The sequence below is a fragment of the Indicator indicator genome, chromosome 13 (genome assembly GCF_027791375.1).
Source record: "Indicator indicator isolate 239-I01 chromosome 13, UM_Iind_1.1, whole genome shotgun sequence".
Classification (NCBI taxonomy): domain Eukaryota; kingdom Metazoa; phylum Chordata; class Aves; order Piciformes; family Indicatoridae; genus Indicator; species Indicator indicator.
Window position 1 is genome coordinate 1,824,083 of NC_072022.1, and position 72,089 is coordinate 1,896,171.

The following is a 72,089-nucleotide window of genomic DNA, read 5'->3' on the forward strand; positions in this document are numbered from 1 at the left end:
CACTCCTTTTAGTTCTGTAGTCAAGATTACTGAATGTAGCATTTTCTTATTCTCTTTGCAATAATAAATACCAAATAAAACTATAAATAATTCAAAGATATTTGGGAAATACCTCAGAGGTAACTTAGCATATACTGGTAACTTAAAACTAAAAATCTTGAGAAACTTTGGGTTTATGTAAAGTGAACTAAAAGGATCACCACCCTTGAAGTTTAAAACATTAAACTTCCGTTACAAAAGTGGAATAATTGATTGTCTATTTTTAACTGTTGTCTCCCATACTGAATTGCCCTCGTCAACATCTGCTCAACTCCAGAGGGTGTGTTCTCACCAGAGAGTGTACATACATGGTACCCAATGAATTAATGGGAGATGAACATGTCATTAAGGGAGAATGTATCCAACAGAGTAACTCTGAAGAAGCCTAAACTAATTCAAGTGTTGAATCTAACTTCAAACTCCAAAGTTGAATATTGTCCTGGCCAATTGAAATTCTGGCTATGACTGAACAATCTGGATCCTTTCTACAGAACAAAAGCTACTGTAGGCAGCTATTCCTGCATTTATTTATCTGAACAATGGCATCCCAGCAAAACTTGGGGTCAGAGTCACAAATGCTTCAGGCTTTTCCTAGACAGCGATCACTAGAAAAAGCCCATGAGCACTCCCCTCACTTCTTTAACAACCACGCTCACCTTTGGTCACATCAGACCATGCTACCTATCTTTAAAAAGATAACACTTTCCAAGGAGAAGGAAGTTAATATAGCTAAGCCACTGCAAGGTTGCTGTATATACTATACGGGTAGCTCTTCAGATGAGCAATTGGCACAGAGAATTACATTAAATATTGAAATACTTTAACACGGTGTAGAGAAGACAAAGGTAAAAAAAACAAATGAGAAAAAAACTCAGGCTAATTGTTCTGTAAGTTTCAAGCTTCTAAGATTTTACATACAGACTACAGAACTACTGCAACAGATGCTACGGACCTACAGCATGAAGTTTTTTATCCAGCACAGCTTCCACAGAAATAAACCCACATAGTGTGCTTAAAAAACAAACTGTGTTTTGAATACAGCTTGACTACAAATAACCAGTAAGAGGAAGAAAGTCATAAGGCCCAGAGGCCAAAGTGCATAAGGAGAAATACATAAAGCCATTGCACACAATGCACAGTTGAAGTGGACTGCAGTACCACACTGGAAGAGCTGATAGCACAGTTCTGTCCACACCAGTGTAAGCAGCATTTATATCTAGAAAGCTATTGCCCCCAGTTTTTAATGAGCATCTTACTCATAAGGATCATGGATATAGACTGATAACTACTCAAGGTGCACATAAAAGGTATGTTTGGAAACCTATACAGGTTTGGTGACATGAAGCTTCAGTTTTGACACTCCTGGTACCTGGTTTTAGAAAATCCTGTAAATTATGACAATATACCAACTCATCCTTACTCATGAGTGCAGCACATTGCAATTGGCTTATAGAACTGACAATACCAATACCTGAATATTCACACAATCTTGAGGACAAGGACTGCTGCAGTTCAGTATACAAGCTAAAGCTGGAAGTTATACAGCAGTTATCAAGGGAAATTCTTAGAATACAAAGCTCATCAGCAATTTTCTCCATAATGAGGCTGTTTGCAATAAAAAGATCTACCACAAATTCAACTGCTTTCTGCTTGCCTCAGCCATGGTGATGTGTTTTCCCCCTGTATTCCCATATAGGTACTGGTAACCCAAGATAGTAACAAGTTGTATTACCATAAAGTTTCTGGCAAATCCTAGGTAGTATATAACTACCGAGGTGAATCTCATCATCACAAACAGTAGGCTGGACTAGTTAAGTTTCTCATCACACTAAGAACCCTTAAAAAGGCTACAAATTGCATTCAGTAAGTTCTTCCTTAGCTGTGTGAGTAACCTGACAGGTTGGCAAGAAATTGATGATACAGGAGAGCTTTTCGTAAGTCTCTCCTAGTTAAGCAAAGTTCCAGGAAAGAAAAAGGATGATGCAGCAGCACTAGAAATTCACATACACCAATACTAATACATAGAAAACCTGAAGAGTTCAATCAGATCAATCCTCCAGAGCACTAGCCTACAACACTGCTCAAACTTCAAAACAAAAATAACCAAACACACAACAACAAAAAAAAACCCACAAAAAAGATCCTGAAAAACAAAAACAAGTGAAACCCAACCCTCAAACAAAACCAAAGTCAACCCAAACAAACTAAGCATCACTCTGTAGTGAAGAAATAACTCTGTTCTGGGTCCCTGTGCTGTATTGTCTTGAGGTAGCAACATGGAAAACACCTTATACGCTGATTACTACCTCAGGCTCTTTATGAATCTTCAGAGCAACTGAATGGAAGTTTCAGGTATGGAAAGGTATGAAAGCATTGTCTTCTCCATTCTTGCAACAGGTTACTGTGCAGTAAAACAGAACAAACAGGATGCAGTTGAGAGCAATCACTAAGAGATGTGAATAAGGCTGCCTAGGAACACGTTTATGCCCCCTCTTTTAGCCGTCAGGTCTCTGAAGATGAATGAATGGCCTTGTGCAGATTAACACATGAAAGGAAAGCAACAATTTTGAATTAAAAGATCTATAAAGACATTCCCAAGAGGCAGTTTCCCCATCTGTCACAATGCCAAGAGACCATACAATAAGGCAGCAAAATTATTCATAGTTGCCCACAATCAGCCTTCTCTTTTGTCCATAGCTGCATGTTCCTGATAGCACTTTCCTTTTGCCCACCACATCAGCATTGACATTTAGTGGTCCACTCCAGTCTTTCCATCTTCCACCTTCTTCTAGAAAGCCTTGTCACACTGCTATCCATCCAGCAAGTAGACTACCACTTCATAGGTTGACATCATGATAGCCGTGTTTGGAATCTGTCTGATCAGATGTGTAGTTAAACCACGGTAGAGGGATCCATACCCTTCTTCTCGCACAAGCAAAGATAGCGTCTGGAAGAAAGATCTGTACTTTGTTCCCTCTTCTCTTAGTCTTGTTCGTACAACCTCTGTACAAAGAGAAAACACATGGTCTTGTTAACCATTGAATTATCTCTTCCAAAAACTAATTAGTGATTTTACATTAAAACACAACCTTTCCCTCATTCCCAAGCTCTCAATTGCAGAACTCTTTAAAAAAGCAGGAAGACAAACAAGCAGGAAAAGTTAGTGGGACTGAAAACCAAGCTAAACAGCCTGCTTTCCTATAAGGAAGAGAACTTGCTGGCAAGTGATCTGAAATTGCTGAATATATAGAGAGATTTGAAGTGAATACAGCCCTTTCCCTTAAGTATTTTGAGCCATATCCTGAGAAATCCTTTGGAACAATAAAGATTGCCTGAGAAGAGGCCATGATTTAAAAATACTTCAGTTTCTGACTACTACACTCATGGTGGCTCTCTGAATCTGATGTGAAAAGCTTTAGACAACTCATTCAAGCAAGTGAGCCAAAGTACGCTACCAATGTCACTGAGAAAACTCCCTTTGGTCAATGTGATTCAGGCTTTCAGCCATACAAACCCCACTTACCATGGGGATATGCTATAGACGTTGCACATGTTTTGGAAGTGGCAGCTGCCATCATCATTCCAACAAAGTCTGAAGCTTCTTTTGCTGATTCATCCTCATTGTCCATGGCAGAAGCAGTCTTATGCTCAAGTAGTTTTCTCTTAATACTCTCATAAATAACAAAATGAATAACAGTCTCAGATATGCCTGCATAGGAAGCAGACATTCCTCTGTAAAAGCCTTTAACACCATCTGATCGATAAACCTTTCGGACACATTCAAAAGCACTCATTCGCTTTTCTCCACGGTTTCTAGAAAGGAAAGAACAAAATAGAAATAAAGCTGGTGCAGCATGAGACTGGAAAAGAATCAAACAGTTTTGCTTGAGTGACAAGAGAACTTAGGCAACATTTTGCACTGATACTGAAAGGCTCTAATTCAGATAGATTTCAGAACACATACAATCACGGAATGGTGGGGGTTGGATTGGAAGGGAATTCCAGAGATCTAGTCCACTCCTGTTAAAACAGAACTTGAAGTCTCAAAGGCCTTCAGCATTAAACATAGGTAAAGCATTACACTGAATCCAGAGCCAGACTTCCTATGGTACACAGACACATCAAAAAGAATAAGGGACTAAATACTTGAAGGCACTTTCAAACAAACTGTCAGTGTCTCAAAAAATGACCATTTTGTTCTGTATGAGTGGATTTCCCTTAAGTTTTACCTCCCCTAAAGAGCTCTGTAGCACAGTAATTACAGTGGCTAAGAGTCTGAACAGCAGGTCTAACAGCATCATGGCTACTAGCAAACACCTAGCACATCCAACAGGAGCATCCCAACCAACACAGGTAGCTATTACTTTATTCAACTAAGTCACTGCTGATTTTGGGGAAAATGCTCAGTAGACATGACTGTATCAAGTAGTATTTGGTAAGTAAGACCTCATGTCCACTTTTAGCTTGCTGACTGAATTGAGTTGTGCATACAAATCTTCAGCACACTATACACAGCTATGCAAAACCATTACAATGCTGCATAAAATGTGCTTCACTGCACCAGCAAGTGCATGCACTTGAAGCATGTGGATACTGCCAGCAGAGGTCTCCTGAGCAAACAAGTCACAGAATAAAAAGGTAAAGAACTCCCTAAGAAGTTATGGTAACTCATATGGGTCCCATCAAAGCAAGACAGGCAGCAGCAGTAGCTATTGCGTACACTGTATGAGGCACCACTCTGTGGCAGAATTTAAATCTTGGTGGGTTGAACATGCAATGTCAGACAGTACTGAAACAACGGATCAAGTACAATGAAGAGGAAAAGGAGGCATGCACAGCTGCAAATCAGATTAAGTCAGGTGGCAGATGCTGCAGAGAACCAGGCACTGATTTGCTGACAGACAAGTCAATAACTGGTGAGAAGAGCAGCTGGACCTACAACTGCAGTTCCCAGAGCACCTCAGTCCCCATATGTCCCCAGTTCACTTGAACAGGTGCACTGACAGACTGCTCCAGGAGTTTGTTCTTCTGATGTACATTTGATGTACATGAACTCAAAAGCCAAAACAACTTCACTTTGGAAACAAACATGCCTTCTCCATCTCTCCCTGATATCAGAGAATTTTTGATAAGGACTTTCAATAGAAAAAAAAGATCAAGCCAGGACAATTCCACAGGCCAAGTGTTTTTATGTCTCTAATAACTCAATTAAAGGAGTTAAGAATACAGTATGTGCTAGACTAGCCCACATCACTGCAGTATTCTACATGAAGTTAAAAGATTCTTCTTTGGGTCTCCCACATGAAGAGTGTGCTTGATATAATGTACAGAAATAACACGCACAAGAAACCCACGATTTCTACTAATTCCCTGTAACACTATAGGTTAAGCAATTTCATTAATCCATTAAAAAAAAAAGGCACAAAATGCCATCAGGTTGCACATAGTACCAAATAGCCCTTGGTCTTAATATATCCCAGAGCTAATTTTACCATGAGGTTTTTTTATCATATGACTCATGATTATTATGGTCATAGAATCCAGCATTGTGAGGATTGGAAGGGTCCTCTAGAGATCTAGTCTGAGACCCCTCCCAAAGTAGGGTCACCCAGAGCAGGTTGCTCAGGATCACAATGGCCAGGTGGATTTGGAATCTGTCTGGAGAAGATTATACAACCTCTCTGGGTAGCCTGGTCCAGAACTCTAGCACCCTCACAGGAAAGCATTTTTTTCTTATGTTCAGATAAAACCTTCTGGGGGTTTCAGTTTGTGCCTATTGCCCCTTGGGTACCACTGAAAAGAGTCTGGCCCAATCCTCTTGACATCTTCCCTTTAAATATTGATGAGGATTGAGGAGATGCCCTCTCAGCCTGCTCTCCTCCAGGCTCAACAGTCCCAAGTCTCTCAACTCTTCCCCTTCAGAGAGATGCTCCAGTCCCCTATTCTTTGTAACACTTTGTTGGACTCCTCCACTAGTTGAACTGAAGAGCCCAGAACTAGTACACAAGACCTTTTAGCCAGCAATATGCCTGCTAAGAGGAAAAGTGCTAATATGCACTTAAAGCAATTTCAACAGCTCTCCAAAACAGGAATATGGGACTCGCTACAGTATTTAGAATTGCCTGACAGTTTTATATTGTGTGTTAAGCTTTCAGTAAGAACATCCATCAAATGCACAAGACAGTGGCACTTAGATAATTGAAACCCCAGTTTTAAATACATAGGAATATAAAGGTCTGTCTTCCTCCCCCTTTCAAGAAAGTTCTACTCATTACAAGTTCTGTACTATTCTAGAATTGATTACAGAAACTGTTTCATTGCAAACAACTTGCATCAACTACCCCCTACTGGGACAACTCTTGTGTTTTGATCCATGAAAAGTAGCCAAAGCTCATCATATGTAAAACACAAACCCCAGGATGTTTCAAGGTGTATTTCTAAGCTTTTGCTACAACACTTAAATCTTTATTTGAGGAATATTTAGCTTAAGGGCTAAAAAACAGAATGTATTTCCAAAGGAAAATGTAAGCACACAATTGGTAGGCAATTATTAAAATAAGACTGTGAGACTGTTAACTTTATAACTCACTCCAAATTTGCTGGCCAGTCTGCTCCAGTGCCTCAAGCATGTTTCAAAATAGAGATTAAAATAGAGACAAATGATAGTGTAACTTGTAGACAGATCAGCATCAACTCTCCAATTTGAAATGTTGGATATTTAAAGGATCATTCTGTTCTGGGATGCAGAACAAATACAAGGTTTAAGGAAAACCTTCACTGCAGTGAGATTTCCCACTGACACTATACCTTGCATCAAGCTGTAATCGTGTCTTTACCAGCCAAATGGGATTAGTTGTTGTGATGGCAGTAAAACCTAAAACATTTAAAACAGAAAAGTTAGATGTGACAGCATCACAAGAGCAACTGCACCTAAATTTGAAATGCACACAGTAAGGTACAGTTGATGCAAAAACTCAGACTATGCTATTTTTTTAGCAAGTACCTGTTGTAGCCCTTTACTACTACTTTACAAATCTATATAGACAAAAAACATTCAGCTATTTTTTAAATTTTACATAATACTGAGTTTGATTCCTAGCAACAGATTCCCCATATAAAATCAGCCCAATAGCGTACATTTCTCTGCCAATCTAATGACACCAGCCCTGCTTTGACACCACAGAAGAGCAAAGCTAGCTAGCTAATAATAGCCAATTTGGCAAACATCAATACAAATGCACTACAGGTACAGCAATTGGAAACGTTAATAAAACACTGTCTCAATTTAATTTGCTATCTGAAACAATCTAAGTTTAAAAGCATGCAGATGGAATAAAGACTACTTTTGGTGCAGTTAAAAGGCAGATATGACTGCCAGTTAAGAGACCTTTAATACCGAACTACAAAACAACTAAATTTGAGTGCTAATGTTTTATTTAGTATTCAAAGCAGAAAATTGTTGGGTGGCTGAGGAATATTTTTACAAGCATATGAGTGTTTAGATTGTTGAATAGTATGATTTCTAACTTTCCAGACAGCAACTGTTCAGGCTTTGATTTTCAGTCCACTAAAGAAAAAGGAAGGAAAAAATAAAAGAGAAAAGAAAACGAATTAAAAACCAAAATAAAGCAAAGAAGTAAGAATAGCTCTTACTTCTGCATAACTGTGGAGAGAAAAAGAACAGAGTGAAAGGCAGCTCTGAAAAAAGGTAAAAAAAAAAAACCAAAACACATCTAGAGTTGTACTACCACACATGCACCATTAATGAGGTGTCATGTCTGCAGGAGAGAGAAGGGAAGAGCTATAACATGGCCAGGCAAGAGATGATAAATTTAGACACTTGGTTTGTAAGTGACACACATCACTTCTATATCACTAGAGAGACATGCTGCCCTCCTGCAAGGGAACGGATTGGGGTTGTGGGAAAGCAACAAAGAGTTACCTTGTTCAGTGCACATCTAGTGCACAATTCTTATACAGCAAATAGGCTACTGATAAGCTTGTTTATGGAGATCACTAACAGCTCACATACATATGCTTAGCAGAACTGTTGGCATACTTGTTACTTCTATTCAATCACAATCTAGGTTGACATTGCACACAGATGACTGCAATACTCAGAAATGCCAGGGGATCTTAACTGTTATCAGGTTTGTTCTGCTCTTACTCCCTATCTTAAATGAATCATTATGATTTTCATTTAGTTCTAAAATGCAAATTAACAGGTTTAGCAGCTAAAATTTAATTATATTTGTGCCAAAACAGCAAAATCACCTTAGAGATTTCAGTTTAATCTTTAGATTAAGCAGATTTTTAAATTAACTCAAATCTTTTCACTGAAAAACTTCTCCTGGTAGATAAAGGTTTGGCCTTTTTAAAAAACATTATTTTTTTTATATCTGTGTCTAGGTACATATATAGCTGTTCATATAACAGACTGAAATTCTAGTAAGCCAAAAGTGGTTCAAATCTTTATTTCACGTAGGTAAATAATGATGTAAAAAAATATTAATGCATCAGGGAACTATTCTAATAAGGCATGGGATGTTTTCAACATGTACCACATCCACAAGCAAGGTTCCATAGCTCAACTAGCCAGAGCCTTTCTGATTGTTCACTCAATGCCATGAACTCCGCTGGGTCCAACAGCACACTGGGTGGATCTAAACGGAATAGAAACATTGTTCTGGTATTTCTTCTTTCACTTCCTTTGATTTCCAATCACTCTTTCCATACCTATAGCACAGTGAAGGGCACTATGACTGCTAAGGCTTTGCAATGAAGTGGGGAAAAATTTCAGCTTCCCCTACCAACACATTTTCCAGGAAAGACTTCTCTAATACCTGAAGTTAGTTCCCAAGTTTTCCCTACTTCTTAATTCCAAGTGCACAAGACCAAATCATCTTTTGCATTCCTATTTGAGTTTCATGCTGTAACATATAATTAGGGAGTAACAATGTCAAAGCATGATCTGTTAAGCCCTTTCTCCTTCCTATTCAGCCCCTCCCCCCCCAATGGTGTCTATAGATCTTGAATCTGGGACAATAAACACTGAGTTGAGTTCAGAGGTGAGTTCAGAGGCAGTATGAGTAACATGAGTGGCTGTACTCACTCACAGCAGCAGCAGCCACTTCTAGGGAGGCTGGGAAGATTATACTGGAAATGGCCAGTGAAGGGTGCTTGGCAGAGGAAACAATATATTCTGGCCAAGCTTGCACCCCTTGGGTTGCTCTAAACATTAAGCATAGCACCCCAACAGTAGGATCAAGCACTTAACAACATAGCCAATTTATTTCCCTAGAGATGCCATAAACCTAAATTACATGGCAGTGAGCTGAAGATTCAAATCAAAGGGTCTTCAATAATTCAAGTTTCAAGATGAAACTACTGCAGCATAGTTCTTACAAGTAACGTAATAAATAGAGTTAGTGGAAGAAAAACCAAGAGTTGAGGGATGCAGACATCAAGAAAAGCACTCCAAAACTTAAAACCAGACCATTTGGGATTTTTGATAAGAAGCTTTTCCTTTTAAATACAGAAAATGTGTGGCAAAGCTGCTTGTTAATAAACAAAGGGGCTTGCAACAACTTCTACAAAGCACTAGCAATTGTTTGCTTTGTTTTTTAGAGGTCTTAGTAAACTTTAGAATGCTTTAAGTTTATTAATGTGTGGCATCCTGAAGAAAGACTCCAGATTCATTAGAAGTATAGGTCAATTTGGCAGTATCAGAAACTCCTGTACTTTTCTATGGTTTATTGTTGTCTATGAATTGTATCCCAGTTTCAGTCAGAATTACTTCAAATCCCTTTTCTCAGCTCTACCAGCTATGGACAGGTAAGATCCCAGGTATTCCTATTACACATATTTCAAAGGTTAAGGTTTCTTTTTTAATCTATAAGCCAATGTAATTGATACAGACACATGTGAGTATGGAATGCTGAATTAAAAATCCAAAGTAGTAAAATAAAAACAAACCAGAAAAGAAAAGAAAGAGACAGAAAAGAGATTATACATATACTAAAAGAGAAAAAGAAAAGAGGTCTTTGAAATAATGTGACAACACAGAGTACCAGCTGCAACATTTTCAAGGCAGCTCTGGGACACAAAAAAAATAAAACCAACCAAAACCAAAAGGCCTAGTTTAACCCAGTGGGGGCTTTCTATTAGCTAGAGCTGAAGTAGCAGCTATCAGTGAAAGGTTTTTCCCACCTTTCCCTGAACTACCCAGGAATAAGAAAAAAACAAAACCAAGACAACTCTTAACTGAGTTAAAAGGTGATGTCTCTGCACAATGCACATCATCCAAGTTCCATGTAAAGTGTATTCCCCTTATTTTGTTTATTTAATAGATATTTACAAACCCAGTGTGTGGTTCTTACACTAGAGGCTGCAAGAGATGCTCAGTTCAGTACTCACGAGGTTTAAGTTAGTCCATATTTCTGCAGGAAGTGACCTGCGGATGGGGAGCATGAGATGACACGATCTCACTCTTTTCACGGGAGAAATGTACAGTAAATGCCTAAAATAGACACAGGCTTTTCTGTATCATAACAACAAGCAGTGACCTCATCAGACACATTGTGTACAAATCGAATCCCAGTGGAAGGATTTGTGAATTAGTTATTGTGAGATCTAACTGTTTTCAGGTAAAAGTTTAGGAAAAAAAGAAAGAAAAATAATCATAACAGGCCACAAGATATTAAAATAGTTGTGTAAAATGCATTGAGTACTGAAATTTCTGCTCGTTTGCAGCAGTTCGATTTTATACCTCCAAATACTTACCTACATATATATAAAATTTACAATTGAAGCCTTTCTCCTTCCCCACTCCCCTCCAAATACTGAAAAAAGCTAGTCTTGTCTTAGGACTGAAAAAACAAGATAGATGACTTATGAAATCAAACTTTCTAGTACCAATGAATTAAATATGCATTTTTTTGGTATTAAGTAACTGTGTAGATACTAAAAAGTTACAAAAATATAGTATCTCTTTAAGTAATAGTGGTCCCATTTTAAACTTACAAAAATATGGTATCTGTAAGTAAAAGTGGTCCCATTTTTAAAAATAAAAAAATATTTGGTTTGGTTTGCCAGTAGAGTTCTAGAAAGAACAGCAATAATATACAAAGCAAGGCAGTTTTGGAGCAGATTTACTAAATGAGGCTATGAATCATTAATGGCAAATCAGAAAGCCACACAGCAATCAAGTACCTCATTCAGTCCTCTACACTTTTTATTCTGTGGCAAAAGAGTTTAAGTGCAATGTGAAGGCAGAGTTCATGCTGAATCTACGAATTTAGGATAAACTTTGAGATGTACAGAGAAGCTATTTTGACACAAGAAAACACTCATTTCTGCAATGTGCTTCAGACCTAGTCACTGTCCAAGTCTGCAAAAATCCCCATATGATACACCTAGTAGTAAGCAAAAGATTGCCAAGTATTTCATGTTAATACGCAGATATCTTAGGTATGAAGGTGGCATGAATTATATCCTGGAAGCTAGCATACAGCAAGAGAGAAACAATTCTAATTACATAAGGCATCAATTAATACATGGCATAAATCATCCTTCTTGGGATAAAACAATGAGAGTCTTAAAAATGTGTTTGACCTGTAGAAAGAAGAATCAGGCCTAAAACTAAACAAAAAAAGCTTAAAGAGCCATACCACTGTTTTTCCCCTCTAAAAACACCATGTGCATTCAAAAAGTCCTTAGATAACAATGACGTTAGACTAGCCTGAGGTACTTAGGTACAATGACACAATACAATACAAGTAAACAGTATTTAAAGTCAACTCAAGTTCACTACTTGAAGTACTTTCATACAAGACAGTATGTTACAGCCACCTCATGCTCATTAGATATTAGAAGCCTTTACGCAACAAAAAGGTCATATACAAACAAAAAACTCCTCATTTAAAACTGAGTTACTCAATTCCTTACTGAAACCAATGGCAGCTGCAAAAGAAAAAAATCAATACTGATTATTAGAATATTTATCCACCCTGACACCTTTGCAATCTTAAGTCCCAAAACAAATACTGCGGTGATCTTCTGTGTCAGCCCTAAGTCAACCAGTTAAGAGCTCACATTCAACCTTGCCCCTGTTATTTTGTCATTTCCTTCAGTTGATTTGCAACACAGTAATACAAACCTTTCAGGTAAAACTGTTAATGCTGGTTTAAGTGCATTTTCTGAAATATATTAGAGTTACAAAAACAGGGTTAGCACATTCCAAAGAAAGTACTCCTAATCTTAACCACAGTCCTTCCTGACTAAATCAGAACACCACCAGTACTGAATATAAAGAAATTGTTTGTCAAAAAAGCTTCTTTTAGAAGTCTTCCAGAGAATGTCTGTAGCATACAGTGTCAAGTGGTGACCTGCAGAGTGAACCTGCACTGGGCATTCAGCTTCATTTGCTGTATGGTTTAGAAATAAAACTGCAGAACTGGGTAAGTGTGAATAATGACAGGCACAAAAGGTGTTCAATATTAAAACTAGTATAGGAGCATAAAAAAGCAGTTAAAGCTCAAGTGTGTTTACCCCATACTCCTGCATTTCTAAGAGCAACCTTATGAAGGAACAGCAATTTACAGATACAGAACTCCCTGACAAAATAGTCTGTGTCTGCAAGCACTTCATAGAAGTCACTACAGCACATCTCCAAAAAACATTCTTTTTGCTACAGAATGAGGGCAATAGTTGCCAAAGATAAAGGAATACTCTGAACGCTGATTTTCTGCAGCACTGCATGGGTGACAGGTTGTCTTCAGCTGAGGATAGACTTTTCTGTTACCCATACTTCTTCCCTCTTCTTAAAGACTTTTTTCTCCCTGACATGGCTGAAAAGAAATTTCTTTGAGCAATTGATTCTTTAGGATGAACTTTACTTCTACCCCATTCCCTATGCTGCTCACCTTACAACAAAACACATTCCCAGCTGGTAATACATCATTTCAACAAACTTATTTTGCCCCTTTAAGACAAGAATTGCCCTCTTTGCACCTCTACAAAGATGAAAAACTGACCTTTTTTCATGTGCTAGAGGAACATTAATATGTTATTCAAGTATAAAACTCATGTCAGTTATCTTTCCTAGGCCAAAGTAACAATTTCTTTATATCAGACTATTAAAAAATATTACATAGAAAACTGATCCTATTCATTATTCTGACACCACCTTTGGCAGCCCATTCTAGATAGATAGTACTCTCATTATAGAGTGGTTGCACAATGTGACAGGAATTAACGTGACCAGGCTACCACAAAACTGTCAGAACTTGTTGGCCAATGTCTATGGCCCACACAAAAAACATGTCACAAAGATTCTTGTGTAGGAAAGACAAGCAACAACAGGTAAAGTGAGGCCAGCCCAAGGGTTGATAAGCCCAGAGCAAATAACTTTGCTCAGTTGCCTTTAACTCCTCCTGTTAATGTTCTTGAAGCACAGAACATACCAATAAAGCAACAAATTTTGGGAGCTGTTAAATAAACCAAGGCTACACTGCAGATACAAACCACAAATTTATTTAGAGATGAATATATGACAACTATGGAAAGCTGCTCTGTATCACTTTAGAGGTAGAGCAAACCTCACACAGACTGGTATTTGATCAGAGGAGGAAGCATTACATATAATTTATACAAACATCTGCAGGCATATTTCAGAAAGGCAAAACCAAAGCTGTGGTAGTAAAAACACCAGACTAAGAAACATTAAATCAGATTTAAGTGCAAAGAGCAGATTTATAGTCTCCATAATGAAAAGCTACTGGAGTTATTTTCCATTTCACAACTTCACAATTCTAAAATAGGCATACAACTCTTCCTAGAAAAGACTGTTCACACACAGTTAAAGATCTTAAACGCTCAGTGGAAAGTTTCAAACACATTATGCAGACAGTGTCTTTAATGAGAGACCAAAGAAGGTTACTACAAGAAAAGATAATTGAATTTGTTTTTCCTTTCCCTATTTACTGTCACCTCATTTGTAGTCATGGCTGCAGAATGAAGCCAAAAAATTACAGATCCTTACCTGCCACACCAGCTGAAATCATGTGTACCTGGGTTGAATCTGGATTGAAAATATTGTTCAACTTTTCCTTGCAGTTTGAATAAGCAGCAAAATATATTGCTCTGAAATTAGAACAAAATCCAAGTTATGTTATGTTCAACATCAACGCTACTGAAAGTAGTGCAAATAACTTCTAACTCAAGATGATATTCAGTCAAGTCTTACTTCCTCAGTAGAAACCTACTCAAGGAATAACTCTTCCAAAGTAGTGGGACTATTCTAGGAATGGAAAAAAACCATGACAAAAAACCCCCACACATTACAACTTTTTCTTCCCCAGCAACTCCAATTCATTAGTGAGGGGACAGATAATTCGACAGTAGGAAGCGTAGGCAGGGAAGGAAATCACTGCTGAACTCAAACTGAAGTTGTTTAGTATTTCTCTAATAACGGATCAAATTTGTTCTCAAACCTAAACTAATTTGAATAGCATTACCATGTCAAGAGAACTAGCAAATACGTAGCTTTAAAAAAGCCAAACAAGATATTTAATATTCACAATAGTGCTTTAGCAATTGATGTAAATATTCCTTACTATATAAATACTAATAACCACAAGTTATATTTTAAATGCTAGAACAGCTTTGAGGCTGGGATCTGCATTTTGTTTTAGTTGTGATTTAAAGCATACAAATTACTTTTTGCAGTATATTCAGAGAAAATCTGCAAGCTTATACTACATTCAAGTCTGAGCTGGTACCAAAACAAAGACAGCATAAAAGTCAAAATGCCAATGCATTACATAACCATATGTTTTCATTGATTTAAACTAGAACCCCTTACTTTAAGCACACCCAAACCCCACATTTAAGATTGTAACTCATTTTTAAACACAGACAACTCTCCACAAGAGGAAAAAAATGAACATGCCAGTTTTCATGAGCAGAACATTTAACCTCATTAATTGTGCAAACATGTTTTCCTTTGTTACAGAACAGATAAAGTGCTTGCTTCATGGGTACAATTTCCAAAATGGAATCTCAACTCAGTTAAGTATATTGGATGTGTTATGAAACATGCTTCTCTACAGCTTATTTAAACAACAGGCTGCTGTTAAATGCACTTAGCTAATGCTTAATTGAAATGAAGTACTGGGTGAAGACAGAGTTAGCCAGAGGGGAATGAGGATGAGCTTATTTAGATGACCTCACACACTATATCAAGTTGACATTTTTAGTATGAGGGGGAAATAAGCTATGTATTTCACCTGGGGGAAAAGGAATTAAGATACTTAAAATTTATGGAAAAGAAAGTTTTTTTTACAATTGAAGAGTATTTTTCATTGAAGAGAGTCACTTATAAAGTGGAATCCATTGCTGTAGAAAATTACCATTAAAGTAATAGCAGTGTTAAACATTCAGATCAGAGGGACTATCTAATAAAGGAAGAGGCTCTTCAGATTAGGAAATGCTCATATAGGTGTCAAGAACTAAGAAAGCTATTGGATTTACTTCAACATTGTTGTTTGAACAAACCAGTGATCAAAAAATCTCAGGTATTCCTAACCCCTTGAAAAATAATCTGCTAAAATAAAAGTACTCCAACTCCTGAGTTATGCTTTCCCATTGTTCTGTGGATCCTGTGTTTAAAACACCTTATCTGCCAGATCAAACCAATGCTGAATAAAGAGTCTGGTTTAATCAAGTTTTCTAGAAGTGCCCAGAGAGCTCACACCAGAAAAGTTAAAATAATCTCCAACTGGGTGTGGAGGAGATATCTCTTCAGATCCCCCCTACCCCTAATAAAAATAAAACCCAACAAAATAAAAAACCCACAGCAACCACACCCTTAAAAAACAAACAAAAACCCATGGCACTAAGTCAGGCAAAGAGAAAGAATAAAACCTTTGTGGAAGACATTTCCTCTGCATAAAGACTCTTCTTAAAAAGAAGGAAATTAAAATGTGCAAGCATATGACTACAGCATCATCCAGGATCAAGTACTTACATCATTTTTACAGAGCTTTGTTTACATACACTTCCTTAGGTGCTCTCCTATTTTTGGAATGAGATTAAGCTAACACCTGTACCAAAAGATCAATTCAAATTCTGGATTAGACTGCACCTCACTATCATTGCCAACACCAGCTGAGCAGCTGGAGTATTTGTGCTGATGCGGAGCAACTGGCAGTAGCATTAGCACTGCCAATTAGAGCAGAGTTACATCCCTGTCTGATGCACTTTGACACTGACCCCGTACGTTGTGGAGTCCAGCCCAATGCTGGATCTGCTTTCTCTGGCACAGGTGTTAAGTGTCATCCTACCAAGTCTCACCCTCTTTGAGGTTTCAGAACAGGCTGACTGCAGCAGGACAGTAGTCTTTGCTCTACCAGAATCCAGAAACAACCCAGTGTTTCGATGCTATGGACATAATTGCTTTCTGCATATGGATTAACTGAAAGCTAAAATTAAATCTACCTTTGTATTTTCAAAGACAAACTTGCTTATATGTGCAGGTCTTTAAGCATTTTCCTTCTTAGCTGGACAAATGATAATACAACCATAAATGCTATTATAGTGGCATACAGGACAGTAAATGCTGCGGCAGTGAAGGAATGAGGGACTGGAGTCACAGAGTATGTGAGTGGCCCATTTCCTGAGCAACAGTTATCCCAGGAACCAAAGGTTATTTGCCATTAAGTAGGTACAAATGAAGATGAAAAATGCACCAAATAAAACTTAAATCTTTTAAATAATGTACAGAAGCTATTTCACCGAAATTGTTTCATTTACTGTAAAAGTCTGTATTTACCTGGAAGGAGCAACGCCTACTAAATTAGGACCCAGCCCTCTGAAGAGAGAACGAGGACCTTCCTTCTGCAAGATCATCCTAGAAAATCAAATGGCAATACTGTAACATTCAGACCAGAATTTTAGAAAAATGCCCTGACCACCATAACTAAATCATTTTAAGCTTTATTCTGTGAAAGAGTTTCATAACAACTGACAAGGCGTTTTTGACCACAAAGAGTCATTTCCAAGAATCAGCAGGAAATTAAATTCTATTACTGCTTGACCAGTCACAGAAATCCAGGAGCTAAATGCAGAAGTATAGCCTGATGCCAATACTAAGCATGGCAATGTTCCCGTTCCTGTAGATTGTTCAGGAGAGATTTGATTCTATTCAGTACTCCTTTAATCACCATCTATCTCCCAACACTGAGAAGCATTTTTAGGTGACAGGAAAGGGTGATGGGCAAGAGAGCAGGGGAGGAGAGACACAGACTTATGAAGGTTCAGTTACAGGAAGTCATATAGCTTTCAAGAGCAGTTTGGGAGGTGCTTATCATGCACAGCCAATGACATCTTTTCGCAATGCAGTAACTATTCTTTCCAAAGACAGAAGCAACACTTCACATGTGCTAACCTGGTTTGATTCTACTAGACTCCTAAAAGCACACTAGGTTACATGGCATGAGTTAGAGGAAAGCAGCCTTTTAGAACCACAGAATTATTTAAGCTGGAAAAAGCCTTAAGATTATCAAGTCCAACTATTAACCTGACACTACCAACTCACCACTAAACCATGTCACGCAGCACCACATCTACACAGCTTTTTGTGATGGTTTGAAACTGTCTTTTTAATTTTTTCCTTGCAAAGTTCAAAACAGAAAGTGAAAGAGTGTAAATAAGTCACTATTGGGTATAAGAAGGCAAAATACTAATTGTTCTAAACACTTCCATTGGATAGACAGAAATCTTTAAGAACTATTACCCAAAACAAAGTGGGGCACTGCTCATTCTGTGTTCTGCAGTGGGGGCAGTTGCTGGGCTGCCTGGCTGCTGTTTTCTTCTTCTTCTCTTCTGGCTGAAGATAACACACTGACCTTGGCAGCTAAGTTAACAACTTTCTGCTCTAAATAACTCTGCTTTCTGTCCAAGGAGGTCTGGGGGGGAAGCTCCTGGGAGAGAGAGGTCCCTTTGGGAAGGGTCCCCTTTGGGGGGAAGCAAAGGGAGCTTGGTTGTGGCTTTTCTGTTGATTGTATATATTTGTACATGTTGTGAATTTTGTATATTTGTACATATTCATTGCATTTCATCATAGATTGTAGATTCTGCTTTGTAAATACAGCTTTAATTTGCTTCCAGACTGGGCTAGCCTGGTTATTGTTGGTGGGGGGGGGAATTTCAGCTCACACTGTCACATTTTTTATTTTTGGCACCCAACATGGCGTCCCTCTAGGGACGATCACAGAATGGTCCAGGCCAGAAGGGACCTCCAAAGGTCAGCAGTCCGACCTCCATAGTCAGCAGAGCCATCGTCAACTAGATCAGGCTGCCCAGGGCCCTGTCAAGCCTCACCATGACTATCTCCAGGGAAGAAGCCTCAAACATTTCCCTGGGCAACCTGTTCCAGTGTTCCACCGTTCCACCACTCTCAGAGTAAAAAACCACTTGTTTCTAACATCCAGTCTAAATCTGCTTTCCTCTAGCTTGAAGCCATTGCCCCTTGGCCTGTCACTGCAGGCCTTCATAAACAGTCTCTCCATCCCTCATGTAGGACCACTTCCCTCAGTGGCCTGTCTGAGGCCTTTTGGGGAAGAAACCGTCCCTAATATCCAACCTAAACCTCCCATGGCACAACTTGCAGCTATTTCCTCTTGTTCTAACAAATGTAAGTACAAAGTCCCATCTTCCCCATCCCCATAAATTATTTAAATCTGTTAAGTGTTCAGACTGGCACCTATTCTGAGCTTTATTCTTTAAAATATGGTGACTAGCTTGACTACAGCAAATGAAAAGAGAAGCCCCTCCTTAAGGCTGCCAGGGATTCCCCTGTCAGTTCTTAACTGCTGCTTTTGTGCTCCTACCCAAGGACTGCTGCTGGGCTGTGCAACCAATGCTTTTTTCCTTTCCAACTCATTCTAGAAAAGATAAATCCTTATCTCCTCATGCAATAATCTCAAACTGAAGTAAACTATAACTGAAAAAAGCATAACCCATGCAGAGAGTCACAGCCACAGTACATCCCTAACATCTCATGGTACAATCTCTGCTATAAACAGCTCTGCAAAGGCTGCTTGGGTGGCACTGAAGTATCACTTTCCATCTTTCTGGGATTTAGAGATACATAGCAGTGAACTGAGACTGCAAACAAGGCATTACCAGTACTGAAGTGTTTGGAATATCTATCCCATATAACTGTGGGACTTCGAGTTGAAGTCCACTACACAGCAAGGTACACTGACACAGTAAGAGGATATTACATTAATATTCAGCCTTTGTGAAATAAATCTGTCCAACAATGTAGATGTAATCAGATGTGGTACCTTAAAAAGTATGGTAAGACATGGGAGGAGAAACAAGGACTATCTACATCCCATCACTGCAAATTGCTGTAGCAATTCTTTTAGAACCAGATTTGTAAGTTAATTTAACTACTTCACTAGATGCTGCAAACCTGAACTCTGTGCTTCTTGATTTAGAAACACTGGCCAATACACACAAATAATTCTCCTCTGTATTTCTTCTTCAAAGGCACATGCAGGTTAACAACACATTAATTGCTCAATAAAGCAAACTACCCTTGTATAAAGGGCTGGTTTGTTTAGCATTTACTATCAGAACAGGTGAAAGCCATCTGTATCACTAGAAGAGATTGTAAACCTCTTGTGATTTCCAGCAGCTAGTTCACCACAGTTCTGCTGCTAAATCAAACTGATATATTTGTTTCCAGTACATAAAAAAAAGGTGGTTCTGCACAGCTACCTTCACTCTTCAAGACTGCTGCCATGTGTCCAGCAACATCTACACTTCATGCCCATAAGAAGTAGAGATGACTTCACTATGTGGAGAGCTTGTTTCACAGTAGTAGACAGAGTACTGAATACATATTCCAAAGCCCTTTGGAAATGCATATTTATTCAACATGTCTGTCATTTGCAAAGTGTTTGTAACACTTATGGAAGGAGTTACTAAAACAAAAATCTTACATTATTCTAGAGGTCAGCATGGGCACAGCATCACATTACAGCTAAACAGAACACAATTAATATGATCTGTCTACTTAAATCACTACTACAAAATCACTACTGCCAGAACATCATGTGTTATGCATGCACATATATGAAGGCACACAAAGCAGCAGGAACCTCAGGGTCTTAGGAAGAACTTGGGAGTGAAGTGGAGCAGGTGTGTTTCTTCTGGATCTACAGTGCCCCTAGGCTTGACAGAGCAACAAAGGGTTAAATGAAGTTACAGCAGACAGGATTATAATGGTGGTAGTTACTGAAACATCTGCATTCACAAACACCAGCTGGAGGAGTTCCAGAGTCTACACTGAAAATTCAAGAAACTTTTCATATTAAAGAGCATATCCCAGAGACTGCACTGTTTATTGAAAACTGTAAATGGCAACTCCATGGTTGGAAGGGCAGCACAAATGCTCCATATGGTCTCAGCTGACCTGCTTCTGTCACATGGGGTAGCCTGCACTGGGAAGCTGGTCAGATTTCCATTATCAAGACCTCAGGTTTAAAGTCAGCAAGGTTAAGAGAGGCATCTGCAACACAATAGACATCACAGACACTTAAGAATAATGGAATATGCTTTTCTTGCCAAAGTATGCAGTGACTTCTACTAGTTCTTTGAGTTTGATTCCTGACACAAATGCCTTTGAAGTCACCTCTACTGATACTTCAGATGCACAAGTGAATCCACAGCAGTCAGTTAACTGAAATTCTGACATCACTTGCCTGCTTCACTGTTTTTATGATGTATGTAGTGAGCCTTACAGCAATGCACTGAATTTGGTATGAGAAGAGACAACCAAACCCTGACACCCATGAGTCACAACGTATCAAGTAGCAGTGAAGGCATTACAGTGACAGGGATTCAGTTTGATTGCCCCACTAAAGTGCATGTGTCCCTTAACCAAGAATAACTATGTCCTGCACCTACATATTTGTATTGTCACAGTTCACTGACATGTCATTTAAGATTTCTTTGTATTGCCTGTACTTAAAGAACTTGAAATCCAGAAAACATACTTGGTATCTCAGGTGCTTGATACAGTCATGGAAAAAAAAAAAATGAACTTCTAAGCACAGAACAAGAACAGCAGAAGATAGACATTCTCATATCACAGATAAACAACAAGCCAACCAACAAAACAAACAAGATCTATCAATGAAGCCCAGCATGTACTACCTTTATCTCAGTCTGAATTTGCTTCTTCAGACGGGCAAATTACTTTAGGTTTTAGGGATGGGTTTAAGGCTTCTAGCAGAAGAGCGTATGAAACAACTATCTGCTCATACTGCTTTTCAGATGTTTCTAAACAGAAGACAAATTGATAGCCATACTTTCAGAGAAGAAGCCAAAGGGCTAAACTTTCACTGACAGAAGTCTATAAGCTAAGTGTTTTGGATGGCACTCTCCTTGTAACAATCTGAGCCCCTCCTTCCCACATAACTGTTCCCATTAGAGACTTAAACATAAAAGGCTCTGAATTAGAACTTCTATGATAAGAACTATATTCTGTTCAAGGAGCTATTTGGATACAACCTCCATTTAAGCAAATCCTATCCTCTATGCATTTAAGTCCAAATCCTACACTGTGGCTGTCAGGAGGAGCTTTTTACACATCACTTATCACTGATAACTGTGGATGGAAGGCCACTGGTCTGACTTCTCACATTCTTCCTGATGCAAGAAGCAGTAGCAGGTCCTTCCTAGAAGAAAGCTACCCTCATTGCCAAATACTGCAGGTACCTCCCCATAACTGACTAGCTTGAGCACCTCAGTGAAGTGAGCCCTGCCTGTGGCCTGGTCTAGCAGCTTAACCATGCAACTTTCCTGCTGGCTACTGGACCTGAGACCTAAGTGTCTGCATTTTTCATACATATTTGCACAACACAGCTCTCTTCCCTCTCCCAGAGTGCCCCAAAACCCTAGTAACTCACTTCAAACAATGAAGAGGTCCAGGAGAAACTCTGGTTACTCGATTGACACTAGCACCATTCACAGTGCTGAGATGGACTTCAGAGACGTAGAGAGTCACAGAGGAGGACTGCAAACGTGTTTTTACAACTTCCAGTGGACATGTCAGAATTGCACCAACTGTACCTCCACATCTGCAATGAGAAATAGGATCATTATATTCTTACCTGCAAAGAAATAAAAGGTACATTCTCATATAATTAACATCATACTCAAACTGCAGAAGGTGAAGAACAACCAGAACATATGTGACAATGCTGCAGTTACTCACCCTCCAAGGCAACCAAACTGTTAAATCAGTTTAACCCCACAACTTGGAGTGAAAATTTAAACAGACAAAAATAAAGCTTCCCAAAGGAATGAAGGTGCACAGCCTTTAGGACATACTGTTCAATGAGTTCCGGAAAGTAGCTCAGTCACCAAAATGCTTAACTTCTTAGGGTAACATTTAACTTCTGTTTGGTGCACTCTTGACCACAAACAAGATTATTAAAGGTATAAAAGAGTTATGCACTATGCACTCAATGCTACATGAAAGCCTGTGGTGTGGCAATCTGAGCTCTGCCCATTACACCAAGACAGACTAGATACTGCAGAGTAGAACCTAGAAGACAAAAGAGCTTTAAGTAGCTAAGCAGGTGAAGACCATCAGGGTTTGCTTCAGTCAAACCAGTCAGTTTGCTTCAGCCACTCATTCCAGTGAGCAAGCTAAGATGAACCATGCGTGACTTGTGCCAACAGTGGAGTTACTCCTGTTCTGCTAGAGCAGAACACTATCCAGAACATACTGCTTTGCAGCAGCTCTGCTCAGAGCATGCTTCTGATGCTTGTCCATAACCGATTTAGTAACATTTACACTCCTACCTGTTTAACTGCCATCACATACAGCCTCTATGGGGAAAACACAGCAAATCCACAAACTGATTCACAGACAACCTCAAATTCCTTGAGAAAACCATTAACAAAAAGTGCTTTCCTTGAAGCTTTTCTGAGATCAGTCTTCACTTCACCAGATAACTTCCTGAAAACTACAACCAGGCACTCTTCAAAAAACAAAAACCCCACCACATACCGAAACAAGCTCAGATTTAAATTAAGGTGTTAATGCTAATAACTCATTCTGAAATCCACTAACAAAAATACAATCCTTACTAAATTTGGAGGGTTCAGCATTCACTAAAACTACAACAACTTCTCTGAAGCAGTAACTTGAGCTGCTCTTTGATTCTGACAAGGGAATTCCCAGCTATTTTGTTACTATGTGAGAGGCTCAAACCACCCCAAACCTTTTAAAAGCTGTAAGACTTGGTCAACAGTAATTTTTAAATAGCGGCTTCCACAATGAAAAGCAGAGCTCAAAACAAATTAGAAGCAGCAGCTAAGACTCAATATCTCTTTAAACCTTCAGAAGAAGGTAGCTTTCAATGTGTTCACTCCTCTCTTGCTGGGAATGCCAGAAATAATGGCAGTTGTTCACACAGCATGGCATCTTAAACTGATCAGTATCAATTGACCTGATGATACCAAACTGCTGCAAACCAGGATGTTTGATGATGTTCTCTTGATACTCCACTTAAACCTAGGGACCTAGAGATATCATTACTAACCCTGAAGGCATCTTGTCCCAGTCCTAATTCTAACATTAGACTGAAGTCTCTTCTCTTCCAAGTTTTAATTAAGGAAAGAGATCAAGTTTCTTCATCAGGTTCTCACAGAAGGTGGGAAGACAGTCTCTCAGTGCATGCTGTACATGTGCAGTAACAAACTGGCACAGCTTTTAAAGCAGCATGTTTAAAACACCTCTGCACAAGCAATTCACTTGTTTACTCTTCTAACAGTAATCTAAAACCAGACTTTTAAAGAGAGTTGCAGGGAGGGACAGACTAGAGGTGCTAATATTTATTTCTGGAAGCAGCAGGAGCCTGTAACATGTTAAGGGTCATGACAGGAGAACCAGAGGCAGACCAGCCCTCACAACAATCTGACACAAAGCTTTAGAGCTTGAGCATCTTCACAGAAGACAGTAAATTACTGTGTTCCTTGCAGTTCCACAGCAGACTGCTGATAATATGCCTGTCCCACATAGGAAGCTGGATTTCGAGTTCATTTCCTTTCTCGCTACCGCATCTTTGATCTAGTCAAGCCCACCCCCTTCAGACTTTTCTGCATTTGATTTTCAACAGGTTACATGAGGACTTGTTTTGAAGTAAAAATAACAGGAGAACACATGTGGTATGGTTTATATTAATGAGAAACACTATGGAAGGTGGGAGAGAAAGGAGGAAAAAAAACTTGGCCTGCATTCTTCACAGGGGCTTGGTATTTGGAGCCTTCAATGCTACTGGCTTCACAACTACATTGCACTGAAAAAATGTTCCCAAGTTGAAGATTAACAGTGACCTGGAGCTGCCCCCTGCAGCATATCCACATCACCACAAGAGACACTTGACTGCCACAGCACTGCTGTGAGACAGCCACTGGGGACAGGTTACAGATACCCCATTCAGCAGTGGGTTACTAAGGTAGAGGGCAGACATAACAGCTACTCAATGTTTGTTCTTTAAGTCTGCCCACAGCAAGCAGTGTTTGGTGATAACCAGCTGATGTAACAACAGCCAGCACTATTTTTAACTGCACCACAAGGAAGCTGCAGACCAACTGTCTCCCTCTGAGAACCAGGCATGCTTTACCTGCACCACGTTCTTCCATTCACATCAACTCAAATAATCAGTCTTGGCAGTTTGTTTCTGTTTTGTTGGGTCATTTGTTTGGGGCTGTTTTGTTTTTTTCTTTAACAGGAATATTTGGGATGTTTTCCACTAACTGCTGATAGTATGGATTAAAATTCTCCTGTCCCCGCTCTTCAAGATCTCAAATTGCTACTTACAAATGAATAAAGCAGCACTTCTATAGTGCTATGCGGTCCTGTACCACTCAAACAAGTCTTCACCAAATCCCCAATTTCTACAAAAACATAATACTTCACTCTTCCAGACCCCAAAAAGCCTCATGAAATAGAGAAAGCATCAGGAACTGAAGAATTGAAGGAAAAAGTCCCCTAACACCGAGGGCCCAGACCTTGCTCACTCGTTACAAGCACTGATTTTGAACTGAACCATTAAGTCAAAGCATAATCCAGGAACTACACTGATTTATCTGGTTCACTTGAACTTCAAGATAAACACTGCAAGGCTTGACAGAAATCTGTTTGAGAAACTGTCAGTAAACATAGCTTGTAGGTAAAAAGAGACAACTCAGTAACTGTGCACCCTGTACAAATAAGCAACTTCTGCCCCTAGCATCAGTGAGTGTATTTTACTTAGAAACAGATTTACAGCCTTGCTCATTTAACACACTACTAGAAAGAGAGACAGCAACTTCTTTGTGCTCTCAGTCCTGGCAGGCCCTTAACAGCCAGTCACCAGCTCCAGCTTAGTGAAAATGTTCTATAGATTGCCAGCAGACTGTGGCTGCCATTCCTGCTACCATCCCCACTGGCTCAGCTTAAGGGGAGTTCTTTTAGTTTATGGTTTAACACAAATTAGGGAATAGCAGTTTGGAAAAAAACATTGAGTAGTTGGAAAATACTTAGACTACTCCTCAAAAACACAGGTGGGATTTTTGTAAGCTACTTCCACTGGCTCATCTCACCTATTGTAAATCTGACATTTGCCTCTAGTCAATGTTTACTACCAGTCTCACAGCTTCACCAAATGAGTACAAGAAGAACTTGCAAAGCTGACTTACAGAAACACCTGATCATGCAAGGGTGTGAAAAGGCACTTGTAGGCCCCATATAAATTTAATAGGAAGAGCAAACATCAGTAGGTAAATTCACAAATACAAGCATACAGGTATAAAAGGAAGATTAAAATCCCAATACCATCAACACAGTCAAGAGGATTAAATCCATAGCTTAATGTGTGAAATAGACAACCAGTGAAAGAGATATCTGGATGTCATCTGGACTGCAGGAATGTGACAAACTTAAGACAGTAAAACTAAGAACAGTTGTCTCAATTTGACATCTCCTAGACAGAACAACTCAGGAATATGGTCATGTTCTCCCACATTACAGCTTACTCCAGAAAGCAACCATGTAAAAAAAGGCACAAAAACCCCAAACGAACAAAATCACATTTAATTTGATCCCTAAAGTGCATTTAGAAGTCCATCACATCACTTGATTAACAAACTTGGCACTATATGGGCTTTAAACTCTGCTAACAATTTAACACAGAAATAATACTGAAACTTTTTTCCCCAGATAAACCTGTATGATTTGTGAGACATCGCAAGGAAAGCAATATGCCCATGCTTCAAAAACTTAATCCTGTCTGGCATTCAAATCTGAAGTTCTATTTCCAGAGATGGCCACACAAGAAACCCTTCTTTTGTTATGGCAAGTTGAGGGTATTTACTAAGAAACCACTGCCTTTGCCCAAAGCAGTGAAGTATCTCCTGCTGTTACTTTACATCCCTACAAATAAAAGCACAGACAGCTTCAGTATAGATGAGGATCTCAACTTCAGCCATTTCAAGTGCTCTAAAGCAGATTAGTATTATAAGTATCAGTATCAGCTGACCTAGAATTGAAACTCCGCAAGACTGTACTCCTTAATTATGAGGTTTACGCAAATGAAAGATGAGGCTGCATAACGCTAGACTCAGATTCATCTTTCAGTATTTGTAAACAGCCTCAAAGACTCAAAGATAACCCTGACCCTGTTATCTTGGGTCTACATTCATTCATGTTACCAGCTGTTTCTTTCCTGTATGAAAATGAAAGTTCCACGCAAACACTGGCTGTCAAGAAAAATGGCAAGAAAACTGAGCTCAAGACTCCATTCAAAGCAATAAACCCCAAGCCACAGGTAGGCAGAACTCTATCTTTTCACCCATTCCTGCAAATTTAAAAAAAACAAACACCTATCAGCAATTTCATGCTGCTGTCTTACAGCACATGAGCAACTTGCACATCAACAGATACAACTGCAAGTTTCGATATTAAATTTACAGTATCCCTCTTTAGAGAGGATATTTAAGAGCTTTAGAAAGGACAACTTCCAGAAACACCAGGAATTTCTCAGTAATCCTGAATATGTAGAGTTTTCCTGTTACTATACTGCTGAACTTGTGTATTACACACCTTTCTTTCTCTTTAGCACTAATAGGATGACTAAGAGTACTGGCAGCCAGAAACTCTTTAACCTCTTCATTCACCAACTGTGTTTCTTTGCTCAAAGTGTAAGTTAAACTAACATCCTTGAAGCTAAAAATACCAATCAAATATATTTCTAATATTTTTATGCCATTAATATTTCACCTGTGCTGACATACAGAAACCTGCAACTGAAAACAAGAAAACCACAGTGTGAACAAGCATCACTAGGTTCCATTATCCAAAACAAACATTCACCTGTACAGTGTAGCTTCTGTTAGGAACCTGGGTAAATTAATATTTACAACCACATTAGTACTAAGTAAAGCCAGTCAAAAACATCATTCATCTAGAACAGAATGCAAAAAAACACCAGCTTCACAGTTTTCAAACCCTGACAGCAATTGGCATGCACTTTGGTAACCTCATGGAATAAACCCCAACTTATTAGGTGTGTTAAAGAAATGCTGCCTTATTCCCAACAGAAGAATATCTGAACAAAAATAACCTAAGGTTTGGACAGGAAGGTACTATCCTTCTCCTGTGTCTCACAACAGGAAGAGCTCATTCTGAAAGGCAAATGGTGTTATGACATGAATGTGTTTTAGGATAGAGACAAGTCTAAGAGCTTGGCAACCTGGTTATAGGTCAAGTGGATGTTTTCTGAAAGGAATTAAAAGGTCCCTATCATACTACCTGCTACCTTCGCTAAAAAAAAAAGGAGAGGTTTTTTTCACCTTTAATTCCTATATTTTGACACTGTCTGATGTTTCTGAAGAATTCAAATATTTATCTCATATATATTTCCTGAGTCTTAACTATTTCAGTCACTGCAGGGATTTGCTAAGAACTTATCAGAAAGAGTAATTTAAACTGCAGATCAATTTGAGACAGTTCTATAATCAAGACAAATAAACCAAGACCCTCTCCTTGTACTCCCTCGTGCACTACATTAGAATAAGCCATCTTTCTTCAAGAAACACCAAGAGTAAAGAAATATTTAATAAGCAAACCTGAGACTATCCAGTCCAGGACTCAGAAAAACAGCTGTTCCACCTTCTACCCACCCTCCTTTTGCTAAGGAAATAAAGCACAAGCAAGTTCACATGCCCTGATGGAAGTTTCTGTGGTTGAGAATTAGTGTCATAGGCTATAAAAAATTAAGAATAAGTCACAAAAATACCTGAATTTTCATTCAATTGCAAGCAGGTACATCCAAAACATACTGATCTTCCCTACAGAGCAAAGTGCTTTCTACTACTTTGTTGGTTTAGGTAGTCTAATACTTGATTGGAGATTGTAGTGAGGAAGTTGGCTTCTTCTCCCAAGTAAGTAGTGATCAGACAAGAGGAAACAGCCTCAAGCTGCACCTGGGGAAGTTTAGACTGGATATTAGGGATAACTCCTTCTCCTAAAGGGTTGTCAAGCCCTAGAACATGCTGCCACACATAGTGATGGAGTTACCATCCCTGGAGAAGTTTAAAAGCTGTGTAGATGTGACACTGAAGGACAGTTTAATAGTGACCTGACCATTCTGGGTTAATGGTTGGACTCTATATTAAAAGTCTTTTTTCAACCTAAACGATTCTATGAGTCTAATAGCTCAGAAAGCATTTAACTCTTTAACTTTCATACTTCAACTAAAATGCTCATGTAAAGCTTAAATTTCAGTCACAAGACTTGGTAATTTAAGGATAAAGAATGTTCAAGTGATTCTTCTTCTTGGTTTGGAATACAAGCACCTGAGTTTATACTTCCAATGTATTGTCTACAGTGACAACAGCTGCTACTTGTCTAGGAGACAAAAACAGAAGATATGTAAAACATTTACAGTCCAGTTCCTGAAAAAAGAAGAGTTCTCAGCAATACTACAGAGTACCTTAGGGAAAAAAGTTTCACCTGAAGCACCATTTTGTGTCACAATCCAACACTACAGGCAACTAGCTGGTTCCTGCATCCACAAGGGCAAGACACTACTAGCAGCAAATGGAGCTGAGGTAACTTGCAGAAACAGAAGCTGAGAAACAGATCATATTTTGTCATGATGCCCTTGAATAAGTAAATTCAAATGTCACAGAATGAAAACTCCACATAGGATACTGATCCACAGGTGTGCTCCTTGTGATTACTCTTTAGCATAGAGAGCACAATGGCAATTTTGAATATAGCCTAGAAAACTATGCTTAATTTTTTTTTTTTTTTTGGTGACAGCAAAGCTACTGCATGGAACCAATTGCTTACAAATTCTATCAGTTACGGAATGTGTTCTCAAAAGTTAGTAACTTTTTTATCTAAAAAGGAATTCTTTATTTCTCTACCTTGCTTCCTGTAAGTGCGATGTTTTCTCATGCTATGTATTTTTCACTTTTAAATGCAACTGCTGTTATTTTTACATATAGAACTCCTGAGAATATCCTATTTTAAAAGGTCAAAGTAGTACATGGTGGAGGTGGTACCACGTAAATGAAGCAGTACCTTGTTAACATACCGGCTAATGCACAAGCCAATCCAGCAAAACCATTTAGATAAGCTTTCTTCTTTTTCCTTTTTTTCCACTTCAATGATAGTGTTAGACAGTACATTAAAACCATTTCAGAGTACGGGATTCCCTCTTTTTAAACTTACAAGTTAGTATTTCTACCACAAAATACTGCATATACAATTAATACAGTTATGAAACAGAGATGGGATTTTAGAAATTAAAACTACTCGAGTAAAAGCTTGAATTACAACAAAAAAAGCAGTAATTCCTGAGTAGTTTCCTCACCCAGTGGCCAGCACTGCTGAAAGACTCTATTAGACCTGTTGGGAAGGGATAACGATTCAGAGATAGGAGAAAACGGAACGAAGGAGAAAATTATTAGAAATACAAAATTCAATTTTCAATGGCCCTGAAGTACTGGAGTGTGAAAACTTGGTGGTGAAGCAACCTACGCAGCTACAGAAAAATCCCAGGACAGCCCCACCTACATTGCTAAAACAGCAGTGTCATCAGTTAGTTTCACTACAGAAAGCAGGAATTGAAGGCTGAACTCAGTGCAGCAGATAGAGATTATCATGTTGTTTCCACACTCCAGTGAAACATATGGGAAAACAAAGTTCTTCCTTTCTCTTCAAGTTATACTTGAAGACTTGGGATCACTCAGGTGATTTGTAGTCCACTGTGCTCACAAAGAAATCACAAGATGATCCAGAATAACTTCTCTACTGCTAAATGTAACCAAATATACGCAGTTCACTTTGAACCAAGGTTACAGGAAGCATGTGGCTGGCACACGAGGAAACAACAGTCTGCCCTTTCCTCACAGTATAACCCTTGACCCAGATGACCAGATTTCTCTGCAACAATTTGAGCTAAACAATCTTCATCCACTCTTCAGTTTCAGGTTTATAATCTTGGCACTATCATTACACGCAATTCTGCCTATCAAGTTAAACTGACACAATAAGGCAGCACTCCTTCCTGCTGCTTTTGTGAACGTTTACAAGGATGTGAATTCTGAAAAGTACACACTATCACATCTTGTGTCTCTTGCTATATAGAGCCCCTCTCCTCTTAAGGAGAAGAGCAGAAATCAAGGGGGTGAAAAAGCACTCATAAAAACACTAAATCACATGTACAACCGTGCAAATCTGCAAAGCATGCACACGCCTGCTTCGAATAAGTGCTACACTCTTCTTCCACATCAAACACCCCTGTCTAGAGTTAATGAGCACAAACATAAAGTCAAGCATCAAGCCCTCTCTCGGGATGCAAAGTATGTTCTTTAGTCTGTTGCTTCTCCCATTTCACACAGTCATGCTCACTACTCAAATACACTTTTCACTGTTACTCCAAACAGGAAGCCCATCTTTCTCTTTTAAAGTAGGTGCTCTTTCCACTTTACGCCTGGAGGAACCACAGGCTGTGTAATCCAGACATGCTGAGCATTACTCAGTTTAAGATTAAGATAGACTAACAATTGTGAAGGTACAATTCAGATTTAACCACAGCTACAGAGGCCACATCTTTGCATTTAGCAATAGCCTAGCCTCTTATTTCTTCTGTCTTCATGGGTGAAAAGCTGTATAATCATGTGAAGCCCCAGATCATTGTACTGAAACGCATTCAAGCGACACGGTGGCCCCTTGAAACCACCGTTCTCAGCCTGAGCAGAACGGCATATTTGGGCAGCCTCTCTGATGGAGCAGAGGGCTCAGCATGTTTCTTCACGAAAACACCAGATAAGGACAACCTCCTAGAAGAGCCACCAGACGGAATACACTCTTTATAAAGGCAACCTTCACCCTCTCTTGCCCCAAAGGCCCCCGTACCGCCTATGGCAAAACGCAACACCCGGGCCTGGCAGGCACGGCGGCGCGCCCAGGGTGCTAGCGAAGCCCAGGGCCGCCTGCCCGGGCACGACTGGGCCCACACGAACTCAACTGGTTCCTTACAGGCCAGGAAGAGCCTCCGGGTACAGGACGAAAAGCGCCGTGCCAGGAGTTTCTTAACACGACCTATTACCCCTCGGAGACCCCTGCTCTTTTGCCTCACGGCCCCTCAGAGGAGCGGCAGCGCCTCGCAGCGCTCCAAGGGCGCCCGTTCAACTCTCCAACTCTGGAGACATCGCCGCGATGTCTCTGGGCAGTCCCTCCCGACTGCAGTGGAGCTCCTCTACTAGGCCAGGCCGTGTCGGGCGGGTCTGATGGCAAAGCAGGACCCCCACAACACTAGGAAAACAGGACGGGAAAACTCCGCAAGAGCTATTTCCGGGGTTATAGCGACAAGGGCGGGGAACAGCTGCGGGGCTGCACCCACCCTGCGTTCTCCAGCGCCAAGGAAAAAGAAAGGCAGTAGAGATGACAACGTCAGGGCGGGAGACAGAGAAGTGGGCGGGCAGCCATCCTGACAGCCTTCACAGGAAGGCTGATACCAGTACCATGTCTGCCGCTCCCCTCGCCAGGCAGCAACTTCACCTACCCGCCAGCAAAGAGATGCACCAGGGTGTCCCTCTGGCTCATCCTCGTCGCCTGCAGCCAGACAAGACAACAGTGCCGGGCGCTTCCGCCCCGCGCTCAGCCAAACCACTGCTTACGGGGCTCCGCATAAATACGCACCGCGGACGCGCGGCTTCCTGCGGCGAGAGGCGGGGCAAGGGCAGGACTCCGCCTCCTGCCCGAAGCCTCTGCGGCAAGGGCCTGGTGTGGGATCCCTCGTGAGTGTGCAAGGAGACCCCGCCTCGCGTAAACAGAGCTCGCTATTGGCTGGGAGGTGTGACGTCACCACTGGCACCGCCTTATAAGTGACACGGCACCTTATCGTTGCTTTGTGGTGTGGGGCGTTTTCGTGTTCTGAGGAGCTGATGGTTGACTGTGGTTCATATTAGGAATGCCTAGTGCTGAGTTTGCCTGGGGTTTTTGGTGGTGTTGTGGTTGTAGGACTTTTTGCTTGTTTGTTTTTCTTTTCTGTTTCCTAGAGTGTTTTTTATCTGGTTGCTTTAGGCCAACAGTGACTTTCTGTCCTACTTGGCTGTGTGCCAGGTCTCAGGAAAGATCACCTGTAGCAGCCTGAGTAAACACTTTGGTAAATATCTAATGAGTAGTGCGGTGGGCTTAGAATTGCCTTACTAGCTTGTGTTTGTTATCTATTCAATGGGATTGTTTAGAACTTACAGTTGTTTTAATTTTTACATCTCATAGTAATTTATTTGTGTTGTACTACTTTCTGTTCAAGACCTGTGGAAAATTTTCTAGGCACAGCCTGAAACTACTACAGGTGGGTGTCAGAAAGGTGAAGCCAGCCTATTTTCAGTGGTGTCCACTACCAGACCAAGGGGCAATGGGTGCAAACTGGAACGCAGGAGATGCCACATTAACTGTTTTGCCCTAGTGAGGCCATTTCTGGAGTGTTTGATCCACTTTTGGACTCCCCAGTTCAAGAGAGACAGGGAACTATTGGTGGGAGTCCAGCATAGGACTATGAAAACGATGACAGATCTGGAGCATCTCTTTAAAAAAAGGCTGAGATATCTGGGCCTCTTTAGCCTGGGGAAGGGAAGAGTGAGAGGATCTTCTCAATGTTTATCAGTATCTAAAGGACAAATGTCAAGAGGATGGGTATAGACTTTCCCCGGTGCCCAGGAATAAGGCAGTTGGTAACTGGCACAAACTGGAATTTAGGAGATGAAGTCTGAGCATGAGAGGGAACCTCTGTTGTGTGAGGGCGCTGCAGCCATGGAACAGGTTGTCCAGAGAGGTTCTGGAGTCGACTTCTTTCGAGAGATCCCAAACCAGCCTGGCCATTGCAATCCTGGGCAACCTGGCACTTGTCCCCATAAATTCTAAAGAGAACTAAATACCAGATAAAGATTCTGCTTTATTATGCCTCTGTATAGGTGAACTCTCCATCTGGGAGCTACTAATCTCTGGGATTTAATGCTCCACTGTGACAAACAAAAAATGTTATGTGATGATTTTTATGCTTGGTTGTTGAATAGTAAGAATTTGTAGAGCAATTGTAACAGTTTATGCAAATTATTAGCTGTTTTGTAATAAAAAATCTTTTAATATAGAATTTAGGTATTGCATGGAAACATTTGAAAGGCCTGATCTGAAATATTTTCGTTTTTTATTAGGGGTCTGGAGCACTCTGATTGAAAATGATTTTGCAGTATTTCTTGAGGACTGTCTTTAACACTCCTTTTTTTTCTGTTCTCTGGCTAGACTGCTTATGGAATGTTTGATGGATATGCATTCTTACATGGTATTTCGCCTTTCATACATCAAGGAGAGGTGTGAAGAAATACCATGTGGGACCGCATTTGAGAACCCAGAACATAAATAAAAGCATTCAAAACATATGAGGATCTATTTTCAAAAGATCTTACTCATCTGTGTCTTTGTAAGGTTCTGGGGTTTTTTTCTGTAACTTTATTGCAAAACCTGACTAACTCTCCTACTGAACCCTCTATTTCTACCTCTTCATTCTTTACAAATAGTACCAACAAAAATGTTCCACTGGATTTTGGACTAATTTTCCTATGTGCTTGGTGTAACTAAGGTGTGAAATGGGATTCAACAAAGTTGCAGGAAGGAGAACAATGTGTGACACAAATTAAGCTCTTGTTATGATGTTTTTATTTCTGAATTTCTCAGGATACCATTCATCATAGCACGTGCTGCACTTTTCCTCTTGTAATCTTTCAACAGAAAAGAGTCTTTCTTAAATTTCATCAATTTCTTCTAGTGGTAAAAAGAGCAACAGAAAAGTTTTCCTACTTCCTTAATATTTTATTTTTTCTACATCTGATCTTTTATGGCAGCATAAGGTGGGATAATATATTTTTGCCAGACAGTAGAATTTCTGCTGCTAATTATCAATTAAGTATCTAAAAATTGCATTTGTCTTTCTTTCACAACTGCTAGGTTGGATTCTCATTCTTATATGTTTAAAATAACACTCTGTTTTTCTAATATTTATATGACTCTGTGGAGACATTTAAAACATAGAGGAAATGAGCTTGTACCTCCAAGTTTGACACAGCTTTAGTGTAGTCAAGGCTTTGTTTATTTTTCAGCATTCTTTAAACAAGCACTTGCTATATTTTGCCAGTGCCAAGGTTAATGCTCATAAAACAATACAAAACAATTCCTCTGTGAAATATTTGTCCTCAGCAACTTAGTTTAAAATATTTAACATTCTTAGATGTTCTGTTGATCTAAGTGATATGTTATTCCCTTTCCTGGCCAAACTTACAGAAATGTATTTTCTCCCTTCAAGAAATGTAAAAACAAGGTTTATTCACCTGGGAATTTTGATTCTGAACCATGTTATTCCACTTTTGTCCTTTTCCGAAATTCTCCTGCTGTGGGATAAAATTATTTGTTGATATCATAGTAAAATGGGTGTCTGTATTACATGCTTGTGGGGAGAGAGAGGGAAACTTGTATCCTGAGGAGGCACAAAAAGTAGATAAGATCCTTCAGTCTGACAAATTCCTCAAGTTGGTATGAATGTGAAAACCCAAACAACCAAAAAAACAAACCTCCTTTCATGGTGGTGAATGGAGAACTGAGGTTGAAGAACAGAAAACAGTGACACACAAGTCACCTAAAGCCCTGGCTCAGGGAATATTTCCTGAATAAAGTGTGCTGTGTGTGGTCTGCTTTGCTCCTGAGAGCTGGAGGCAGAGGCCAGCTGCAATTTCAAAGCCCTTTGAAGCACAATGTAAGTTATCATCTTGCCATCCCTGAGATGCTGTGTAGGAAGATGGAAGAAACCAGCTTCCCTTGACCAGGTCAATCTATGTAAGTTGCTCAAAACACAGTAAGAGACACAGTTATGTGTTTTTCAAATGACCATCCTATCCACAGTGCTCTGTTTCTCTCCATTTATCATGAAAAGCCAAAGGAAGTGTCTTAAGGCCTTCTATTTAAATGAAGGTATTCATGAATTGTATAGAATTAACTTAAAAACACTCAGAATTCAAGCCTATGAAGTTAAAATTTTATTCACTTCCTTTAGCCTTCATCATACTTAAACAGCATATAGAAGAATGAATGAATGTGTGGTAATATACTAAACAGGACAAGCTAACTTAAGAGCCGAATAAAGAAACTGATGTGATAGACAGGAGTGGCTAAAGGTATCTGGTACCACAGGTTCAGCTGCAGCTCCTATAAAGCCTTGTTCTAAGTACACAAAGTGAGATATAGCCCAAGGACATGGCAGCAGCAAAGTGTGAGAGGACTGTTACTCCAAGGGGGAAAACAGGGAGCAACTCTCACAAGGAAGTCACAAATGAAGCTTTCAAATACAGCTTCTGCGCTTTGGAAAGCAAGTGAAAGGAGTGGTGGGTGACTAAGGCTTCCTATTTTAATATTCTTGTGTGCGTTCTATGAAGTGCTTTTTTGGAAGTCGTTTGATGCAGCGTTTGAGAATGGATGAAGTTTAGCTTTTTAAACAGCATTAATGTGCATCTGTCTGAGAAATGAGACTTGACTTTGTGTTTATTAATGACACTGAGAAATTGAACTGCTTCATTACTGCTAATTAAGAACTGGCAGAAGGTTTAAATTTAGATATAAAGTAAGCCTCTGGGAAGAAACTCGATGGGTCTCATTAGTACGTAGTATATGAGATCAAGAGTTTAGATTTTGTTTTTAATATAATTTTCCTGATGTTTTATCTTGTTTGTTTCCATAAAGTGTTCAAAATGGAGGGAGATGCTTTCACATACCATGTTCTTTTTATTTCTGCTTATATGTTAATGTTTTCAATGAAGGGAAAGGAACTTCAGACATATAAACCAAAATCTTAAGATTGTCCTAACTTGTTTCTTGACTTGTGCAACTCAAGCTTGAGTGATAAATGCTATTATTTTTTTATTGCCAGTAGTTGGACATACTTTAACTTGTAGTTCTAGAATCACAGGAAGACATTATAAGGAATTTTTTTAGCTCATAAAGTGTATTCATTCTCAAAGTTAATATAATTAGCATGTTGTCCTTTTGAAATGGTAGAAATGAATTTGTGTCATGATGTGAAGTACAATTGTTGGGAGTACCTCTACTCCATCCTAGCAAAAGCTGACCTGACTCTGAACTCTGAGAAATGAACTTAATTCTGTGATTTTATTAATATTCTTCTAGCAATCTGCATAAGCTCCATTTCACAAATATTAAGGCAGAATGAGACAAGTCAGATGTTTAACCAAAGACATGGGACAGGTCACTGATGGATTTAGAAATAACCCTTTGACCAAAAATCCAGCAGGGAGACTGTGGTAAACAACTTTATACTTTGTGGAGGCTGCCTTTTTTTCCTGAGAAGAAAGCAACTTTTGTTCCTTGAGGACAGATAATTTATGTCTATTGCTTCGTAACTTGTTTATGTGAAGTTTGTATCTGACAGAATCTTTTGGGAAATATCCAGAAGGTAAAGCAGAAGAGGACAAGCAAAAAAGATAATAAGCAGGGAAATAGAAGAAAGGAGCAGCTGATCTCCTTTAGAATATAGAGGTGGGGATATCAAAGCATGAAAATAAGGACTGGAAGAGTGATATATGTAAGACTGAGAAAGACGAGAAGGCAGGATGATGATCTGTAAACAAAAAGTGAAAGCAGGATAGATTGTATCAATACCTGGAGGAGCTTTTTAGAGAAGGTATAAACCCTCTGTGTTGAAAAATGTATTTTAGAATTGGGAACATCCACATACTTACCAGAGAGACAAGAAAGTATTTAATTCTGTTGCATTTGGCCATTGAGAGCTGCAAAGAACACTTTGCAGGAGTTAGGCTGTTGATTTTCAAGACAGGTGTATTTGAACTGAATCAGGTATACAGAAAAGCTGTTCATGTTATCTGGAAATTGGATGGCTTATCATATCAGAGAACACTTAAAAGATTTGCTATGTTTAGACTGGGTAAATAAAGGCTAAGACAAGATATGATGGCTGCCCATAAATCTGTCAAGGGAATAAGCAGCAGGGACCAGAAAAGCAAAATATTACATAAGCTAAAGGTCAATATTAGCAGAGTTACCAGAGGTCATGAATAAGTCCAGGTTGAGAAAAAGAAGTGATGTTGATGTGTTTTTTCTACAGCACCTGGAGTCTAGAATGAAAGTATGCATGTACCTTATGCTCAGATAATCTGAGTCTCAGACTCTGGGAAGATGAGTATAGGTTACTGTGTAAGGTTATCCCTCTTCTGGAAGATGTGAATCCATCAATCAGTTCTGTGGTAGTCAATCTCTAAAGCACAGGTTTCTGTCCTTGGCTTACTTTGTAAGAGGTGTGTAAACAGTGTCCTACAGATCAGAAATGAGTTTCCTGTTGTGAACATTTTCAAAGATTTGAGGAATTTACTCACTTCTTCATAGAATGAAGCAGAACCTCTGCAATTTGTCATTAAAAGGCAGAAGGAAGAGCAACTTGTTTAGGCAAGGGGTTTTGCACAGCTGGAGTAAGCAGAACAAAGGAGCTTAGTGGTAGTGTGTTTAGTAACTGCACCTCACTGTCATGATTATTTGAAGAGGCTGAGTGTAAGTGGAGAAGAGGAATAACAGCAGAGTGAATTGGTCTGTGTGGCGCACTGGCCTTTAGCGGTTTAATTTAAGCAGCCTGATTTGGACAACTGAAGCAAATTCAGCCATCTTAGATGTGCATGAGGGCTACACAAGTCTTTTCAGGCCACTAGCAGTTGCCAAGGGAGTCAGCCACCTTGCTGCTCTTGCTTAATAAATGTGGCTTAATAATTAATTTCCATCTGGAGGAGATGTTACTTTTCCTGTCTAAACCTGGACAAGGAATTTGCTGAATCAGGTGTACCTTAGGGAGTTAAGCTTCATTATTGCTATTGAACCAATTAAGGAAGTATTGCAAGGAGGCTTTGCTTTTTCCAAGAGATGATAGATTTGAAGTTTTGATATGTTGCTGTACCCAGGACATACGACCCGAGGTTGATTCTAGAGGTTTTGGTCAATAGCTACCTGAAGATGAGCCAGTGTGTGCCCAGGTGGCCAAGAAGGCCAGTTAGTGTTCTGGCCTGTATCAGGAATAATGTGCCCAGCAGAGCTAGGGAAGTGATTGACCCCAGTCCTCTGTACTGGTGAGACTGCACCTTCAATGGTGGGTGGATTCAGTTTTGGCCCCTCACAAGAATAGCCTTGAGGTGCTGGTATACATCCAGAGAGGGGCAACGAAGCCGTTGAAGGAGTTAAAGAATGAGTCTTATGAAGACTGGCTGGGTGACTGGGGTTGTTTGTCCTGGAGAGAAGGAGGTTTGGGGGAGACTTCTCTTTCTGTAACTATTTGAAAGGAGGTTGTGGTGAGGTGGGGAGTTGGTCTCTTCTCCCAAGTAACAAGAAATAGGACAAGAGGAAACAGTTGTGCCAGGGGAGATTTAGGTTGGATATTAGGAAAAACTGCTTTGTCAGAAGCCCTGGAACAGGCCACCCAAAGAAGTAGTGGAGTCACCATTCCTGGAGGTATTTAAAGCTGTGTAGATGTGGTGCTGAGTGGCATGGTTTAGCAGCAGATTTAGTAGTGTTTGGTTAATGGTTGGACTTGATGATCTTAAAGGTCTTCTCTAGCCTAAACCATTCTGTGATTCCATGACAGAAAGCTCCGTTGGAGAGTCAATGAAGTGTAGCAAGCATAAATAAAATGAAAACTTGTATTAGCTGCTGATACTAATGAAGGATATTGAGCATTGTTATTAGGTTTTTTTATTCTTATGAAGCAAATCTTGTATCAATGTTTATTTTCAATATATGAAGTCTTCATTATTTTCTATAAGCTATGGAAATGGCTTGTCATATTCCAGAATCTTCTGACCATTTCTTAATTTGTTTGTTTGTTTTTAATTGGTGGTAGGTTATCAGATTGCAGTTTATTTTCTGCCCTTCAAAAACCTGTGGCAGCAGTACGTTTGCCTAGAAAAGGCACTTAGAAGAAAATGGAGAGAACCTACTTACAGTGAAAGTGATGCTAGTATGAAAGATGTTTAATAGCAATTGAAACAGTGAAAAGTATCTTATGTTTAAAAGCTCCCTTTTAAAAGGAAATTTACAAGTTGATCTATTTTATTCAAGACTGAATTTGGAGTTAGGATGTTACTAACTGTGGTGGGAAAACCAGTATTTAATTCATATTTATTACATTAAATGATGAAGAAATTTCATTTATTGTCTTGATTTTATGATAAAACATGTATCTAATGGGATATAAATCTCCCCATGAATAAAACAGAAATTCTATGTAACTCAGTGAGACTGGTGACCTACATTTCAAACCCCCTACTTTTAATCATACTACAAAATTTTCCATCTCTTTTTAAAATAATCTTTTCAGTTTCCATCTCAAAGGCAGGAATGTCTGGCTAAGAATATACTCTTTATTCTTTCCCACAATGTTCCTCCAGTTACAGTTTAATCTTATATTAGGTTTAGTTAGCCATGTGAGCAAAGCAGCAGTATCTTGTTCACAAAGCCCAATCTGTATATGGTTACATAACACACTTGTGCTTCAAGTATCCCCAAACAGAATTCAAATGTTGCTAAATCTAGATGTGCAGCAATGACTTTGTTTACTGTTGTCATTCAGGTTCTGAGGGTGCATTAGTAGAAGTCTGACTGCTTTTCCTTTACTGTGTTTTGTCCAGACTAAAGCACAATGTTGAAGTTTTGAGGTATTTGGCCACGTTTTTACATGAAATGGTGCATGATGACAGGTTTACTTGAGGTTTGTCTTTCTTCTACTGGAGTTTCAAATTGCTTTCAGTATAAGTTACTAAAAATTATTATAAATCAGTTTCTAGCTACTAGCCGCCACCTGCCCTTGAAAAGAAAGGGACATCCCCACTGTAATACTGGTACAGAATTAATTAGGAGAGTGGGTGAGAGAAGCCTTTATATTACAGCTTCATTTTCTTTAGAGATAGAAAAGAATGTCAGAGAGAAAAAGCTGGGCTTTGGAAAGCTCAATGTCAGTCTGAGTTTTCAGCAGTAGATCCTAGAGGAGATGGCATGGATTCAGCTGTAGGGCATACCTCCTACCTATCCATGGGTCCAATAACATTATCTAAGCTTAGACTTCAGCCATCAATCCCGCCCTGAGCTGTATCACAGATGTTGTAGGTGTTCCCAGTCTCATTCATGAATTATTGTCCTTCCCAGTCTGACCTGGAATCTGACTTCTTACCCTGTTTTTGCCTGGGAATCATTGGCCTATTGTTATCATGGGTGTTGGGTGCCCTGCAGGTGAGCTTGCTGCCCAGCTGTGTTGTGGCCATTGTCAACCTGCAGCCTTCCTTTAGGGTTCAGCCCAGCTCTAACTGCTCCATCCCACTGACCTTCACAGTCTTTTACTGATTTGTATAGCACCAATAATAAGAATATTTCAATGATAAAAATCATTATACTGGATGTTAGAGTCATCCTCAGAAATGTTCTGATATATAAAGGAAGATGGAAGGGGGAAGCATACAGCTTTCTTCAAGTAACTCAAATCTTAGAATCATAGTTCTATAGTTCTTTCATATGACCTATTCTCCAGAACTTTCACCAGCTTCATTGCCCTTCTCTGGGCAGATTCCAACACCTTGATGTCTGTCTTGTAGTGAGGTCCTCAAAGCTGAACCCAGTACTCAAGGTATGGCCTCACCAGTGCTGAGTATAGGAGAAAAATACCTGCCCTTGTCCTGCTGGCCACACTATTCCTGGTGGCTTTTCTGGTCAGCTGGGCACATGTTAGCTCATATTCAGATGGTTATCAACTGACACCCCCAGGTTCTTTTCCACCAGGCAGTTTTCCAGCCCCTCTTCCGTAAGCCTGGAGTTCATGGAGTTGTTGTGACCCAAGTGCTGGATCTTCACTTGGCCATGTTGTGCTGTATCCCATTAGCCTCAGCACATCCTGGAGGTGATTCACTTATGTGAAGGAAATATTTCAGTTTGAATAAAACTGAGCAATCCTCAAATGATATGATACTTCCAGTTCCATAGACTCAACATGGACCCTAATTCACACTGAATGTAATCCATTACAGCTCAGAGTTGGCTAATCTTCAACTGAAATCAATAAATCAGCCTGGACACGGAGAGATTAGGCAAGTTAGAAACATGTACCTGTGATGTTTGTTTTTGTAGTCTTTTTGAGAGGTCAGATAATGGAGACATCAATTAAAAGCAGGATAAACATCTGGCTTCTTCCAGTGCAATAGCCTTTTTCTTTCTGCAATGGAAATGTGATTTTAGCTTTAGAGCAGCTGCCAAGTAACTGGTTATATTTATATCCAATATATCAGACATGGCCAATGAAAACTTCAGTGTTCAAACTTGGTTTATTGAAAGCAGAGTGTAGATTTTTGAGTGCAAACATCGGTGTTCCAGTCTGCTTTACAGAAGGCGGTGTTTTTATCAACCTCATTTGCTTTCCAGGGTTTGTTCCAATTATATCAGCATGGCTTCAACATTCCAAATGAAAGCTGGTTGTGATGCACAGGTGTGAAAGAAAGATTTCAGTTTGAATGAAGATGAGCAAACATCAGTGTGCTGCTTCCAATTCCTCAGACTCTAAATGCAACCTAAGTGTGTTATCTCCTAAGTCTCTGTCCACAATGGTAATTTATTCTGTGGTGAAAACATTTGTCCATAGACCTTTTTTTGTCTAGGCAGTTTCACGTAAATGCCATTTTTTTCTTTTCCTCCACTGCCTTGATACCAAATAGATTTGCTAAATACCATGGTTTCTTCTTCCTTAAACATGGGCTTGTTGTGTGTATTTTTAATTATTTTTTTTATTTTTAAAGGCAAAGGGGATGTTTTGATTCCCAGCCTTGTTTTCTATGTCCCAGGCAATGGTGCCTCCAGTAGTCAGAGCTGCCATCACCAAGTCTGAGAGACTTGGAACTGTTTAGCCTGAAGAAAAAAAGATTGAGAGGAGATCTTCTCAATCCTTATCAATATCTAAAAGACAGGGATCAAGGGGATGAGGTAAAACTCTCTTCAGTGGTGCCCAGTGACAGGACAAGGGGTAAAATGTGCAAAAACTGGAACATGGGAGGTTCCATCTGAACATGAAGAAAAACTTATTCCCTGTAAGGGTGCTGATCACTGGCTGATCAAAGAGATTGTGAAGTTGTCTTCTCTGGAGAGATTGCAAACCCACCTGGATGTGATGCTGGGGCAATGTGTTCTGTGTGACCCTGCTTTAGGAAGGAGAGTTGTGGGGTTGGACCAAATGATCTCCATAGGTTCCTTCCAACCCCTTACCATTCTGTAGTCACTAAGGCTGTTGTATGTGCTGAACATTTTGAATTAGAACTTCTGTTGAGAAGTATGTTTGTCCTCAAAAGCAAAAAGTAGGTTGCCTGTTCTGATTCTAAGGGCCTATAGTCTTGGTCTTGCAGAGGAGAGAGAAGCACATGATGAAATTTATGGGTTGTGTTCTGATCCACAACAGATGTGGTAATTTGGCTGTAGTTCAGAAAATTTACAGGAAACTCACTGGAAAAGTGAGCCAAAATGCATCACTGTCTTGTAGCTGATGGTGATTTCCTACATTGTTTTTGATACAGCACAGTTTTTATGGAAAAAGGCAGAGCCAGCTGTGAGGCAGATGGAGCCACATATGTTTCCACATCCAAGAGGGCTTGTGTACAGAGCTACAGTCAGGAATAAGGCTGGGTGAATGATACCAAAGGTTATACATACAGAGATGTCTGGATTTGTAGATAAATTCACTTGGAATTTATGGGTGATCATTTTTGTTTTAACTTTCTGGCTGTATTAAGAGTTTTTCTTGCATTGAAATCTCTAACACAGTAAATAGTGAAGAAGTACTCAGGGTGTATTCTGGTCAGCAGTCTGAATTCAAGAATATTGCATGACTTGTGCATACTGTCTCTTTCTCAAACTGGGCATGGCTGTATCACCTTCCACTTAGCACCTTACCACCTCCACCTAGAAAAGTCTAGAGACACCACCTTCTTTCCTTTCTCCCTTGCTGCAGCACTGAAAAGCATTGCAAAATGAGATTAGAGCTGCTGTCACACAGGCCTCAGGATCAACTGAACGTGAGGATGAATTCATTATGAGGCCTTCTTTTCTGCCCTAGATAAATCGTGGCATGGAAGAGTTGCAGAGGCAGAAAAGCAGCGAATAGTCACCAGCCAGGCTCTGCTTGCTTGCTGTAGTCTTAAGTAGAGGAAAGAAAGATTATTCAACAGTGCTCTGGTTCCAGTTAGCAGTACCCTGGAGCACTGGTTAATAAGCAGTTATAAGCAGGCAGGACAGGTGGCATCTCAGAGCCAACACGGGTAAATGGAATTAATGCTGCCTTCAGTGTGAGTTAGATAAAGTAGATAATTTTTGGAGTGTTCAGATTGTTATTCTTTGTTATAACTTCCTTCAATGTTTTGCCTTTTTGGAGACAATGGAACTAAAAAGATTTATCCATGTTTCAGCTGTAACAACCTCTTATATCAAGATAAAATTAGGACACTGCTGTAGAGAACTGAGCTCCCAGAGTGCATGCAGCTAGAAACAGTTGAGGGTTGAGCAAAAATACCGAAGGTAATTTGCAGATAAATATCTCTTTCTAACAAATTCCCCTCCCTGTTATGGTCAAAGCTTTCTTCTGTAAGTAAGAAGAGTCACTGCAAGCAGAGAGAATTTCAGATGAGGGAGAAGACTGAAGTTTACAAAGCCACACGCTGTCAGTAATCATAATTGTCAAGTTTCCATTCCTAGGCTATTCAGTAATTTCCAAAGTGATCCTAAAAATTAATATAACATTTGAGGACAGATGTTTTACATAATTTCTAATTCATCCTAGAACAAATCACATGCATATCAGCCATGACTTGTTTTTATTTCTTTATTAGGTATCACATGAACTCCTTGCAGAGATGTTAGTCTTTAGAAATACTAAATGTATCTTCAAGCTGAAATGGAAGAGCTGCAGATAACTGTCACTTGTAAAAAGCAGGCCGTGTCATCTTGGCTAAGACTAGCCTGCAAGGGATAGATAATGATGTCATCAACAAAACTAATTCTTGAAAGCAGAGGTTCTACAGGCCAAGGGATTCTGCTTGTATTGTAAAACATCTTCAAGAAAACTTAACAGATAAGAGGTTGATAATTATTTGAAGTGAGCTGTAAATAGTAGCATACCTAGCCTAGCAGGGTCATTGTTGAAAAGCAGAGGCACAATTCAGAAAGATGAGTTAGGGAATGGTGCCCCAGTTTAGCTGTTTACTTTCTTCCAGCCAGAGCCCTGCTATAAGCAATAAACAAATATAAGAACACAGATCCTGCAATGTGATGTTGCATATTTGGAATGTTAAGGGAGTTGGGAGGTGTAGGAGCCCTTCCTCCTATTGCAGGGTTGTCCTAGAGAATCTGCCAGCTAAACTGTGGGGTTTTCACTATATCCTGTAACATGATTTATTGACTACTTCTGAGGATAAAAAATAATGCTGCGTTACCCCTGTGGTAGATTATCTCACTTGATTTCTAACCAGCATTTAATAATCTTATTTAAATTGCCTAATATGAGGTACTTTACTGTAAGTTCTCTAGATTCCTCCTTTGTGAAGAGCTGTTAGAAAGGTACTTAGCCAAAAGATATGATTCCCTTTTCTCCAGCCTGTAACAGAAAAACAAGGAGCTGAACACTTGATATTTTGGCACCTATCTACCCTTTTGGCTTCCTTTTTGTTACTGCTGTGGTCTGGTGGTGACAGTAGGTACTGGAAGAGCTGTGGTATTTATTCTCATATGGCCTTCCTGGTAGCCAAGCTGAGTAGCTGCTGCACCTGCAGCAATTTCCCCTGCTTGGACCCTGCCAAGGAGAATGGGAAAGGCAGAGCTACTAGATGTGGAGTAAGAAACAGCAAAATACTAAGCAATATATTTCATCTTAGATGTATTGCAATAAATTTGCCACAATGTCATAGAAGTTTTTAATTGTTTTGAGGATGTAGCTGAATTCAAGCTACTTGATTTGCAATCAGCAGTTATCTGCAGTGTACTGAATGTGTCAGCAGAAATGTTTGACAGAGCTATACCCTGAAGGCCAAGTGAGTGATCAGGCTTTATAGGGGGAGAAACTAGCTCTTTGTTTTAGGAGATTACTCTGTCCTTCTGTGCAGGTGCAGACAGTGACAGCAGTGAATACTGGTAACACCAGTGCAGCATTCTTCTGCCTTCATGGACTGGCTTGTTAATTTGCACTACCCACAGTTTCTAGTATGTGCAGTCTCACCCAAGATCATGTGTGAGGTAGCTCATCAGTTTTTAATCACAGACAGCTAGGGAAAGAAGAGAAACAAGCCCTGCAGTCTTCATGCTATGTATGGAGGGAAGGAGGCACTGTGTATAGTTGATAAACTTCAGGAGCTGAAGGAACATCACTGTGATTCTTGTTGGAATATTTGTTATACTACACAATGTACCTCCATCTTGACTGACTGAGCTACCTTTCTGCTTGTGCTGGTGAGATACTAAACCATCATTCATAGATTCAGCTGAAGGATCTGCATGAAACTGATGCTGACATTGCTGCAAAGGTCTTGCTCAGCAGCTTATCCCAAGGGCCTTTAAAACAACACTGATGACATACTTGGAAATCACAGCCAGAATGCCCAGTTATTCATCTTTAGTTACTGAAGGGGTGATCAGGAAACAAGCCTCAAACAGCCTTTTCACAATACTATAGTAGCAGTCATTTGTGGGCGTCAGGGAATACCTATGGAGGGAAAGTTTGCTTCTCACTAGCAGTGCTTCAGGCTGCCAGCTTGGAATGACTTTGCTTATGCTGTTGAATATTTAAAATTAATTCCAGAAGGAAATGAGTGGTAACCTTTGGAATAACTAAATCGCCACCCAAAAATACATTTGTCCAAGTATGTGAAATACTTCTCATGCTATAGTGTTGGTCAACTGAGCCATCCACTTCAAGACCTCTTCTGCTGGACAGGACTTCATGTCTGGTATTGCTGAAGGGTTCTTATTCCTACGGGAACCACATTGCAGGAGATAAAAAGCCCTAGAGTTGGTTCAAGATGAACTGCAGTGGCTGCCATAAGCATTTCATATCATTATCAGACATAAAAAAAAAAAAAACCTGAGGCCATGATTCTGAGAATTAGATGTTGTGAACAAAGACTAACTAGTTAACTTCCATTTCTTTCCATACAGAATAACAGAGAAGTTACTAAATCTTATGAGAGGAGGAAGACAGCTTTTAGGAGGTTCTAAATTTACAGAAAATTCAGGGAGAAGTGGGACAGCATCACTCATGTCTGATATGCTGCCTGTCCTGCTTCCTTTACTTTCATATAAAACCATCTGGGTACAAAAAAAGTGTCTCAGGTTCCATGACCTGGAACCAGAGAAGTTACAACTTACAACAGTTCCCTTCTCATATTTGCTTTAATAAGCAAAATCCTTTTCTGTTCACTGATGTTTTCAACTTTTCTAGGTATGTTGCTCTCATCAATACCAGTGACTATCTGCTGGAGCCCTTTGAGCTTCATACCACACCTATTCACATGATGCTCTCACATTCCTTCTGGAGGCAAAAAATGTGTGTTCATGCTGCTGGAGTGGAAACTTACTGATTGTACAGATTGGCAGAAGCTCTTGTTCCAGCTTCCTGACAGGAGCAGAAGCAGGCTCCACTTTTGTAAGGGCTAAGCCAATAAAAGCCTTCCTATCTTGGCACTGATGTTTCTTCTCTTCCTCTCTGTCCCTTCTTCCATACTTATGATGGGTATGCAGAGCAAGAAGGTTATTGTTCCTGTGTCTAGGAGGTGAGGTTTGGAGCAAATAGTATATATTTGCATCCAGTATGCCTGAATTTGATGTAATATAAACCTAGCTGAACAAAGCCTTAGTGATCTGTAATTGTGCTAATAAAAATGCCAGTCTGATATTTGAAAATGTAAGTCTAAAAGCAGATATTCTTATTACTATTCCTTACTACCCTGTAAGAAATATGAAAAGCAAAATCTGAGTTTGGCTAAGTTGTAGTGCAGTGTAAATACGCTCTCAATAAATCTCTGATGGATATGAATGCCAAGAGAGAGGAGGATTAGTGCTGTACCATTGGTTTTGTTGAGATGTACTTCAAAGAATGAAGAATGTGGAAAACTGATTCTTGTTATCAGCAAAATCCATAAAGCTTAGGTTTGCTTGAAAGGTTCTGCTTTCCCAAGAAACAATTAAAACCCTGTTAAACACAGGAACCCAAAAGATAAGACAGATGAGCTGGAAATTTTTTCCCTTTCCTGTCTTTTTGTCCTCCTTGGCTGCTGACTATGGCCATGCTGAGACTCACCCATCACTTTGCATGGGGATAAAAGAGTACACAGATATGTTGATAAAAGCAGAAATACAGGCTGGGCAAAGAATGGATAGAAAGCAGTTCTGAGAAGGACATGGAGGTGCTGGCTCATGAGAAGCTCAGCATGAACTGGCAACATGCTCTTGCAGCCCAGGAAGCCAACTGTATTCTGGGCTGCATCAAAAGCAATGTGGCCAGCAGGTTGGTGGAGGGGATTCTGCTCCTCTGCTCCACTCTGGTGAGACCCCAAGAACATGGAACTGTTAGAGTGGGTCCAGAGGAGGGCTACAAGGATGGTCTGAGGGCTGGAGTATCTCTCCTATGAAGACAGGCTGAGAGAGCTGGGCTTTTTCAGTCTGCAGAGGAGAAGGCTCCAGGAAGACCTTGTAGCAGCCTTACAGTATTTGAAGGGGGCTTACAGGATAGCCGAAAATGGTCATGTAGTGCTAGGGCAAATGATAATGGCTTCAGATTGGAAGTAGCTGGATTTAAATTAAACATTAGGAAGAAATTTTTCACCATGAGGATGGTAAGTCACTGGAACAGGTTGCCCAGAGACGGTGTGGAGGCTCCAATCCTGGAATTGTTCACAGCCAGGTTGGTTGGTGCCTTGAGCAACCTTGTCTAATAGAAGGTGTCCTTGCCCATGGTAGCAAACCAACCAAGGTCCCTTGTTCTTCCAGGGTTTTTCACGTACTCCTGACACTTCCTCTCCTAGCAGCAGTCATTTGCCAAGACACCGCAGTGTGTTTGTCTTGTGCTATCTGTGCTATATCAGTTTTTCCTCTGCAGATACTACCTTTGCTGAGAACCCCAAAGCTTTATATTCTGTAGTTATTTTTAAGTGACAGAATTGCCACAACATGTGACAGTGAAGGCTAGCTTGGCTAAAGTTTGATAGCCTCGGGTTATAACCTTTGTAACACAAGCAGAGAGAGAATAAATGCTAAGTTATGGATGGGCAGGAAGTCAGATAGCTTGAATCCCAAGCTGATGTGTTATTGCTTGAGGGTTTTGTTCATGACCATTGGAGTATGTTCACTTTCAGTGGTTTGGTTTTGTTTCACAAATGATTCTTGCATTGTTTGCTTTCTATGCAAACAAGTATTTTGTTTCTCAAAAGCAGTAGGAGAACTTAAAACAATTTAAAAAAGGAAACTTGTTTTATGGAGGCATGATGAATATCAGAGATTATATATTAAAATGTTTTCCTTAACTGAAAAACACTAAGAACAAGTAAAATGCAGAGAAAATGGAGAAACACTCAATGCAACAAGTGGCTAAAAGCCTTGCTCTCATTAGTTTGTTTAATTTCAAGAAGAAAAAGGAATTTAGGAAGACAAGTGTTTGAACTGTGGATTTGCTAATACCAAGAGCCTGCTGATATCCTTAAGAAAATCCTTGGTAGGAGTACAAAACAAGCCCAGTGTTTTACTCTACATTGGCAAAAGCTTTGCTGAAAATGCCACTCTGTGAATAAAAGAGAGAAAAGGTTGTTTTATGGGCTGCCTAGAAAAATAACTCAGTGTTCAGCATCTGATATGGATGAAGTTAATCTTCAGCACTTAGATTTGGTTGACCTGTGGTGAGTTCCCTTAAGAGTTTGATTACATTTCTAGGTAAAGCTTGTATTTCATTCTGAAGTTAGATTGTATGTTTCTCAACTGGAGATATATCTGTGAGCTTATCTAGGAAAAGCACATAAAGGTTATGGGGAATAATCAGTTCTCCAAAAGATCACAAAATGAGAATCTAAGAGTCTGGGTTAAGGCCAGAAATAATACTAAAGCCATAATGTAGGTGCTTCTCCTCGGTTTAACATGGAACAGGATTTGGATTTGGTCTTTATGTTCTGCTTCCTATCTGACATGCAACAGCTCTGAAGAAAATTGTTATGTCAGCAAGTCATAAGGCAAAGCCTTTTCATTTTCAGCCAGTTATCAAAGTCTTTGCAGCTTCTGTCAAAGCAAGCAAATCCACAACGTCTACTGATCATGAAGGTCGATCCTGAATGCTTACAAACCACCCAGCATAAAGACACCCAAATAATCCCTTTGGCTGATGCTAGCTGTTATTTAACTCTAATGTACATATTCTGCCCTTCACCTACTTCTCTCTTGTTTCAAAGTTACTATCTGCCAAGCTTTGAACTGTGCTTACCAACTGCATTTGAACCCAATTTCAGCTGAAAGCAGACTCAACCTATGGTAGAAAGGTTCAGCCTAAAATGAGGTTGTCGTAGCAAAGGTGTATTTGACTAGAAGCAGATAAGGACGTGCTTTATTAAGTGTTAGGCTTTTGTGCTGCCTTCCAGCAAGGCAGAGATGGAAACTGTAGCCTTTTTTAAAAGCAGTAATGCAATTATGTGTTTTATAAATCCTTTAAAAAAAATCATTCAGTGGAAAACCCAAAAAAAAAAAAAAAACAAACCCAAAACCAACAAACAAAAAGCTAACAGAAAACCCAAACCAAAACCAACAAAAACCAAACCCCAAAAGCAGCTAGTCCCATTATTAGGGCACTGCTGGGGAAGGCAGTAAAAACACAAGAGGTATTTCAAGGCTTCTCAGCCCTGGGGTGAGTAAATCAACCTGAAGCACCCCTGAGATTGGTAAGGCACATACTGGGCAGATAGCTACAAAAGTGTTGTAACAGTGCCTTCTAGCTGCTACCTATGCATTGGGGAAGTAAAAATTTACTACTGCTATACTATTGCTACTACTACCACCACTAAGCAGATCTTATCTTGGTCTAGCAATTGTAGCTTTGAAAAGTTGCTAGGTGTTTCTGCTGATGACTATGTGTGTGGATAGGCACAAGTTATTAGCATATTTCATGAAATCTGAACCATAATGCATGTTATAATCTGGAAAAACGGTCGTTTCATCTCTCTTGCTTGGGAAAGAGTGGCTGGAAAGCCCAGTGGAAAGGACCCGTGGGGTGCTGGTCAACAGGCAGCTTGACATGAGCCAGTTTGTACTCACGTGGCTGAGGACAGCAGCATCCTTGCCTGTATCAGGAATAGTGTGGCCAGCAGGACTACGAAAAGGGTTGTCCTTTTATACTCAGCACTGTTGAGGTCACACCTTGAATGCTGTGTTCAGTTTTGAGCCCCCACTATGAGAAAGACATTAAGGTACAGGGGTGTATCCAGAGAAGAGCAATGAAGCTGGTGAAGGGTCTAGAGCACATGTCTTCTGAGGAGCAGCTGAGGGACCTGGGGCTGTCTAGTCTGGGGAAGAGGAGGCTGAGAGAAGACCTTCTCGCTATATGTGATTCCATGAAGGGGTGTTGGAGCAAGGTGGGGAACAGTCTCCTCTTCCAGATAACAAGATACAGGATGAGAGGAAATGGCCTCAAGTTGCATCAGAGGAGGATTAGGTTGTATACTAGGAAAAATTTATTCCCCAAAAGAATTGTCAAGCCCAGGAACAGACAGCCCAGGGAAGCAGTGGCGTCACTGTCCTGAAAGTGTTCAAAGCATGTGTAGATGTGGTATTTAGTGACATGTTTGAGTGATGGACTTGGTAGTGTTAGGTCAACAGTTGGGCTAAATGGTCTTGGAATTCTTTTCCGACCTTTGTTATTCTGTAATATTTCTTCTTTACTCCAGTCAAAGTCCCTTTGACAGGGCTTGAAAACTCAAGTCCATTTGGAACCTATGTATCGAATAAGATTGTTTCTGCTGACTTCATGGGGCTTTGGCATAACAGTCTATATTAAATGGAATTTTTTATTTCATAAGCTTTAGACACAATTAGGTCTACCAAGAATTTGAGAAACTACACACCCTTTGTTAGTCTGACATTTATTTTTGAGATTACTTTTTTAATGTAAAAATGGAAACAGGCTTTAAAAAATTTATAAAAATAATCCTGCAGATAATTTCTAGTATTAGTAACAAATTATATAACCCCTGTTGTGTGAGTCACAATGAAATCTGGATCAGAGATGTCATTTTCCAAATAATGGCTGCTTAGAAACTTTCCATTCATATGCTATTTGTTTTTCTGCAGATTTTGGCTCAAACAATGCCAACTTAATTTCCATGTAATCAGATAATCCATAGAGGCTCAAACATTAAATAGATTAACGGTTGCTGAGATGAGATGAAACTTACCCTTTAGCAAAGAAAAAAAGAAGGACAAAGGAATGATGTGCAGCTTTATGGTTGCAACTCTGAAGCCCAGGGCTGTTTTGTATTCCCAGTGTTTGAAGTGCATCACCTACTCTAGTACCAGCCATCTGTTGCACTGTTTGGCTTATGTTTGCCCCAGCACAACAGTGAAGAGGACCACAGCAGCAGGATTACTGCATTCTAGTGATGAGGTATGTTGGCACAAATGTCTATAATACTTTCTGCCAGGGAATCAAATACACACACACAAGTACTCACACTCCTTGCATTCTACTTAAATCACAGAGCTCAGTTGCTCAAGTTCTTCTCAAATGGAAGAGTTAAAAATGTGTATGGCAGTGCAGGGGAAAAAAGGACCATATCACTTCTGCTGACCACCCTTATTTGAGTCAGTAGAGAGAAAGACCTTGGAGTCCTAGTGGACAGCAAGTTACCCATCGGACAGGAATGTGTCCTTGTGGCCAGGAGGGCCAATGGCATGCTGGGGTGCATTAAGAAAAGGAGGGGCTTGGACTTGATCTCTGGAGGTCCCTACCAACCCCTATAATTCTGTGGTTAAGAAGGAGGAAAAAATGCTGTTTATAAGATAGCAGTATTTCAGAATCATCCCATCTGAAAAGCCAATAGGGTAATTCTGTGGACAGGAAAGGATTCTGCTGCCTCAGAGAGACAGGACAAAGGAACCAACTAACTTGAATGCAAAAACACATCTGAAATGGGCTGTCTTGTATTCAGATCCCAGTGCAATAGTGCTCAGTTGGTCATGAGAGCTTTCCAATTAGGTGCTCAAGTCAAAAGTGCATCTAAAAGTGCTGTCCAAGGGTTATCAATATCAAACGTGAAGTATTTGAGTCAAAGATGAAAGTTCCTCTTCTGTTTTAAAACACAGTTACATTTCTCATGGAGAATAGAATCATTTCACAATAGAATTTGGGACACAGAAGAAAAGTGTGGACTGAGCAAAAAAATCACAGCCAGCATTTAGGAGAATTCCAACATGAGTGTAGATGATTGCTGCACCTCAAGAGGTGATAGGATTGAAGTTTGTGAGGCTCCATCAGCAGAGAAGGTTGCATACAACCAGATGAAATAGAGAAACGTGTGCTGACATCCTGGGCAACCTTATAGTGCAGCATTATGTTATGCTGTGTGATGCTATAGGTAAGCAGATCAACCATGATCACAGTTAAATGGACCAAGAATACTTGGACAAATGTAGATAAGACTGAGAAGGTTCAAGCTATTTATTTATCCTGTCACAGAGGGTGAATAAATATTTGCCAATGTATAGATGGAATCGCTTTCAGCAGTTCACAGCTTAGCTTTGACCCTCCCTTTCCTGCAAAACACAATACCCTAGAAGAGACATTTGAAATCATGCATTCATGTTCACAGTAACCAAAACATTCCTCACAGCAGGAGTCTCCAAATGTCTAAAAAGTGAAACAAAGCTGTATAAATTGTTTGACTTAGCTCAGATTGACACCAGCATTTACCAGACAGGTGTTATTGCAGGTGTTTAACTGGAGGTATCTGAGCAAATGCAACTGTTTACTGAAAACTTCTGACTCAGCCTCATCTACCCAGCTTGCTTAGTTCTTGGAATGACTTAATAGCAAAGAAAGGAAAAGGATTAATTTTGATCATTTAGAGATTAGCAACTTGTGTTTTTTTCCTTCATTTCTGTAGGAAACAGACAGAGAGGAGCAGACTGGTAATGGAGCAGGTTGGATGGGGCCTTTCCAACCCAAGCCATTCCATGTAGATGGATGCATGTACTGTATATGGTGGTGCTGTTTGCTGGCCAAAAAGGGAAGGAACTGTAATAGTGTAGTTGTTTCTCAAAGTGTTAACAAAATAAGATCCACGCTTCACTGATCTCAAGGGCATGCTGAAGTTGCTCTGACAATAGCAGTTCTGCTTCCCGGTATAATCTACTCTGATACCGGGTTTTATTTGTCATAAATGTACTTTGCACACAAAAGGTGCTGCTGTGATGGCATTACCTGTCCGCTAGGTTGTGAAAGAAAGCAGCCCCTGATAGAAAGAATATATAGGGGAAATTGTATTGTTTCAATTGCATTTTTTAAGAGGTTTTCTTCTACTCCAGTTCCATGCTCTTCTCTGTGAGAAATCAGAAAGTATGTTTAGCTTTGTGACAGGTTCTCTTTGTACTTGTTCTGATCAAGACTCATTCCAGAATATATCCACTGACATAAATGCTGTGAATGAAAACAACTACCAAACTTTGGACCTTGAAACAAACAAAGCATGTGTGCAGCCCCTGACCCTTTTTAACCCCCTCTGCAATAGTTTCTAGTGTCTTCATATGCTGAGGCTGGAATATTCAACCACTGCATTCCTGAAGCTGGCCTCACAGTTGCAAACCACACAGGATTAGCCAGTCTGCATTTAGTACTCTGTGCAGTAATGCTTAAGTGACTTGCTTAATCCAAATGTGATGCCCAGTTCTTTGTGTCACTATCATCTCTGAGCAGGACCAGTGTTGCTTCTTCCCAGGAAGTAGAGAAACTTAACATGGACCTTCAAAACTTGCCTGGATGTGATCCTGGGCAACCTGCTCTAGGTGAACCTGTTTTTAACAGAGGGGCTGGACTAGAGGTCCCTTCCAACCCCCTGTGCTGAGATTCTGTGATTAGGAGTAAAACCCTGCGGAAACAAAGGAACCCCTAAAAGGAAGTTCCTTTTCCAGTATTGCCGTATCTGTTTTATAACAGAACTTAAATGAACAGAGGAGTGAGCCACATTCTCAACAGCTGCAGATCTCCAGTCTTTGGGAGTTATGCCTAGTTCATAGTGGTGAAGCTGACCTACTCTTCTAACATGTAGTTATGCATATGACTTTGGGTACTGTTTAAGGGAAGCTTAAAAGTGAAGTCACTGAAATTAATCCCATTAAGTGGATGAATATTCCAAAAGGCAGCATAATTTTATGACTGATGCTATGGACCTTGCAAGCCCAAGCTAATTAGATTTCATGCCTCACTTCTTGCACCTGAGCCATTGCCTAAGGGACAGAAGAATTTTTTCCAGTGTTCATCAATCCAGTCCTGGCTGGAGAATCTCTGGACAATTCACTTGGCAACTTGCCAGTATTTTGTTTTCCTGGTTTATTGATACACACTCTAAAACCTTACAGGTGATTTATTTAATTTAGCTCAAGAATATCAGTTATGTGACATTCAAAAGTAATTTTTGATCTTAGAAACTATCCCATAATATTTTTTAAAATTTTTTTGAAGTAAAATAGATGGGCCTTTAAGAAAGGTTATAACTTTGGCAGAATAGTTCCTGTCTGTGAAAACACATTAATCAGTGAAGGGTTTGTGCCAGCTCTGAGGAAAACCATACTCTTGGGTGCAGTATGGAGGTATGGAAAGAGCAGCTGGCAGTGCTGCAAGTGACATTAATAAAGTCTTGGAACTGAATCTCACACTTATCTAGACAGTATCCACTTCTGTGCAGGTGAATCTTTTGTTTCTTATATCCAGCATCATGAAAACAGTCAGATTTCCTCAAATATGCATAAACATGCAAAATTCAGGTTCTAGAGAAACTGAGAGTAAGTCTGTTCTTATGTGTCAAGTCAAATACACTCAGTATCGGTTCTGTGGAGTGGCTCTCGGTTCAAGCAGTTCTATCCTGTCCTTTTCTGATCTCATTCACATTAAGTACTTAAATTTCTTTGGAAATAGAAACAAACCCAACATTGATTCAGGGGGGAGAAGTCAATTGACTCTAACATTTTCATTATCCTCTCATGAAGGTAGAGTAGATTAGGATTTCTTTCTTTTGCATGTTCAGAAGAATTGTGTATGGGCAGCTTCCATTCATTTCTCTTGGATTTCTCCACAAAGAAATAAGAAGGAAGTAAAGTTTGACACACATGCTCCTCAGCTCCCCCAGAAGAGAGGGTGCTATCAGGGAGACTGAATGGGAAGTTTTAGAACCTCCTGCTCTTTTTAATTGATTTAAGCTAAAAGATCTAATTTTTATGAAGCAACCACACTAGTTTGAATCTCTCATAGGGAGACTTTTGTCAGTCAGCCTTCTTGGAGATACAGTATGTTAGGGAGTGCACACAGAAATAGATAGGACAGAGAAAAGGAAGGAATTAGGAAAGTTAAAGTCAGTCTTATGGCCTTGGGAATATTTTTGTTTTATCAAGTAAGGTAGTCAACAATCCTCCCTGCCTTGGTAAAGAACAGAGAGCTATGGGATGGCTGTAAAAATTGGGCATGAACAATGTAGCTCTAGGAAATGGTGCACATCTAAGAAACAGTACCACCTATCCTTCAGATCTGTTTAGTTTCCCTTTTATTTACCTTCTCTTAATTCATCTATGTCTTTGGGATGCAGAGACCAGAACTGCCTGTTCCACATAAGATGTGGGCAAACCGAGGATTTATATAGCAGCAAAATGGTGCCTTATTTTCCAAAGCAAAATATTTTGCTCCTTATTTCTCTTTATATTCCATTCAGAACTCAGAGTTCTAGAAAAGCAGCTGTTCACAGCTTTATTTCTTCTGATTCAGATGTAAGAAGCAAAACTACATCCACTCTCCGATTGAATTAGGCAGCGCTTATGCATTGTGTAGTATAGGCCCTTCAGTAATTGGCAGGAGGAGATGAAATAGCAGCTGCACTGTTGCTGTACTTGACATGACTGGTTCTTCACCATTCCTCATTTTCTGTCTCTGCAGGACAGTCCATCTGATGAGGTAGCTGGAAGATGGTAGATGCTTTTTTGTGAAAGTGTATCTCTCATAAACACATGATGTCTGTTTATGACTGCTTCATCATGTTGAAGTAGCATCTAGTACTCTTAGTGTGAAAAACTGGACTCTGGACAAATAAAGCTGCAAGTCGTCTCTGTACAGTCTGTCTTGATGGACCACTTACCTCTCTGATCTAGGCAGAAGTAGAAAGGAGCTTAGTACTAGCAGTCCTGAGAAATCTCTCTGCGAATTATAACAAGTGTTTAATTAAAAGATTTATTCAATCTCATTGCCAGAGAAGCTCTGTGTAGGCCACCTGAACAAGAGAGAACCTAAGATCAGTTTGTTCAGAGCACCACTCACAAAAGCACTGGTTGGGGAATTACTCTAGCAACACTGACAAGTGTTTTGGCTGCAGTATTATGCCTTATTCCTCATCCAGTTATCGCTTCTCTTCAGACCATGTTGCCAAGCTCTCAGTCCCACTGTTGATTTCAACAAACTACTGTCACAGGTCACTGAATGGCAAGGTAAGAGAGAACATTCCTTCCACACCTTGTTTCTATTTATATCTTTCCCTGTCATTCCTCTAAGCCAGTGTATGCTCCCAGTTGCACCATCTGCATTAATGGTGTAGCTTGTCCTATGTAGAAAGTCTATTTGTTTTACTTTTCTGCTAGCTACATAAAAGGGATAAGGAGCATATGCAGATGTTTTAATGTCTTTACTGGGTCCTCAAGCACCTTTACAAAACACTAAAGCAGTCTCTTCATCTGACTTTATTACCAAATAGACTCAGATTCAGGACTGGTTGATGGTGGCACTTCTAACTCTTCCCATTTATTTTGAAATGTGTAATTTGAAGGTCGAGGGAACTGGGGTTGTTCAGCCTAGAGAAGACAAGACACCAGAGGGATCTTATAGCTGCCTTCCAGTACCTGAAGGGATCCTACAGGAAGGCTGGAGAGGGACTATTCAAAAGGGCTGTCTTGCAACAGGGCAAGGGGGAATGGTTTTAAGCTGAGGGAGAGCAGGTTTAGACTGGACCTTAGGAAGAAGTTCTTCAGTATGAAGGTGGTGAGATTCTGGAATAGGTTGCCCAGAGAGGTTGTGGATGCCTTCTCCCTGGGGATGTTCAAGGCCAGGTTGGATGATGCCTTCAGCAGCTGGTCTAGTTGAGCGGCATTCCTGTCCATGGCAGGGAGGTTGGAGTAGAGGTCCCTGCCATTCTATGATTCTTACACTTCACTTCTCAGTCTTCATTCACATTTTCTGCTTCAGAGTTCAGGCTAACACATAAACACGTTTAGGTGGAATGTGTTAAGAAAGGTAGGAACCAGCTGCTTTGCTTTTAAGTAAAGAAGATTCATCACCGAGACTTGTCACTATTGTTTCAGATATTCCTGTTCAGTTGCAGCTCTCAAACTGTGCTTCTTGCTGTAATGTCTAAGCCCTGTTATTCTGTGGCAATTAGCTTATAGGAAATTATCATAAAGTCCTAGAAAGAGGAATATTGTCATTTTAGTTTCTTCTTTTAATCAAAACCAAACTCAAAACTAGCCAGCACTGGAGATAATGTAGTGCAGAAACGTCCGGTGTCATTCATTTGCTGTTACATTTTAGAACTGTTCAGTAAGGATTCTACTGCCTGAGCTGATGTTTCTTTGTTTTTAAAAAGTTTCTGCAGTTTGTTACTTTTTGCAGCATGTAGTATTTATGTAGAATGTTATGAAAGCAGAGCTAACAGTTTTTCCCAGGGACTATATGAATGATTAATTCTGGGAATTAAATTATCTCTCTGGAGGTGAGACAGTAAAACATTCTATCTGGGAAGAATCATCAGTGCGAGAGACTGAGATGAGAACTGATGGCCAGTAACACAACACATCCCCCAGTGCTAAGTGTATCTCTTGGCTCTATGTTGCACGTAGAGTGCTTTAGACCTCTGTGTGACACAGTACTCCTACTTGCCTTTTGTTTGGTGATCAGCTGGAGGAAATATGCTTTAACTGCCATTTAAAATGGCCTTTCACAGGAAAATGATCGTTGAGAAAGACCTGAAAGTGACAATCCTAATGTATCTTATAGCAAGTAGCTCCTACATGGAAAAGACCATGCTGTAGACTAACAAGCTAGTGCCAGCACAGGCCTATCAAAATGGGCATAAATATCTAAACCAGTACAACATTCACAAAGTGTTGTAACCTTGAAGTGCTTTTCCAGAGGACAGTGATTTTTAGATCTGTGTTAACAGATAGGAGATGGTTTGTAGAAGATGTATTCATGATCTGTTGATATTTTAGGCATTAATTGTTTAGGAAAGAGCAAAAAATAGTGTATTAGAAATATTTTCCTGAAGTTCAGACAGACATACATCCCACAGTGCATTGTTATTTATTTGGAGTTATAGAATAATTTTGTTCTTGTTTGGTAACTAGAGTAATTGAAAAATGCAGACATAAGTTCTCAGGCTAAAGAAGAGAGTCTATCATTTCCCAAGCTCCACTGCCTTTTGTTGTACTGCACCACTAATAACTAAGTTTTGGGGACCATATTTAGTCTTTTTTTTTTTTTAAATTTGTTTTCAGGAAAGTTTATGTACTGTTAATATTGGTATTGTACATGTTAGCCTCTTGTGAAGCAGTTATATGAGAACACCTTGCCCTCTGCTGGCGGAGGAAGTGAGGCTGGGCTCAGGCCTTGAAAGAGCTGTTAGGAATATGAAAAACAATCTGCAGTATTTAAATACTGAAAAATCAGCTGCAGAGATCATCACAGAGCTACTTCTGACAAGGGTCAGGGGAGCAACAGAATTAATGAGCTTTGAAAATGTTCTAAATACAACTGATTACTTTATGCACATAACTAAAATAGTTTTAAATTGTCAAGGAGTTTCAGTATCTCTAGTAATTTTGGTAAAGTGTTCGTTGTTACAAAACAAAAGGAGAGGCTAATAATAACAAATGCCCTTTAACCTATCCCAGAAATCACACAAGTGTGCTGCAGCACTGTTGTAATCAGGCTTCAGACTGGAAAAAGAGAAGTGTAGCCAAATTCTAGCCAGGAGATTTATAAAAGCTTGCTTTGAAAAACCTCACTCTCTGAGATTAGTATGCTCATTTAGAATAATGTTAATTCAGTTAGTCGAGCTCAGAGCTCAGCTACTTTACACTAGACTGCGTCTTGGTATTTTTTAATACCTATTCACATAATCAGAGAAGCATTAGAGAAGCTCCGGGGTTACTGACATGCTGCTTTGCTGCTGCTGCTGCTTTAGGCTTCCACAGCACATATAAGTCCCTTTTGCTTTTCAGGCTTAAACAAGGTAGAGAAATGAGTTGCTGAGCTGCTGGCAAGCTGTCTGTTCCTTGGCCCTTTGGAAGGGCCACACCAGCAGAGAGACAGGAGCTGTGTCTAGAGAGGTCTTTACAAAGTGGGGAGGTTGTTTCTTTTATGCACAGCTGAGCACTTGCTGGTGTGTGAAGGAAAGGGCGCAGATGGGGCATTGCCAATGCATGAAGTGCTTGCAGGGGACCACATATGTGGTCACATCAGTAATTGCAAATCATAAGCCTGGCAGCTTGTTGGCTGTGCTAGCTGTGTGCTTTTTTTCCACTGGCACTGCGTGCCCAGAGAGGTGGTAGATGTCCCATCTCTGGAAACATTCAAGGCCAGGTTGAATGGGCCTCTGAGCAACATGATCTAGTTGAAGATGCCCCTGCTGATTGCAGTGGGACTGGACTAGAAAAGCTTTAAAGGTCTCTTCCAACCCAATCCAAACCACTCTATGATTCTTTTCAAAAGGAGTACAGGCTGTTAGTTCAACACAAGTTCTCTCTTTCCAGCAGCAGATTCTGCCAAGCCAGCCCTCTCTAAAGAGAAGCCACAAAAAAATCCTGGGCCATCCACACAGATAAAACTGCAACCTTGGAAAAAAGATGGCCAAGCAAATCTTAACAGGAGTTTGGTTTGACCCTGGCAAGGTTTTGCAGAACACGTTATGCTTTCCAGCCCTCTGATGTGCTATGGAAGACATTAACCACAGGGGGGCAGGGCAGGCAGTCATTAGTTATCGAGGAAATATTTGAAAACGCCAAATGTTTCTGGGCTTGGCACATCCTAAAGATTAACAAAAAAAAAAAAAAAAGTGCTCCTGTTCCTATTAACGGCATATTTTGCTTATACATTTAAGAAATATGCAGAAGCAACTGCTTAGATGCCCCACTGAAACAGTGAGAGTTGGGGTAGAGTTGCTTGATTTTTTTTTTTTTTTTTTTTTTAACATAGCTGAGCTGGTGAGCAAAGGAAATGACACAATGGAAAAAGGTGATGTACACTGTGGTTTTTTGGAGACCACATAAGCAGTCCAATTTAGTAATTTCCATTCCATGACCTTCAAAAGGCATTTAAAATTTACATGCAAGGATAAGCAATTACAAAGGGTGCTGGAGGCTGGGGGGAGATCACCCCATGCACTCTTTTCAGTTTTGAAGCTCTCTGCTCAGTAGGATTGAAGCAAACACTGCAAGGTTCCTCCTCACACATCATATAAACAATGTCTTTTAGAAGTTACAGTTTACTATAGTTTCCTCGTAGCTGAATCATTTATAGTCATTGCATTTCCAATTTTAAATTGAACACAGGCCAAGATCTGCAGCACATTCCTCTTACAACACTAAATCAGATGCCAGCTTTTTCCAGAGCAGCTTCCCTCAGTCTGTTCTGAAATTACACCCCCACCTGACATTTCTGAGGACAGTACTGTTCCCTGTTGCAACAAAGGGTTTTGCTTGCAACCAAATAAAAATTGAGCAGAATCTGCAGTGGTCTTCAGCTGCTTCAGTTCCCATTTAATTTGATTATTGGTTTGAGAATATGTAAATGTTTGGCTGAGAAAAGTTGCTCTTCATAATCAGTGCTGGTGGTTGTGGTAGGTCCTTCTGCCTATATTAATGCCATTGAAATTAATTGTTCACTTTTTTCCCCAGACTTGAAATACAACAGGCTCAACTTGTGGCACTTGGAAGAGCTGAGATTTTTATCTCACTAGCCAGTTAATGTTATACTTCTAATTTAATTTTACTCACACTGAGTAATGAAAGTAATGAACTGTTCCCACAATAGAATCCAATGCAACTTCATGTGAAGGTGCAGGATGTGTTGCACAATGGGCAAGGCAGTTTTGTTGTACCAGAAGACTAAAGGAATTGCTCAGTTAAGATTTTCTTATGCATTCTGTAATATTTACTGTTTTTCTAACATCTTAACTTTTCTCAGGCCCAAAAGGACATGGGAGGCGTTACATACGGAATGCTGTTACGCAGGAGCACTGTCCTCCCAAGTCTGGGGTTGTGTTGAGAGTTTTCCACAAATTAGAATACAATTATTTAAGTGTTTGGATCCACAGCCTCAGCTCTTTTCCATCTGGTGAGAAAATTCATGGCAGAGCTGCAAACTGAGTGACTTAGGTGTTAGGACTGGTTTTAAATCAAAGTTAATTTAGCTTTTTTTTTAAGTTCTCTTCCCCAAGCTGGTAACTGACCTTCATTTACATTCCTTGAAAGAAGCATGAATCCACCTAACCACATTAGAAAAACCATCCACAAAACCCGAATTAACAAAGAACAAACAAAATTCTATTGCTTCTAACCTACTGTCTTTGAAGATTACTATTTACTACCATGAAAAAAATCCACCTGTCAGAAGCTGAAAAACTCTTACAAAAACTGACAAGTAGATTTTTCAATATATCTTTACAGTAAATAGTCATTTAAAGCCTTTTGATGCTGCATCATTTATTTATAGAAATGATTCCGCACAGCCACTTTTGCTTACAGTATTGAACACAAAACAGAGTTGTTTTGTGAATAACATTTATTTTACAGTGAAATCACAGAGTATAACAGAGGGCTTCAGAAAACACTATTTTCCTTACCTTTCCTTATCAGATGACTATGAATTTCATTAGGTATACATAGATTTGCCAACTCCTAATACAAAGGATTAAACTTTTTTTTTTACAGTTGCATGTTTGTTGCAAACTCCCTATGTGTGTTTTCCATACTCTACTCCTTGCTTAGCTTGGTATTCCTATGGAGGAAGCTATTCATGTGGTCCCATCAGTAATGTAGCAGGGAAGCAGGAGTCAATGTGAGACATCCATCTTTGTTCATTACTAGAAATATGTCATGTTCCCTGGGCCCTTACTCTCAAAGAAAAAATACATGGTAAACGAGGAAAGGAACTTCATAGAGCTTTTTCTGCTTCATTTTCCACCCCTCTACTCTCAGAGCAGCTCTGCTTTAGAAAAGCAAATTGCTGAAATTCAGAGTTCCTCTTTTCTGCTCTGTTGGCCCTCTGGGGGGCCATGACATACACAACTATCATTTATGCTCGTTTCCTGCTTATCATATTAGGACCTTTCAGGTTCAATATTCACATTTGCCTAAAGTCATTGCTGCATCTGCTAAGTAGTGAATAATGAGGTTGCCAATAGAGCAGCACTTTATTTGTTTCATGAGGAAAATCTGCACTGACACTTAGCTGGGAATCTATTTTGAGTTTTTCTGACTATTGATCTACATTCTGAAGTGCACCTCAGACCTTCTGTCTCTTCACCTGATCATAATTTTTAGTCCTTCATTTACTATGAATTAAAGGATCGTTTCCAGTAAACCCAAGCATCCCCCTGGAATGTTGCCCAATTTGCTGTAAAGTACTGTAGCTGCTGTTTTCAGAAAGACATTTAGTTTTAGATCCTTAAAACAGAGGCTTGGGGCCAAATACTGACTTCATTTACACCATGGTAAGTCTAATGTAATTATTCTGCCTGCAGTGGAGCTCTACTTTCTTGTTACTCTCTCTCTCTCTCTTTGAGATTTGAAGAATATTTGTCAGGAGTAGTAACAGTTTCCCTTGAAAGCATCACCAGGAAACAGTCAGCAAGTGGCAAATCTCACTTGATTTCCTCAGACTGGTCAATAAAAAGACAGCTATATCAAGTGAGTTATTGCTTGGCCTCTGATGTCTAATGCCTTAAGATCTGTGCAGAATCTAGCATTTTTCAAAAACTAAAGAAATACTGTCACCTTCCTAACTCCATTTTTAGGCTCTTTCATCATACTCATTAGATTCTTATTTCAAAGAGAGAATCTCTATCTGCTCAGAGAACGGAAGGAAAAGGGAGAGTTGCTCAGGAAAGATCCTTAGCTGCATTTGCAAGTATGAGGTAAATGACATTGAGTGTGAAGGGAAATGGGGTGCCTGTGTAGAGGGCACTGAGAAGTCAATGCACACATTAGAATTCAAAGCACTCCTGTGTGTTTTCTGTCCCCCTGAGACCAGGCCACAGATGGCTTGCAAGATGCACCTCAGTGTTTTGAATAGGAACATAGAACTGCCAGCTGATGCCTTATTTCCTGCTGCTGGTTGCAGAGTCTGGCTGGTGGAGATCAGACAATCTTCGAATGTCAAATTGCCTGATATGCCTCTACCACATGCTTGTTCTTTAAATGTACCCTCAAAAGCTCTGATGTGAAAGCATCACAAGTATTCCTAGGGCTAAATCATTGCAGTTAGTGAGCACGGGTAAGGGAAACTAACTTCTAGAGTTTTGTTTTTGTTGTCACAAATACCATTTTAATTGCCTCTCCTGTTGCCAAGCAGCACCTAAACTACTGATTTTAAACAAATATGCCAATTGGGGATTTAAAACTAATGCTTGTAGGTATTTGGGCTTGGTTTAAGTTGAGGATTTACTCTACTATTTCCAAGTTTTGCTTGAAATCCCTGAAAGATTGAAAAGTTTAGAAATGTATCAGCTAGCTCTAGAATCTGGAGGCCCCTGGAACCAAGAGATCAGCAGCTTAAATTCACATCACTGCCCATGGATGTAATAGTCATCATCTTTAGAAAAACACAGCTTTCAGAATTTGACACAGAAATTTAGTCTTCCACAGAACAGGAAGAAGGAATTGGGTTGAAAGAGAAAGAAATGGAAGGGCAAGAATAAAACAAAAGAAGGTATTCACATAAGACATAGTAGTAAGCTAAGAGAAAGAGCTTGCTTTAGGAAGGGAGCTATGCTGAAGGGGGAAAAAGTACCCAGAAGGGCAGAACTTTCGTTTTTGCCTGTTCATATTAGGAACCAATCTAGCCAAAAATCAGCCTGTCTGCTGCAGTTCTGGCAACAGCACAGGTGTAGAAGGATGAAGCTGCCTTAAATTTACCTCTGTTGCAGCTCATTCCAACTTGGAATAGGAAGAAAACTAGTTGGTGGCAATCTCTGCATGTATACAGACAAAACAGGCTGCTAGGTTAGCAAGTTTGAGTTGAAAAGCATTTTGAACAACATTGACATAAAGTGGCAGAAAAATCATTGTTCTCATTCCACAGGGAATAAAGTGGCTTGCACAAAGCCTTGGATCTCTCTGTGTGCTTTGGATCAGCCCTGAACGTTGTCAGTCTGCACTAGAGGCCGGTTGTGCCTGGTCACCTCCCAGATGCTAATGTTGGTCTGAGAACCCCAGAGTGCCTTCCAGGGAATCCTACCTACTGTCTGCTCACTTGGTAGGGAGGGCCAGTTCTAATATGTCCAAATATGATTATATTCTCTGGGTTTAGGTCAAGCTTTAAGAGGAAAATTTTGAAAAACAATTGAGCTGGAGTTGCATAAGGGGGGCTTTGCCAAGGGAGTACAAAGACAGCAGCTGAACTTCAGCATTTGCTTTTATCAGACTAAGTGACTGAGCCAGGCATTTGAAAATCCCAAACCAATAAACCGTTCTTGTTTATGCTTGCTTTGTTAGAAATTGCTGATCATTTTCAGATCTGTTGGTTTAAGGGCAGCACTGTGTGTGAATCCATGTACAAATACCTATCTTTTCAGTTCCAGTTTTCTAAAGCCCAGTTTTCTGTTCTGTACAATCACTGCTTTAGTGCTTTCTTTGCTATCTTTCCCAATAGTCCCCCCAAATGGATGCAGAATGACGGACGAAGAGTAATAAAAAGGTAACAATCATTTCTATTCAGGCTGTTACTGTATTGTGGTGCGGAATCCAAGAGGGTTATAGATGCTGCTTGCTGTAGACAGCAAAGTTGAAACCAAATTCTGAAGGGACTGAGCCCCAGAAACACATTCTGACCTTTGTTACTTTTCTGGAAGAAGTAAAATCAAGGCAATTTTGGATACAAGACTTAATAGCTGTATCTGGCAATTAGGAGAATTAGAAGAATAGTGGAGGATCTGAAAGGAAGCCTGTTTGATGGCCATATTCTTTACTGCTTTCATTATGTGGCTGTTATGGAGATGGAGGCACAGTTGTGCTTAGCGCGTATTTACCAATGCAGATCCAGCTGGGAAAATGCAATCAGTGCTCCCATGAACAGGAGGTGAAGTTTCTGGGTTTGATACACATCTTGTTTGAAGAGTGCTGAAGCTCTAAAATTCTACCTCTCAGAGGTATTTTCTGCTTTTCAGGAGAATTAGACTGAGTTCTGACATCCTTTTGAAGGCCTCCTGCAGGAAAGATGACATTTCAAACCTGTATGTTACCTGAACCTTGATCACATCTTTTCTGCTATTGATATATATGACCCAAAAGTGCTTCCTTGTGAAGTAGGCACTCATCATGCATTTTAACCTCCTCCGAGAAAATTATGCAGGCCTCTGAGTTGCCTACATGAGTTATCTTTTATTCATTAGGATCCTAAATGTTAGTGAAATGTGTTGTTAATTATTCCCTGCTGAAAACAGTAGTGTTCTTGAACAAGTATTTTGCATTTGTTATGTCCTGCTGCTAGCATAGCTAAAATTGTATATAATAATAAAATAGGAAACTATCAGAGCAGAATAAGAGAACTTATTAATATGATTCAATTTAAGAAAATTGTTACTTCTGGCTTTCACAGCTTACGACCAACATTGTTTGAATATTTCAAGCATGCATAATCTTTGCTATAGGTTTAGCATAGAAATAGTGACATTGCTGAAATGTTGCTAGGGAGGCTATGAGAAAGATAGGGACAGTCTGTTTAGCAGAGCCTGTTGTCACAGGACAGGTGTGATGGTTTAAAACTGAAAGAGAGGAGGTTTAATCTGGAGGGAATGAAGAAATCTTATACACTGAGAGTAGTGAGAGACTGCCACAGGTTTTCCAGAGAGGTGGTAGAAGCCCTATTCCTGGAAACATTCCAGGTCACATTGGACAGGGCTCTGAGCAACCTGCCCTAGTTGCAGATGTGCCTGATCACTGCAGGGGGATTGGACTAAATGACCTTTAATATTCCCTTCCAACTCAAACCATTCTATGAGTCTGTGAAATAGCAGCTGGAAAGACATCACCTGCTGTCCCTGCACCACCTTCTAAAATTACTTACTGTAATAGCACTTAGTGGAATCGATGTTGCCAAAAGCTTTCAAAAGCACTCTTAAGACATATTTCTGGAATTAATGGCCGTCAATTCAAACTGAAAATCACTACCCCTAAAAATGGCATTTTTCTTCTGCGATTCCCCTGTGTTTCACCTTTTCCCATTGCTCTCCCTCTGTGCACATGCACATACTTTTCATTTGCTTTCTCTCTATGGGAAACCAAAAGGTTTTTAAGAATTCAAAAGCTAGTTCTGAAAAAACTGTACAATAGTCAGAGCTGCTCTGTGGTAGAAAATCTAGAAGTACCAAAAGAATCAGTGAAAATTACAGCCCTTTGTTGAGTTGTGTTTCTTGTGCAGCTGCATCATACCCCTTTGACTCACCACATAGAGTGCGGGTGATTTGCCAGCATGTCCAGATCTTTTTCCTTAGTCATTTCCAGCTGGCTGCAATTCCTTAAATACATGGCACTGCATGCTGTGCAATTAAATATCATCCAGTTTCTGTGCTGTCATCCCCAAGATCTTTTATTTAATTCTGTAGCTCATTTCAGGCCTCTCTGATGTTGATAACATGACGCATTTTAGACATTGACAAATGTTACCTCCCACTTCCTTTTAACAGCAATGGCCAAATGAAATATTAAAAAGGTAGTCCCAATTTCAGACCTTGAAAAGACCAGCAAGGAACCATTTTTCAGCCTTTTCTTTTTGGCACAAATTATCAGTTCCTTGGTTTAATCAGGTCCCTTGCTGCTTTGTACTTAGTGCACTAGATGCTTTCTTCAGACTGAAAAACTTAAAGTGCTGTTTAAACACAGCAGGTTTAAACTACATGGAATTTCTTATCACAGAAGATAGTAGGATGAGGTCTAAACTACCCAGGGTTTCTTATCACAGAAGATAGTAGGATGATCTGAAGGATATGCTTCTGGTAGTCTGATACAGCATAGTATCTTATTGTCCATTCATTGCTTGGTCTGTATCCTAGTCTTAGAACCTGTAGAAGATAGATCAACAGGCTCACGATTGTTTAGATTGCTTTTCTTCCTGTTATTTTCCAACCATGTGCAGGTTAGCTGTCAGCAGCTCCCTGCAGCATTTCTTTCTGTGTCTAGGAATCATAACATCGCAGAATAATTTGAGTTGGACAGGACCTGCAGAGATCATTGAGTGCAACTCCCTGCTCAAAGCGGGTCTATTGATACTGGATTATGCCAGCAGGTGTTCAGTTGAGCCTCAGTCTCCTCCAATGAGGGAAAGAGATTCCACAGCCTCCTGGCCAGCCTTCGCTGTAATTTGACTACTTTCACGGTAGAAATATTAATAGATTCATAGAATGATTTAGGTTGGAAGGAATCTTAAAGATCATCTAGATCATCAACTTCCCCGCCGTGGACAGGGACACTTTCCGCTAGACCAGGGCACTCAAGGCCTCATCCAACCCGGTCTTGAACACCTCCAGGGAGGGGACACCCATGACCTCCCTGGGTAACCTGTTCCAGTGTCTCACTAACCTCACTGTAAAGAATTTCTTTGTGATATCCAGTCTAAATCTACCCTCCTTAAGCTTAAATCATCCCTTCTCATCCTATCACTACAAGCCCTTGTAAAAAGTCCCTTCCTTGGTCCGTAATGGCCTGAGCTTGTGGGTTGCAAGAGGTCATTCCATCCTAGATGAATTTGCTTTTGTAAAACCCCACAAATTTCCTGTTAGCCATTTCCATAGCCTGTTCAGGTCCCTCTGACAAGCAGTCCTATCAGCCAGAATGCTGACAGCTCCTCCCAGTACTGTGTTCTCAGCAAACTTGCTGAGAGTGCATTCTGTCCCATCATCCAAATCGTTAATGAAGACATTAGACCATGCTGATTCCTATTCTGATGTCTGAGGGACACCAGTAGTTGCTGACTGCCAGGTAGACTTCACATAAATAGGTATTATTGAAGCTCTGAATATGCTTTGATCGATTTAAGTTCTGATTCCACTGCAAGTGTGTAAACTGGCAGTTACCAGAGAGGACATAATTGATCCTGCCTTTTCCTCTCTGACCTTTATTATAAACATGACTGAATGTTGAGGCAATATTCATGTGTTTTATTCAGATAATATCCAAAGCACTCTGTTTTCTGGCAAATCAAGTCTAGGCTGGTATTCTGTGTATAGGGGCTGTTTGTACTGAGTTATTTCTCTCTGCACAGACTCTGAGAGTGTAATAAAACATATTACAGTGGTCACAGCATGATTGCTCTATCCGTGATAAGTTTAATTTAGCTAGCAGCAGTTTGAGTGCAGCAGAGATTTAGTGGCATACTCTCCAGCACACAAGAGCAGCCATGTTAGAGCTTGCAATTGTCAGAGCTGGCTGCCATGTCTTTGTGTCAAGCATTAGCAGAGCCTGGAAGGTAAATGCCGGTGTAATGAGTTCCCTGTTTTGCTGTATAGACACACTTTGGCTGCTTCTCTCTGTTGGCATTAAACTGTTCGGCTGCAGCCAGCCTACACATGCCTGATATTAGGAAGTTTTATGTTGTAGTTTGCTACTTCTGATAAGCAGGACATAGCGGTTTCTCTATTGTTTCCCAGAAGTAAAACAGTAAACACAGTGGCTGCTAAGACCTGACAGCTGCTCATCAGGTTACCAATTTCCTTTAATGGTAGTCTGATAGTACACGATACTTAAATCAATCAGCAGTAAACAAACAAAATCACTTTATGGATGCAGCGGAGAAGATCTTTGGCATGATTGTGGTGTTGATCTGCTCGCATTATGTTGTGAGGAGAACTCCTGTCATATACCTCACTTCTTTCCATCACAGACAAGTCCATTTTATTACCTCAGGTATTACTCAGCTCTTAGGATATATCTCTCAACATGCCAGAAGCCAGCAGATCTGAGAGAGGTTTGTGTATCTTACTCAGACTTGTAAGGAGATCACCAGTGGGCAGGACAGATACAGTCTACAAGAAGTACTGATTACTAGCAGTTTTCTAGTCCACTTTAGTTTGAGCACAAAGCTCTGGGAACACTACTGAGGTTGTATAATTGAAATATGTTGGAAATTCAAAATATTGGCTAAAATTGAAGAATTTAAGACTGAAGAACTCTTTCCAATAATGATATCTCATATTCCATATCAAGTTTTTTTCCAACAAAATATGTACAATTAAAATAATTTTATCAGAACCCATCTGGAGATTATGGAAAAGGCCACTGAAACAAAATATAGCAGTGGACTAAAAAGAAAATTTTTTTTGTAATTGGTAATACTAAATTGTTTCATGAAGGAAACCAAAAGATAAAAAGCAAGAAGGAAAACTGAAAGCAGAGAATATTGTGTTCATTGCGGACACTTAGGGAGCCTGTGAGAGTTATTCACTGCCTCAATAACTGGCTGATGCTGAAATATTTGCTTGCTAGAGTAACAAGAATCCCTAGTCTATTTTTTTTTTTTTACAGCACATTTTAATATCAGCATTATTGAACATGGGACATGTGTTCTGCCACTAGAAGAGAAAGCACTTACAGAGCTGAAACATGTTTGTGATCAGTTGTCTTTGAAAATCTTCAAGGTAATATTGTTTGTGTGACAACAGGCTGGGAAAAGTGGGGGTAAAGCGTTGAAAGATGTTTATAATGTAGAGGAATAAAACCCAAGTTCAATTATTTTCTTATAATACTCTTTAACTTCAAGAGGAGTCAAAGTAGTCTATATTTGATATTAAGTAATATTGCTGCTTTTCACCTTTTCACAAATTATCTGAAGATCCAATTCTGCTGGATAACGTAGATATGAGGAGTTTGCTGTAGGATTCTAGGTTACCAAAATAATTTTTTTGGCTATAGTGGTAACCTGTATCAGAAGAGATACACACACAAAGAGAAGCTGAAATAATTAGAGCAAGACTGCAATATGCTAAATGTAGCCTTTTATTACACTGCCTTTTTGGAGAGAAAATCTGTAAAACAGCTGTTTCAGAGGCACTACCTGGGATCACAAAAGACAGAACACCACCCTTGTGGGCAGATCTGTCTGACCTCATCATTTTCAGATTCTTAGAGCAGACAGACAACCAAGTTCTCTTCCTCTTCAGGCAAGAATTTCCTCAATACACAACTACTGTTTCAGGTCGTTGGAGTCTGAAGTTCCATCTGTGTTCTATCAGGGTGCTCATTAATGAATGCCTTTGTGCCTGCATTCTGTTGACTTTGAGGGTGAGAGCAGTGCATAATTGCATTTGACATGAGGGCTGCAACTGACAGGAGTTGGTCCTGCAATAACAATGATATGCTGAGGAAAGGCAGAGGCATCATCATTCAGATTTTTTATATTTAGTGGTTGCAGGTCTGATCCTTCTTCTATTTCTCTTAGGATACTTTTTTTTTGGGGGGGGGGGGGGGAGTTGCTGGCTTACAGTAAATTGTGTGACTTTAAACCCACTTTGCCAGGCTGCTATTCTAATCATTATGTGCTGCTGCCAAATGACACATAGCAAAGTCTTTCAGGAGATGAGATTAAACACACCATGAGTCTCCATTTCTAATGAGAGCTCCATGGGAACACCACTGGGATCCCTGCTACTTTGCTGCAGTCAGAGTTGTCTGAGCCTGTGTGCCATCCCTTTGTGAATTAGGGAGACATCAGTATCAGACAAAATGCAGTGTACTCTGCTTTCAGGCTTTAGGGCACTGTGGCCAAGAATAGCAGTTTCCCTCTTGTCCTCAAAGCCACTTGTTTACTCACCTTCTTTTTTTGAGAACTGAAATGTTTACCTTTAAAACCAGA

At 39.9% G+C, this 72,089-nt stretch overlaps 1 protein-coding gene across 1 annotated transcript; it reads right to left on the reverse strand.

Moving 5' to 3' along the window:
* Positions 1 to 2,805: 2,805 nt before the first annotated feature.
* On the reverse strand, positions 2,806 to 28,415 carry SLC25A36 (solute carrier family 25 member 36). Its single transcript, XM_054386002.1, has 7 exons — positions 28,396 to 28,415; positions 22,023 to 22,193; positions 16,871 to 16,948; positions 14,081 to 14,181; positions 6,847 to 6,913; positions 3,563 to 3,852; positions 2,806 to 3,042 (listed from the first exon to the last, which is right to left on the reverse strand). Exons 1-7 carry the CDS (start codon positions 28,413 to 28,415, stop codon positions 2,849 to 2,851), a joined length of 921 nt encoding a protein of 306 aa, XP_054241977.1. The 3' UTR covers positions 2,806 to 2,848.
* Between the last annotated feature and the right edge of the window lie 43,674 nt (positions 28,416 to 72,089).

Coding starts and splice junctions, on each gene's coding strand:
- SLC25A36 (XM_054386002.1), bottom strand. CDS start 28,415: ATGAAAATTCAGGTATTTTT. Junction 22,194..28,395: donor ATGAAAATTCAGGTATTTTT/GTGACTTATTCT, acceptor TTCTCATTGCAG/ATGTGGAGGTACAGTTGGTG. Junction 3,043..3,562: donor GTCTATAGCATATCCCCATG/GTAAGTGGGGTT, acceptor CTCTTTGTACAG/AGGTTGTACGAACAAGACTA.